Source organism: Hibiscus syriacus, unplaced genomic scaffold, assembly GCF_006381635.1.
Source record: "Hibiscus syriacus cultivar Baekdansim isolate YM2019G1 unplaced genomic scaffold, ASM638163v2 tig00008957_pilon, whole genome shotgun sequence".
NCBI lineage: Eukaryota > Viridiplantae > Streptophyta > Magnoliopsida > Malvales > Malvaceae > Hibiscus > Hibiscus syriacus.
Window position 1 is genome coordinate 858952 of NW_024062178.1, and position 72089 is coordinate 931040.

At 35.8% G+C, this 72089-nt stretch overlaps 4 protein-coding genes, 1 non-coding gene and 3 pseudogenes across 5 annotated transcripts; 6 read left to right on the plus strand and 2 right to left on the minus strand.

Moving 5' to 3' along the window:
• The first annotated feature begins 8431 nt into the window (after positions 1-8431).
• Positions 8432-14534, plus strand: LOC120202651 (CLP protease regulatory subunit CLPX1, mitochondrial-like). The gene is given in 16 exon segments (XM_039203068.1): positions 8432-8726; positions 8729-9162; positions 9530-9591; positions 10024-10124; positions 10472-10551; positions 10947-10997; positions 11285-11359; positions 11449-11526; positions 11755-11811; positions 11987-12057; positions 12143-12242; positions 12332-12436; positions 12771-12833; positions 12951-13073; positions 14145-14300; positions 14400-14534. Coding segments are annotated over 16 exon segments (1749 nt in total). The 5' UTR covers positions 8432-8596; the 3' UTR covers positions 14463-14534.
• A 654-nt stretch (positions 14535-15188) lies between these two features.
• Positions 15189-18720, plus strand: LOC120202652 (protein BOBBER 1-like). Its single transcript, XM_039203069.1, has 6 exons — positions 15189-15580; positions 16888-17060; positions 17136-17184; positions 17915-18081; positions 18303-18386; positions 18515-18720. The coding sequence occupies exons 1-6, from the start codon at positions 15226-15228 to the stop codon at positions 18551-18553; spliced, it is 867 nt and encodes a 288-aa protein (XP_039059000.1). The 5' UTR covers positions 15189-15225; the 3' UTR covers positions 18554-18720.
• A 2315-nt stretch (positions 18721-21035) lies between these two features.
• On the minus strand, positions 21036-26446 carry LOC120202653 (annotated as a pseudogene).
• Positions 26447-33616: 7170 nt separating this feature from the next.
• Positions 33617-33688, plus strand: TRNAC-GCA. Its single transcript has one exon. It is a non-coding gene; the product is annotated as a tRNA-Cys (tRNA).
• Positions 33689-36072: 2384 nt separating this feature from the next.
• On the plus strand, positions 36073-36986 carry LOC120202654 (protein phosphatase 2C 51-like). The gene is made up of 2 exons (XM_039203070.1): positions 36073-36786; positions 36912-36986. Exons 1-2 carry the CDS (start codon positions 36088-36090, stop codon positions 36969-36971), a joined length of 759 nt encoding a protein of 252 aa, XP_039059001.1. The 5' UTR covers positions 36073-36087; the 3' UTR covers positions 36972-36986.
• Positions 36987-38892: 1906 nt separating this feature from the next.
• On the plus strand, positions 38893-42896 carry LOC120202655 (annotated as a pseudogene).
• A 5293-nt stretch (positions 42897-48189) lies between these two features.
• On the plus strand, positions 48190-49422 carry LOC120202572 (abscisic acid receptor PYL5-like; the record flags this gene model as incomplete). Its single annotated transcript, XM_039202982.1, has 2 exons — positions 48190-48321; positions 49162-49422. Coding segments are annotated over 2 exons (393 nt in total), but the record flags the coding sequence as incomplete, so codon positions are not given.
• A 939-nt stretch (positions 49423-50361) lies between these two features.
• On the minus strand, positions 50362-56248 carry LOC120202656 (annotated as a pseudogene).
• Between the last annotated feature and the right edge of the window lie 15841 nt (positions 56249-72089).

The window sequence follows — 72089 nt, forward strand, 5'->3', positions numbered from 1 at the left end:
AGTTGCTCTTCATCTAAACCAAGATGATTCAAGCGCATACACTATGGATTGCTACACTACATAAGTATATCGACAGACTTATGCCGAGATTATCTACCATATTCCACATCCTTCTGAATAGGACATATCAGATGACTTACAAACAGTTTTGCCACCAGCCATGGACAGAATGCTACCTGGCCGACCAAAAAGTCACGATCGTATACCGTCTAAGGGTGAAGATAAGAAGAGATCGATATGTAGTCGGTGCAAGGAAAGTGGTTATACAAGGTTGACATGTGGATCACCAGTGCTATCACAATCATCTTTTCCTCTACTAAAATATGGATCCTCATCAAAATCCAAAGCTCATATGGTGTCAAGAAAAAGGCAATCAAAATCGCAATCAAAATCAAAATCCCAATCACAACCGGCTTCACCTTTTGGGACTATTAACTTAGGTGATTTTTAAATGCAAACGTTGTATTATGTGTAAACTTTTAACATTTTCAGTTAGGCATGTATTAGTAACTTGAGTTTGAACATTGCTATGATCTGTTCAGTTGTTATCACTTATTACACATTCATTTGAATATCGCAACGCGAATTTGACTATTATGTGTATTTTATGTGTAAACTTTTAACATTTTCAGTTAGGCATGTATTAGTAACTTGAGTTTGAACATTGCTATGATATGTTCAGCTGTTATCACTTATTACACATTCATTTGAATATCGCAACGCGAATTTGACTATCGCAACGCGAATTTGATTATCGCAACTCAAAAATTGCAACGCGAATTTGACTATCGCAACGCGAATTTGATTATCGCAACGGGTATTTGACTATCGCAACAAGAAAATCGCAACGCGAATTTGACTATCGCAATGCAAATTTGATTATCGCAACGGGTATTTGACTATCGCAACGAGAAAATCACAAAGCGTATTAGAATATCGCAACGAGAATTGACTTTCGCGTTGCGATTTTGGCTTTCGCATTGCGATTTTGAGTTTAGCGTTGCGAAAGTGTACCTTCAACAGGTCTTTTGCCTTCAATATGATGTAGATTGAAATCAACAAATCAACTTTTACATTTAAATCAATTAAACAAGCACAAATAAGAATTATTTACACATCAATATTAAACAAATCAACTTTTACAAATCAATTTTTATAAATCAATTAAACAAGCAAAAAATGATAATAATTCTTATTTTCCTCATCAATTAAACAAATCAGACTTTTAAGAATCAATTAAACAATAAAAAAAGTGTACCCCAGACAGTTGTTTATGCACCCATACATAAATTTCACGCAGCTCACTTCAGGATTAACCTGCAGAAACTAAACATTTGCTCAAATAACACTTTCTACACATCTAAAAACAACAAACAACAAATTATTATTGAATTCTAGGTACTTAACAACACTTGCATTTGACTTACAAATTGTTTATGGACACTTTCATAACGCGGATGCAGGTAGGCAGCGTCTCGCATATATCGCTCTAGCCATAAAATGCCGAAACCACAAGCCTACTGCACCTCTATCTCTATCGGTGGGAGGTAGAAACTGTGTACTTCATGTCGTCAAAAGCTCCAAGCACATGCATACGAGAGGACCACAATCCCCTCTGGCTTCCGTCGTTTGTTGTGGTACAGTCTCGTCTCTGATAACTGTAACATTGAACTTCTTTGGCTTCTTGTTTTCAGAATAAGTCCAATAATTAATCGCATCCAAGAATTTAGCCAAATCAGAGCTCCATCCCTTAATAATATCTCTCAAATCAGACAATGATATGTAATTTATCATGCTGTCATATACTATTGTCTTCAGGGATGAGAGCTGAAGCTCGACGAGAAGCCAATGAGTACATTCCAAAACAGGGATAAACACCTGCAATCATAAGTAATAATTCAAATTGTGCACTTATTTATGAGCACCTTTAAAATATTTAAAAAAAATAAATACTAACCTTATCGACCTCCCACCATACAGGATAAAGTTTAGCTTGTCCATTAGCCAACACATATGATTCATGTCGTTGATTCTTCAAGTGAACTACGTGAAAAGACGTCGGCATAATTGTATATCGCGTATTTTTTTATTTTTCTTCAATTTCCTTACTATTAGAAGACGTGACACCCATGCATCAATATGATGTTTTAAAAAAAAGACATATATAAGTGAATTACATAAATTTTAAAAAAATTAATCAAAATGAAATATAAGAAGAAATATAAGACTTACCCCCCCATCGAAATAGTTTTTGTCTTCAACCCCTAATAGCACACCCCACCAAGACCGATCAATCAACAAATGCATATCATCGTTGAGTTTGTATATGTCAGCGTAACACCCTTGGCTCCGCTCATGTAGATAAAAATCAACTGCGGTCTTAGCCCAAAGGGTATTATCCAGAATTGTTTCCGGTAGTTGTTTCCTCTCCACTTCATCTGCCGGAATGGTACTGGCCGGTAACTCATACGAAAGCCAACAGTCATCCATCATGTCCGGCACGTGAGGGGGTTTCTAAATAATTCGACATATTACGCCGTATGAATCGGGCTCTTGAATGGTGGTAGGGACCTCTTCAACGATGATAGGGGCCTCTTGAACGGTGGGAGGGGACTCTTGAGGGATGATAAGGGCCTCTTGAATGATAGGAGAGGCCTCTTGAACGATGACAGGTGAGTCGGGCTTCTTCTTACGGAGTCTTCGCACTATTGGGGTGAACATAGACATAATGGCATGTGTACACCGTCTGATGCGTGAATCCCGTCGTGCAAGAAAAACCCAACGTAAAGTATCCACCTTATCGGGCCGCTAAAAATAAATTAATACATAAATCAGTAAATAAACAGACATGATATTAAACAGTGAAAACAAAGACAAATATGTTTCAAACTTGCACGGTATTCACCCAAGTCATTATTCTATCATAGTTCACAAAATGCATCAGATAACATTCCGGAAGTAAGCACTTATAAACATTTAAAAGGACATCATATAAGTTTAGTGCATGTTCAAGGACAACATAAAGAGTAGTAGTTTATTCTTGAAACTTAAATTTGCAACACTGTGAAGTTAGTATTTGTCTTTGTCTTTTGGTTGAAGTAATCCAATCCATTCAAGTTTCAATTTGCAGAAGAAGAATAGTCACAACACGAAACTTAAATCGCAACGCGAAAATGACTATCGCAACATGGAAATGACTATCGCAACGCAAGTTGACTATCGCAACGGGATAATCGCAATGCGAAATAAAAATCGCAACGAGAAAATCGCAACACGAAACCAAAATCGCAACGTGAAACTAAATTCGCGTTGCGATAGTCATTTTCGCAGTGCGATTTTCACATTGTAATTTTTATTTCGCATTGCGATTATCCCGTTGCGATAGTCATTTCCGCGTTGCGATAGTCATTTTCGCGTTGCGATTTAAGTTTCGTGTTGCGACTATTCTTCTTCTGCAAATTGAAACTTGAATGGATTGCATTACTTCAACCAAAAGATAAAACAAAGACAAATACTAACTTCACAGGGTTATTTTAGAACTGTTTAGCAGTATTGGTAACAACCGAATGAATTTACTAAGCAATCTAAGTGAAATGGTTAATCTAAGTGAAGTTACGAGTAAATCAAGTTAAATATAAAAAATCTTAAACTTACCTCGTTGCGTAGAGTATGAATCTCATTCTGCAACGATGCTACCATCTCACGTAGAGCCGCTACCTCACCACGTAAAGTAGATACCTCGTCACGCCATGCACCATTGTCATCGCGTAAAGTACCGACCTCCTCACGCAAGGCATTGACCTCATCACGTAACTCCCCTAACTCATCCCGTGGAGGTGGAGAACAGGGAGATAAATGTCGTTGCATCTTTTCCGGTCGCCTATCATGAGGTGATGGTGGAGAAGAGGCTCGATGATGTGACGGAATAGGTGATGGCTCTCGTTGTAGAGGTATATAGTTTGATCGATCAGGTGATGGCTCTGGGTGAGGTGATGGCTCTCGAAGTGGAGGCTGCTCAGCCTCCGTGGGTGTCAGCCTCTGTAATGGAGTGTTGTTCTCCTAACAATATAAAAGCTCAAACAAAGTTAAACGTGTACTAGTAATAACTTGTTTATATATATGGTAGTATTTGTGTTAACTTACATCATTTATTATCGTATACCGTAGTAACTCTTCCCAAATCAACAGTCGCCGTTTCCTCTTCCAAGAAATAGCTCTAGGAATATCATTTGAAGTTTTTAATGCATATGTCTGCATGTCGGGAAAAGCCTCAAATATCCAAATCTACAAAAATAATATAATACACAAACATTAGTAATTGTTAAATAATTAATTATAATTTTGGAAACATTATATAGAAATCCTTACCTTAAAGGCCCATATAAAGCCTGACAAAGTGTATTTGGAACCATCGCCACGCAAACTTTTGCGGTCATCAAAGGCAGACGACAACTTATTCCAGATAGTTTTCCATAGATACGAACCCCACGGAAACAGGTTCCATGCATTTAGGTCCTCTACCAATAATATTAGGTCCTTAGGAATAGGTTGTATGGCCTCTCTGCCTAAAAAGCCGGCATGCAAAAGTACTAAAAGGCATACTCGGACAATATCGACATCATCTATCCAAGTAAAACCATCTTTCTTATTCAATAATCTCGTCAAGTCATTGACGTATAAATTCGGCTTCTCCATTGACAGCTCAGGAAAAACCCAGGATAACCATGATGGGCGGGTAATATGACTAGTGTATCGACCTACATCATCGTGTCCGAAGCGTAGACCAGTGATTAAGCAAAACTTCTCCCGCCCAAAACACGTATACGGCGGTGGAAAATAAAACCATATCTCTTCATTACCACGTTTTATACTCTCAGGTAGATCGCTAGTCATGGTCTGAAGCCACAAATGGGTCAACTTAGCATCTCCACCCAGATGTTGTACTTTCAGCCATGGCCCGAAGCAAGTATCCTCAAACAATGTTCTTTGTACAGGTGAAAGCTTCGACGCAATTGTAGTGACTAGGCTTATTTTATTCCTTAAGGTCAATTGAGCCGAAAAAAAGTTCTACAAAAACAATAAACATACCAAGTTAGATTAAAAACTACACTGTGAAGATATACCAAAAATAATAAAGAGTAGTAGTAGTTTATTCTTCAAACTTAAATTTGTAACACTGTGAATTTCGTATTTGTCTTTATTTTTTGGTTGAAGTAATGCAATTCATTCAAGTTTCAATTTGCAGAAGAATAATAGTTTCTGAAACTTAAAATCGCAACACGAAAATGACTATCGCAACGCAAATTTGACTATCGCAACGCAAAATGAAAATCGCAACACGAAAATGACTATCGCAACGCGAATTTGACTATCGTTGCGATTTTCATTTCGCGTTGCGATCCTCGGTTTCAAATAGTCCTTGTCTAAAATTGAAACTTGAATGAATTGCATTACTTCAACCAAAAGACAAAACAAAGACAAATACTAATTTTACAAGGTTAAAGACTAAACAGTTTAGCAGTATTGGCAGCAATCGAATGAATTTAATAAGCAATCTAAGTGAAATGGTTAATCTATTATTGAAATTACCAGTAAACTTATCATCAATTTCAATATGAAAAACCTAATAATAATGCAAAAATTTCAAAATAAAAATAATTAAAAAAACTAACCCTCGGTGGTTGATTTGGTTGATTTTCCATTTCTGATCGTGAATGATTGAGAGGGTGGCTCTGAGAGATGGAGATAAACGGATTTCGTCGGAGATGGGGACGGATGTCGCCATAGAGAGTGAGAATGGAGATAGGACTGAGTTGTGATTTAGGTTTTTAGGTTAAGAGTTGCGATTACGGGATGTATTAATATTCGTGTTTGGAATTTGAAAATAAAATACGCATTGCGATACTAATGGCGCTTTGAAAATCGCATTGCAATTTTGTATTATCGTGTTGCGATAGTCAGAATCGCGTTGTGATTATGTATTATCGCGTTGCGATAGTTAGAATCGCGTTGCGATAGTCAAAATCACGTTGCGATTTACATATTCGCATTGCGATTTTACAAAATCGCAACACGAATTTGGAAAATCGCAATGCGATAGTCAAAATTGTGTTGCGAATCTGGAAACTGATTTGCGATACTGGAGATCGCGTTGCGATTTAGAGATCACATTGCGATTTTGTTGGTCATTTTGCAAATCGAAAAAAAGTTGGTCAAAATCGTATATTATAAGGAATTTTCAGTCACTGAGGTTATTTTCTCTTATTGATCTTAGTGACTATTCTATCGTTGACACGGGTTAATATATTAGTCATTAATCTTATAAGGAAATGGATAAACTGTACATTTAGTACCTAATTATCACTTTTATTATGTTTTGGTCATTCAACTATTTTTGTTCAAAATCATACCTAGCGTTTAATTTGCGCTTCATTTTTATCACATGCTATTAAAAAATTAACGATGATGTTGATCTGTCATCATAAGATAATAGCACATTATTATTGAAAAAAATAAAAATGACACAAGTTTTTCTGTTATTTTTTTTAACAGCGGGGGAAACCAAAACGTAATATTAGGCAGGGATAGGCATGAGTCGGGTTTTTGGTCCACCCGACCCGACTTGAGAACAAGGAGTCCTCCACCCGAGACCCGACCTGACCAAACCAAAATAAGTTTTCATCCGACCCAAACCCGACCCTATATATACCTTAAAAACCTGACCTGACCCGACCCGAAATAACAAAAACAATATTTTTATTCAAAAAAATCGTGACTTAATTGAAAAAAATAATATATAGAGGGGTATTATTGTAATTATTCCTAAATATTTAAAGTAAAATTATATTTTCGGGTCGGGTTGGGTATTTTTCACCCTAAACCCTAACTCGACCCAAACATCACATTAAAAAAAAACCCGATCCGAACCCAATTTTTTTCCAGAAATCCATCGAATTCGAGTTTCATGCCCATCCCTAATATTAGGTATGAATTTGGAAAAAAATAGTTTGATGATCAAAATAAAATAAAAGTGATAATTATGGTACTAGACGTATGGTTTACCCACATATATTCTTTTATTGATAACTTTAGTCGTACTATTAAATAAGTTTAATTTCAAAAAAAAGTGTGCCCAAATTATACCTCTTGTTTACTTTAGTTATCTATTTTTTTAATCAAAATATGTGTTTAACGTTTTTAAAGTTATCATTTTAAGGTCCAAATTAGTTTATGATCATTAAAAAATAGTTAACCACTGAAAACATGTTTTTAAACACGTCAGATAACGAGTTTTTTTAATCATCGTAATAGGCAGACACTTACAATAGTAACATCGAAAATGAGGACACTTGTTTTTCCATTAACCTTTTAAAAAACATAAAATTGTCTTTTTTTAATTAAAATATCCTCATATTTCTCTAAAAATAAATCCCAAAACCTCTAATTATAAAGTATATTATCTTCGACAGTCACTGTTGTTGTCGAAAGCTCACCCAATCGTCACCGAATCATCACTATCGACCATCTCTCTAATCATCGCCCAATTCTACTACAATCCTTAAATATTTATAAACTGTAATTTTTTAAATTCTCAAATACACAAACCCTTGATCCTGCTACTTTTGCCCTATAACATACCCACCCTCCTCGAAAACTTGTCAACTCGCTAATGGTGGTTGATTTTAATGACAACAATTAAGATTTAAAGATTATGATCAAATATTTAGGATCTCAGAGATAAGAATTAGTCTTATTAATCTTACGACGTTTTGTGAAAATAAAAAAAGTTCAAGGTTTTTTTTTAATTTTACTTTTTTAAAAGATAAAAATAAATACAATTTATGTCATGCGTTAAACACATATTAGTTGATGAATTCTTAACAGTTTTTTTAATAAATATAACAAAATTAACCTTAAAATAATAACATCATAAACATTAATCGCTTAATTTTTAAAAAAAATTAAGGCACCTAAAATAAACAAGATAGTATATATATTTTTATTAACCTGAAGTGGATACAAGATAATATTTATTTAAAATTAACATTTAACCATTTCATAGTAAACAATTTCATAATCATTAAGACTGTTTTGTTTGTGCAACAAGATACACTTATTGGTGGATTAGTCTCCTAACAATGATTTTCTTTATACACAGTGATTCAAACTCAAAAATTACTTAAACGATATAAAATTGCTTACCACTTGAACCAACCCTTATTAGTATATATGCTTAAGTTTTAATTAAACCTATTAAATAATATAAATATTATTTTATAGATATTTTTATACATATACTTATAAAACTTCAATAAAAACTTATTTAAATATTAATAATCATCTGGGTGGTTTTCTCCTCCGTCTATCTTCCCATTTTCTTCTCCTAACAAGAAACCTCTTTCATTTACAAGTCAATCCCAAATTCCAAAGAAATCCCAAATTCCAAAGAAATCCCAATTTAATTCAACCTTCAAATTCTCAAACATCTTTAAAAAATCATTTTGAAGTACCCTTGTTATATGAACTCTTAAAACCTACCTTTTTCTTTTCTCCCCCAAATTTGTGTTGAGTTGTTTTATCTTTTTTCCTTTTTCCAATGGCTGCTGCTGCTGCACTCAGATCGAAACCACCAGTTGAAACAGCCTCTTTAACGGTCTCTCAGTTCAGGCACTTCCTATATAATTTCATGCACTATGGTCGAATGGCTAGCTCCTCTCACTGTACCACTGTACCAAATGGGAAAACCACTCCGTCAACACTCCTTATTACTTCACTTCTTTCAAGCCCGTCTCGCTGTGCGGAGAACTCGTCGAGAAGGGCTCCCAGTTATTGGATATTAGGGGGAATTCCCGCGGTATGAATAAGGATTTCGATAGAGAGTTGAAAGATAAATTGAGTTGTAGTAATTTTACGGTGTTGAGTTCTTACGGGGACCCACCGGAGGTTTGGCAGTCACCTGGGGATGGGATTGCGATTCGGGTTAGTGGGGTGAATTTGGGCCGTGGAGGAGGAGGAGCGAGCTCGGGCTCTGAAGGTGGGTTTGGCTCGGGTTCAAAGGATGATTGTTGGGGAGGATCTAATATGGGGCCTAATTTTCCGACTCCCAAAGCGATTTCCAAAGCATTGGATAAGTTTGTGATTGGGCAGGAGAGGGCAAAGAAGGTGATTTATCATTGTTCTTGTTGTTATTATTACCATTATCGATTCCATTTGGACAAAAAAGGCATTGGTTTGAGCTATTGAAAGCAATAAGAGTACTTAGAAATTAGAAACTGAAGTGATTCATTGGTTCTTTGATGGCTCATGACATGACTGGTTTGAAGTTGTATGCATGTCATTATCTTTATTTGTGTTGACGTGAAGAAGTTGAATTATGTTATACGCTTGTCAAAATGATTGATATGGTTTTTTATCGTTTATGAGGCGGTAAAAGCTGAATGATAAAACTGTTGTTGAAGCTAATTAGGATATAACCATCCTTGTACATTATCTTTTTTTTTTTGGGTTTAATGACATTCCATTGATTCAGGTTCTATCTGTTGCGGTTTACAACCACTATATGAGAATCTACCATGAGTCCTTACAGAAACGGTTAGTTTATTACCTCCAAGATATGCTGTTCTTGTTTTAATCTGTTTCCTTCTTTTTATTGCTGTACTTGTAAATTCGTAGTGGTAGATGTTTGACATGGAGTTTTAGATATGTCTAAAATATTATGATTCATATTATTTATTCATGATGAAATGTTCACGAACTTTGCAATAAACAGGAACTTTTATCATATCAAAGATCCTTAGATATGATCTTTTTTTATTAGAGTTGAAAGGATTTTAATACCGGTAATCTGTAGTGAATTTTAGCATATCAAATATACCTTTGAATTGCAGTGTTGCTTTCAAAATGTGGTTGCTGCATTTTCATCTCTTGTGCAGTTGTGCGCATGTTTGAATGCCTGTCTTTGCATGTGCTTCCGTGTTTCTTAAGGTGAATATCAGTTATTTACATGTTTCCTTGGTAAGCTAGGCCTGCAGGAGATTCAGGTAGCAGTATAACAGATGCATTAGATTATGATAGAGTGGAACTGGAGAAAAGTAATATTCTATTATTGGGACCAACAGGGTCAGGTAATCTTTCAAAATACTTGGTGTCAAAATGGAGCATTTACTACTTTTTTTCCACTTTGTCGTTCTTAGTTTTTTCTCCTAGGTTCATGTCAATAGTGTTTTTCTTTGATTGAGCTGCAATTTTCTTAATTTATTGCAATCTCTTCCTCATTATTTTAAAATTTAAACTGAGGTGTAAGGGTTTTTTGACCCCATCTTTTTCTCATTATTTTTACTGCATTTGATATATTTTTCTTATTTTATAGCAAATTCTAGATCATCTTGGGTAGTTTCAACATATATTTGACTATAATCATCTCCATGTGGCTAGTCTCACATGTTCCCTTTTGACATTGTTTCAAGGACAGGGAAAACATTACTTGCCAAAACCTTGGCTCGCTTTGTAAATGTTCCTTTTGTTATTGCGGATGCGACTTCCTTGACTCAGGCAAGCTGTTGATTCTTTATTGTTGTTGTCTATAGAGAGTTTTGGGAGAAAATCTTGTATTATTTACCAATTAATCATAGCTATGTATATAAATAATCCTAGAATAAAATAACGTCCTAACTTGTAGCACGAGATACTTTTATTATAAGTATTACCGCCTGTAACACTCCCCCTAAAGCTGAAGCATAGATGTTAATCATGCCCAGCTTGCCGCAAAGATGGTCTATTTCATGAAATTAATAGTGAATATATGATTTTTTTATTCACTTCTATTATCTTTTTGTCTGTTCTATAAATATATTTGTCACTGATTGTGCCACTTTATTTTAAATTTTGTTATTTACTACATGAATGTCACATGGAACTCGGTTCTATCTTTCATATGCCATGTGCAGGCAGGATATGTAGGTGAAGATGTTGAATCTATATTATACAAGCTCCTTGTGGTAAATTCGATAATCTTATTTGTTCATTTCCCATTATCATTTATTGGCATGCATTTTATATATTTAGTGAATTCAGCTTTATTATTAATGGGAGAATATAGTATCTGCATTATATGAGTCTTCATATGTTTAACTTTAAAGTAGCATATGAAAGTCAATTGCCATGAGGCTAGTGTAATGTAAATGTGAACTTTTTTATCTCATGAAAAATTATCTGGGATTGTACGCTTAAGCATGTTGTTGGTTAAATAACCCCTTTATGAACGTTCATTTATACACATTTTCAGGCCACTGACTATAATGTTGCAGCTGCACAGCAGGGCATTGTTTACATTGACGAAGTTGATAAAATTACCAAAAAGGTCCCTTTGTTTCACCTCTGCAAAATTTGTTTTTTTTTTCTTTTTATTTATAATTTCTCTCCCCTCATCTCTTAATTTTTGCTATGCAGGCAGAGAGCCTTAACATTAGCAGGGACGTGTCTGGGGAGGGTGTTCAGCAGGCATTATTAAAGATGCTGGAAGGAACAGTGAGTGCATAGTTTACTAACTGGGGATGCATTATATTGTAAATGACAAGTCAAAGCTGTGGCCCGAGGCACCGGATTCTAGGGTTGTCTCTGGTTATGGATCAATTCCGGATCAGATGAAATTTCCAGTTGTTGTCAACTAATAAGCTATGAATCACTAGTTAAAATTAGTATTTAATCAGGTTTGTTTCATAATATGTGGTTAACTATCCTTACCTGTGGATCCAGATTGTTAATGTTCCTGAGAAGGGAGCTCGAAAGCATCCAAGAGGTGAAAATATTCAGGTATACATTACATTATGCAGTGTGTCACATGGAAAAGATATTCATGTTTTTCTTTTTTCAAGTTTTGATTTGGATTACATGATAGGCATATATTATGCATTTTCATGTTTGTTTCACCTCTATTTGAGCCTAGTTAGTTATTGTTGATTTTTCTCTTCTTTTTACCTTTTTACAGATCGACACAAAAAATATACTCTTCATATGTGGGGGTGCCTTTATAGACATTGAGAAATCAATCTCTGAAAGGTTATATACCTATATAGAATATGAAGTGTTCCACAGTTTTCTTTTCTACTCAATGTTGATTGAAATTTTCTTGACTACATTTCAGACGACAAGATTCTTCTATCGGTTTTGGAGCTCCAGTGCGTGCAAACATGAGAATTGGTGGTGTTACAAATGCTGTTGTAGCGTCATCTTTAATGGAAAATGTAACTTCTTTATAGCATTCAAGATGATTATTATCCATAAATAGCTTAGACATAACATTTTAGATACTCAAACCCCCCGTGTTTGGCAGGTTGAAAGTAGTGATCTAATTGCATATGGTTTGATACCGGAATTTGTTGGACGATTTCCTGTTCTTGTCAGTTTATTGGCTCTAACAGAAGAACAACTTGTTCAGGTGGATGCTTTAATTTTTTCACGGCCTATAGTCCACAAATTATTTTTTTCCTAATAGTAATGTTCTAGGTTATTATTGGATGATAGGAATGGTGGCCAGCAATTGATAACATTGTTGAAGTCATAATTTTAAATTCTTTTATTAGGTTTCATGAATGACAAAATTACTTGTCTTACCTTATCCTTCATCTCTAGATACCTTTTGAAAAAATTGTAATGGAAGGTCAATGAACCATGCACAGTTTATCTAGCATTATTTTAATATATTTTGCACGAGTTCTACTGTTTTTATTGAACTTCCAATGCGTCTGTCACTGACACCAATAATATTTTAGGTCCTAACAGAGCCAAAAAATGCACTAGGCAAGCAATACAAAAAGATGTTCCAAATGAATAATGTAAGTTCTTTATGTGTACCTGCTTTGAAATGCTAATTCATTTGTATTCAATGCATGTTTAACTTGTCTGCAATTATGCACGGCCAATTTATTTCACTTTGATTGTCTTTCTCACAGGTCAAACTACACATTACAGAAAATGCTTTGAAATTAATTGCCAGAAAAGCAATAACTAAAAATACAGGTGCTCGAGGCTTAAGAGCCATCTTGGAAAATATCTTGATGGATGCCATGTATGAGGTATGGTGACCAACTATTAAGATCATAGGGTGCTGGTGTTCCTGTTAGAAGCATGTGCTGCTGGGCTTGGTGATTTAAGTGAACAAAGTTTTATATGAACTTGGTGTATGCTCAATATCACCTGTTTAAATCTGGAGCTTCTACTAACCAATGTTGCACATTAACTTAGGAGATTTTGGTGTCAATTAGAACCAAGTTCATGGCTATAATTGTTTCTTCAACTTCTCTGTTTCTCTCGCTACCGACCTTACCATCTAGAGAAATGGGCCTTGGACAGTTGGAACCTATGTTGCCTCAACAAAAGTATTCATATCTGACATTCATGTCTGACACATTTGAACTTTGTATGGGGATCTAGCCTGTACACAGAAATACTAAGCAAAAAATAAAGCACAGCTATGTCCGACATACTTGTATCTTGCACAGACTCAAGTCTGTGTAACATAGGTTTGGACTATCTTATATGGCATGCTTTGGCCTTTTATGGACTTGAGCACTACTACGATAAGTCACCGACTGGAAGGACCATTCCCAGTTCATCCTTCTATGGGTCCCGGTCTGGTGATACTAACTATTTAACGACCTCATTCTCTGTCTATCCCCAATCTCTTGCACCTCCGCCCTCACAAATTCTTTGCCATCTAAATTGGAGTCCTGTTGCCATGTTTGAACTCAGCTTGATGTTTTCATGGGCATGAGTTTATGGATCTTGTGAGATTCAACAGAAAGTTTCCGAGACTTTTGGCTTTGTGGGTTAAACAAACACTAAAGTATGACTGCATTGAATTTAGAATAACGTGTTGGCATCGGATTTGTCTCTGTTCCTTTTAGTGACTTTGAATTGCTTATTTTGTTATCAACCAAATTCTTTTTGATAGCATGCAACTTGTTTTTTGTACAAAGGAGGACGCCACCTAAGAATAAGTCAATGGGTCGCAAATGCCTGAAATTCAAATCCTGAGCCTACTTAACATCACCTTTTAAGTGCATTTGTATGAACCAATTAGGTTAACCTTTGATTCTGACACTATGCAACTTCAATTTCATGGATCCTGGTCTCTCTTCTTGCAGATACCAGATGTTAGGATCGGTAATGATGTGATAGATGCAGTAGTAGTCGACGAGGAAGCCATTGGATCCGAAGGCCGAGGACATGGAGCTAGGATTCTTTATGGTAAAGGTGCATTAGACAGTTACCTTTCACACAAAAAATTGAAGGACTCGGAGGTGTGTACGAGTTTGAGTTTGCTATGAATTATGTGTTTTTGCATTAAGATTGGTAATCATGAAATGTGAATAGCTGATATTAAATCCACTGTGTTGCAGACAACCGCGGATGGTGAGCCAGAGGTGGAACCGGAGCTTCCTTCAGTTGTTGCCAGTATGTGATAAATATATATATATATTGATGAAATTAGAGATGTAACTCAATTGTACATAAAAAGCTCGCATTGAGTTGAATAGATTGTACAATATACATATATAATCACTTCATATGGTAAGCAATAAGCATGCAGCTTTTTACTTCTATTATACTTACCGTCATGTAGTGGGGAACCAACCCCACACACACAGAGATCCCGTTCATGCATAACATATTTATTTTCAAAACAAATTTAACAATACAAAGTAGAAATGTAAATCAAGGACAGTTTATACGTATGAAAACATACATATATATAGCGCCTCCATCAACATCTAAAATGGTAATTAAAAATCAATAGTACTGCGGTGTGTGTAAACTTTGGTTTAGAAAAGTCGTTGCTTAACATTGAAATAAAGGCTTAAACTAACCCCTAAACTATAATACTTTTTTTATTTGTACGAGTGATTACAAAATAATCACTTGATTCATGTACTAACACAATTACTTCAATCTAAATCTTGTAAATAAACCATATCTATTCTTACCATTTAAATCACCCAATTAATTATCAATAAATTGACAATCACGATGATTAAGTTAAAGCTGCGTTACAATATCAAAATAATACTGTATTACACAAACCAAACGCACAATAGAAGTACTAAAATTACATTTGTATCCCCACCGTGGGCTCAACGCCTCCTATTATATAACCCTAAGCAAACGCTCAACCGGCTGCTAGAAAACTCTACACTACTTCGCATCTCCACTCACCCGAGTCAAATCATGGCAATAATCTCCGAGTTTCAGGAAGAAGAGGCGAAACTCTCGACTTCTTCATCGCCGCCACTGAAAGCGGTTCCGTTTAACGCGAGCTTGGATCCATCCGATCCAGTTGGGTTTTTGGACAAAGTCTTCGATTTTCTGGCCAAAGAAAGTGATTTTCTTCGGAAAGAGAACGTCGATAAGGAGATTGCGGCTATTGTGAGAGTTGCGAAGGAGAAGGACAAGAAGGCTGAAGAGGTGGCTCCGAAGGTGGAGATAAAGGAGGAAATTAAAAAAGAGGAGGTCAAGGAGGAAGTGAAGAGTGAGCCAATGAAGGTTGATAAAAAGGAAGAAGAGAGTAGCTCTGGTTTGAAAGGTTCGAATTTCTTGATTTCTTTTAATTTTTCTTATTATTATTCTAAAATTTTTGTATGCGAGGCTAACTTGGGCCTCTTTAAAAATATAGTAATCTGAGGTCTGCATTGCTCATTGTTTGATTCTTTTTGTTTTGAACTTTAGATGACGAAAAGGATCTAAAGGATTAAAATTGTAATTACTTACTAGGCTCTTTAGGGTTTAAATTTTTGTTTATAGCACGGTTTGCTTGTTTGGAATGAAACTAAAAAATAAGACCATGCTCTGCTTCTTTTTACTGTACTGAAACTTGAGAAGAGTCTATTGTTTGTCGGATATGGAAAGGAACCTTATATTAAGCAAGCTCGAGCAAGTTTCAAGAGTTGAATAACATAATCGAGCTTGAGCTATGTGCTGTCTATGAATTTGACTCAAGCTCAAATACAACCCTTTAATGTAGTGCTGGTCCTCTATCCTGTTGTCTAACATTTTTTTTTCATGTTGTCTTTCACGGAATTCACTAAAAAAGTAAGTTAATAGGTGTCCTTGGTGTGAGGGCTTTTGAATGTTTATTTTGTTCTGAAGAGAAGAGACATGGAAACATTTTGGGTAGGATTCTTTTGTCCTGGCATGTTTTGGACTTTAGTTGAAGCGGGGAGGTTTGTTTGCATAAGCTTAACGATAGTCTTGGTGTAAGTTGGATTTGATGCTCCCTGAACTTGCATGCACCTGAAACTTCTAGGCATTTTCTTAGAAACATGGTAGTGAAGGATTTTAGTTAGCAACAATGTTTATAAATTGAGGGAGGTCAGAATAGATGTTATACTTGGATCAACCATGCACTAATGTTGAATTCCCATAAATTCTTCTAGTATTGGATGTTGTAGACAGTGCTAGATTTCACAAACTGCTTCGTATATATTGAATTGCATGGTGTTTTCTCTCTCTCTCTGCCCCCGTCTTCTTGTTCTGTTAACTGGTTTAGATGTCTATTCTCACAATTAGGGCTAATGGTTGGTGTAGATGGTATGATTTTATTACAAGTGGCTATGTTTGTCAAATCCATAATTGGCTACAAAGATGTGCACCCTGTTGGATTGCCTGTAATAAAGGGACTTCTTTACTTCTTTTGGTTGTATGGGTGTCTTCTTTTTATTGGTTGTTTGGGGGGGGGGAATGGAAAATGTTTGTGATTAAATTGGGGTTAACACATGATCAAGTTTTGCATTGAGGATTTTGAATTTGGCATTGTAAGAGGCATGCAAAAATGTAACTCAAAGACTAGTTAGGTTCACTGTATTATTTATACTTTTCTAAATGTTTGGACAGCTCCAAACAAAGGCAATGGTCTTGACCTGGAGAAATACTCTTGGACACAAACCCTGCAAGAGGTCGCTGTTAATGTTCCAGTTCCCAGTGGAACAAAATCAAGGTTTGTTGCATGTGAGATAAAAAAGAATCATCTCAAAGTTGGATTAAAGGGCCAGCCTCCTATTATTGATGTAAGTTGGTCCATGTGTCTTTGAGCTAGTCTTAATTGGTTTATGTCAGAGGCACATACTTATTTTTGTTTTCAGGGGGAACTTTTCCAAGCTGTCAAACCTGATGATTGTTACTGGAGCATAGGTATGTTATCTCAAAGAAAATACGAGTTGTGTACGGCAAGTTGAACTTTATTTGTACTTTTCTTTCCCCCCTTCAGCTAGAGCTTACAACTTTGCAATTATTAGTTTTGCAAGTATTTCAAAAATATATGTTTTTCCTTTTTCGGACTCCTTTGTGTGTGTTGTATGTGATTGTGTATCTGACACGAGTATATTCAATTTTTCCATATATTCTGGGTGTCGACGTGTTGTAGGATGGTCTTAACTCTTATCTCCATACCTATGTCTGAAATATGTCCTACAGAGGTATTAGACAAAGAAATACTTTAAAAAAATGAAGGGTAGGGTGAATATATTTAAACTCCAACCTATCTTGATTTGTATATTAAATCAATGTCGTAGGTGGTTACATGAACTTCATACATAAATGCTTTTGAATCTCATTTATATCGTCAAGAGAAAAGAAGAAGATGATCTGCTTGAACTTTACTATATTGCTTTTGTAAATGTGCAGATTTCTTTTCTTTCTTTTTTCTCTTTTATATCTTTATGTAATATCTTTGCTTTCTTGATCAATTAGTTATACTGTTTTATCTGTGTTGTTGGAATTGTCTATAATAATCATATTGTTATCTTGAAATTCCGTTTTAAGACTATACATTTTTGTGGAAATGAACTAAAAATACCTCATTCAATTCTGCATCATTCACTTTTATCGGTGGTTTAAAAAATCTTTCCCAAACTTCTTGTAGAGGATGGTTGTGCACTGTCAATCCTTTTGACCAAGCACAACCAAATGGAGTGGTGGAAATCATTGGTGAAAGGGGATCCTGAAATTGACACTCAGAAAGTTGAACCGGAGAACAGCAAACTGTCTGACTTGGATCCCAAAACACGGCAAACCGTAGAGAAGATGATGGTAATTAGTCATGCCTTTTCTATTATATTTGGCTTTTGGATGGTTTTTATTTCTGCCAAAGGAGCTGTCCCGGAACAAGTCAAATTGCCTAGTTTTTAGTATTTTTTGCTTTTGTTTTCCTATTGTAACTTTATGTATCTACATTTTAGAGTTTTAAAACTTTGGATCCATCTTAAAATCATAGTCTGGACTCGTCACAAAAACTGTATTCTTTGTTGCAGTTCGACCAACGACAGAAGGCCATGGGCCTTCCAACCAGTGATGAGCTTCAAAAGCAAGAAATTCTGAAGAAATTCATGTCTGAGGTAATTAATTGTTCTCTTTCAAAACTTGTTCATCCAACCACGATTGCAACCGAGTTTATTAAAAGCCTCATATGGAGCTCTTTAGGTGATAAAATTTGCTTAAATGTTTTTTGTTGGTAATTTTGCAGCATCCTGAGATGGATTTTTCAGGGGCAAAGCTCATGTAAGCCATGGGAGTGGATCTCAGTTTTTATGTTTAGTTTTTCCTATAATCCTTTCGGGTGGGGCTTGTTTTGGGCGCTGAAATAGAAATGAACACTGTTCATAGTGGATATTTACAAAACATTTGAGAACATCAGATTTTATTTGCCTTGAATTTAAGAGTAATTCAAGAGTTTAGCTGTCCTTTTTTTAAAAAATCTGGGGTAAGAACAACAATCTGGCAAGTTGAAGGGAAATTTGATATAAAAATAAAAATACTTTTGCAATTAAGTAATACGATAGCTAAACAAGGTTGGATTTTATGATAATTAGGTTCAAATTTGCTTAATTATAATTTTGGGTTTTTATTTTTTGAATTTTATTTTGATAAAATAACTATATTTTATGATTTTTATAATATTGTGCGGTAAAATTTCAATATACATGAATTTTTTTTAAATTTTTTTTTTTACTATTTGAAATATCAAATGTTTGTTTTTTATATTTTATAAAATAAATGGAAAAAAAGGAAGTTCAATTTAGGCGAACTTATAAATTATCAACTACCCAAACAATTCAATTAGATGTTCAATTTATTTACCCAGTGTTGCTGCCTACCACAATCTACACTTTTCGTGTTCGTACTGGAAAGCCTTGGCCTTCTTAAGCTGATATGATGCCATGGCGGTTTTGATGAATGGTCCACGGTTGATCAGGAGCGCCATAACAGACAGGTTACCACAGATAAATTGTATTCATTTAGGGCCATTTGGTTCACGGCATACAATATTATCAGGGAATAGAATCTTCATTCTCCCATTTGGTTGGCCGGTAATCTTATTCTCGGTAATCTTTTATTTTCAACAGTTGATTTTTTTGGGCATATTACCGGGAATGTGATTACCTCCCTTCCCTTAGGTATTGTTGGATTATCGGCGTTTTGGACTAAAATGATTTTAATTTTTTTTCTTCAAAATTATCCTTCTGTCATTGAATAATAAAAATTCTATGAATGTTAAATTATAAATTTATCCTTAAACTATTTTAGATTTACAAAAAAAAAGTCCATAACTAGAATTTTATATGAAGTTCAGGGGTTAAAATAAAATTTTACCCTTTCATTAAACCTATTTATATTTTCAATTTTTTAAAAAAAATTATGTAAATTTTATGAATTTAAAATTTTTAAAGAAAATATATAAATTAAGTATAGTAATATTATAGTAGAATTCAACTTGTTAAAAACACAAATATATAATAAGGACAAATTAGTAAAATATATATTTCAATAATCTTTTATTCTTTTAACCAAACACGGTAATCTTACATTCCTATTAAACCAACCAAACACAAAATACAAAATTCCTAGTAATCCTATTCTCTGATAATCTTTTATTCTCACTGGTAATCTTACATTCCGTGAACCAAACGCACCCTTAGGCTAAACTACACGTCTGTAATTTTTTAGTATTTAAACTATTACTTTTATTTTATTTTGGTACTTAAAGTTTATTTTTTATTTTAAATTATATATAACATTTAATTTATGTTTTATTTTGATATTCAACCGTTAAAAATTAATAAAACTGATAATGTGAATTTTTTTAAATGATGATGTGGTATTACTATATGTTGACATATCAACGTCATCGTTAAATTTTTAATAGTAGGATATCAAAATGAAACATAAACTAAATGTTAGGTATAAGTTTGAAGAAATAAAACTTAGGCATCAAAACTAATCAAAAATAGTAGTATAGATACTAAATGTACTTACCTTTTTCATTACTATATGAGAATTTATTTAATATATAACTTACGTAAAATTTAAAAGTCACAAATATATTTATTTAAATTTATTTACTATATAAGTTCGAACACCAATGACTGCGAAAGTTATTAAACGTCAATCGTCAAATGATTGAAAATATTTAAAATAGATATTATTTTGTAATCTCCTTGATCAAAGAAATTTATTTAAATCTTAACCATCAAACTCTAAATACTCATTTATATAATAAAAAATATAATTTAATCACCGACAATTGTAAAATGGATTCTTAATACGATTTAGCCCCTAATTTTAGTTCAATAAAAAATATCTGCATTCGTGAGATGCTTAATCTCAAAACCGGATTTGTCTAGAAATTATTCAATCTTAAACCCGGTTTCGACCACTGGTGGCAGCCGTCGTCCCGCGGTTCATTAGAGCACAATACACCATGTGCTGTTAGCATCGATAGATCAAAGGGGATAAATAGAAATAGTAATCCTCTAAAAATTTTAAATTATTATATATTTTAAATATTCTTTATATTAATAATCTATTTTCGCCTAAGTAGAATTGTTGTATAACATCTCTACAAAGCATAAGATAATACTTTAACCATCATATAAATTCACGAAGGTTGAACCAGTTAAAAATACACCAATTTTTGCCCGACACAGTGTCGGTCTTCCGTGGCGTAAAATGGCTCGTCTCGGCACTCGTATTCACAAGGTCTTGCCAATAGTAAATTCTTTAATTGTTTCTCGAATGCCACTACTTTAGTTCGGCTAGAAATTGAGTCGATATCTTAACATTTAATAAACTATTCCAACATCTATCCCTCAGGTTGCCACAAAGCATTAATCCTAAATGATCAAGGAAAACATAACCGGTTACAAAAATACGCAAAGTCCGCAGGAATGCGAAACGCGGAACACTCACTTCTCAACAGAAGCATCTTTAAATCAGCCCCTGCCGCTGCAGATCAGTATATGTCTTCTTGTTATAGATGTTACCCTCTTATCTTCGTATTCTTCTTCAAGATCAGGGCGCCACTTGTTCACTCCTTGCCGTTCTCGTATCCTCTCCCACAGTTCTTGTGCCTCCTGCAAGTTTTGAATTTTATGCTTACAGGTTAATAGTTGGCTAAGAGACAATACAGACCCAACACTTTACTTAGACCCGTATACTTTTTGTCATACCGAAACAAACACTTGAAATTTAATTCGTATGCAAATAAGCCCTAATATTTAACATGTATCAAACAAACAAATAAACTCTTTTAATATTAGATCTGAAATAAGAACTTATTCAAGTACAAACTAAAGATAAAGGCACATATGCCGAAAGATTTCTCTGCTTAATAATAATACAATAGCAACCACCAATGGAAATGGCACATAAACTCAATCATGAAAAAACCACAGGCAGGCTGATGCAGGAAGAAACACAAATTGTTACGCAATATCTGAAAATAAAATATCAGATACCTGAATATTGGTGATTTCATTGAAGTTCTTGGTGTTAGGAATACCAAGGCATCGCATGCCGTGCTGATGCCGCCATTCTTTGAAATGCCTCTCGAAAGCCCGTCGACCCCAGTAGCTATAGTTCCCACAAATCTCGCACTTAAATTCCTGAAGAATAAAAAGAAATAGGGAGAGAGCTCTATGAGATCCTGTGACTTAGAGATAATGAAGAACTGAGCAATCAAAGAGTGAAGAAAATTACAAAAGCCCTTGTGCAGCCACAGCATCCTCAACCTATCCAACACCCCTAGGTTCGATTTGTAGTGAGCAAGCTCAATTAGGCTCGTTTTATCTAAATAAATATAAAAATGATTCTCATGCTTAATCTCAAGCTTGATTATTTATGCTCAAGTTTGAGTTCTCTCAATATTATTTAAAAACAGAAAACATCAACCATTTATTAGAATTTGTTGTAAAACATCAAGGAAAATATACCAATAGATTTAAGAAAAGAAAAACAATAAAAAGAAGCAAGTGTTAAATTCATTAGAGCGTTCACTGTTTCTTGTTTAGTAATCTCTAAGTTGGCAAAGTAGCTATGCAGGCAAAAGTTCACCTCACGTGTAGAATTAGAAATTACCTGACCAAGACCATGAAGTTTGTAAAGCCAGTAAGGTATAGGCTTTCCATCCCAACCCATTGGCAATTTAAGAGGATTATAAATCTGTTGATCTTCATCATCACTTTCAGTGTCAACTTGTGTCTCTTCCTGTTAGAAAGCAACAAGTTCTTGTCAGAAAAATACAGCAGGCAGAATTTAAAGGTACCTAATATTTTAGGGAAAAAGTTTATGCTTTTGTTCACTATTTTTCTTAACAATACAGGGACAGACTCAGTCCCTGGTTAACCAAGACATTTGACCAAATGCTACCCCCTTCTTATAATGCGAAAAAAGTCCAACCAAAGATAAAACACACATTCAGTGAATAATCGAAGTCCATGGTAGAGGAGGGGAAAACCAAAATATTTAATCAGTTAATTCATTCAAACATATCTCATCCCCTCTATTTGTTTCGCCTGAAATAGTCATAGGAATCGAGTAAAATTCTTAATTTTACCATTTAAAATGGGCCCTTCATATTTAAGTACAACACAGAATTTTACCCAGTTACACCCCGAAGTGAGAGCTGCAGACCAAAAACAGTGTTGAAACCAAGTGGATTGGTTCATACAGGCCCCCACATTCAAAGCTCTATTACATGAATTATAATCATACCAACGCAATAAACATCTGAATTTTGCTCTATTATAAGAAACACGTGAATGGCTGTACCACGAGATTAACTTACCTCTTCACGTTCTTGTTCCATTTCCTCATATGTCAACGCTTGCTTCTTTACCACATTTTCTTTTGTTTGTTCAATAATCTGCCAAAGATGACAGAAATATAAGTTAAATATACCCACTATAATTACTATATCTGCAATACAAACATCGGCAAAATGTACTTTTGCAAAGGCTTTCTCTCACATTTCAAATTTTTTATTGAAGATAGTTAAGGGCAAAGTAAGCAGCCAACTAACCTTACTCAGTAAATCGCAGAGTTTCTTCATCTTGGCCTCCATCAATGCAACATGTTTCAGACTGTTAATGTCTTGTGAAACTGCAGTGGACCCATTTTGTCGAAGTCCATGTGAGCATTTTGCAAAATGTTTCTTGTCCAGGTTGTCCAAAGGTGTATGCTGCGAAAAAATGTAGACATCAAATATATATTGTGTGAATTTATTTGATATAACAGTACCGGTAATAAAAACAGCTACCATTAAACCAGTCTATAACAGTCATCCCAAAACCCCACATAACAACCTAGTACTGTATTATTTCATAGCTGTATCAGGCTTTGAGCCCTATAACCTATTTCCTTTCCACGTGACTTCAAATTATATATTCCTAATTCCTTTGAGAAAAATCCAGCAAGAAAGAGTCTGGCATGCAGATTTCTCAAAAACCATTTCAAATTTAAAAAGAATGGTACAATCCCAGTTTCCACCCTAAATCTAATCACAATTAACAAAAGTACAACACTGAAAGAGAGAGAAAGAGCTATTAGCTTAGGTTACTCAGATGCAAGTGTTCAATATATACAACCGCATATTTGGAAGATCTTTGGAAAGGTATATCCCCAAATACATGCCTAGATAAGCCATACACATGGGTATTTCAAGAAAACTGAAAGGCTGGAGCACATGTTAGTATGTTACCTTGGAGAGGAAAAGCCTCTCCGCACGCTGCTGAACAGTACCACCAGTTTTTAGTCCTAATGCTGCCAATGCCTGTGAAGATAAATAGACAATATTCATTCATCATCAACTAAGAAGGAAGCAAAAAAAGAGGTGATAAAATTTTTACTTTTGAGCTGTTCGCGAAGTATTTTAAATACATATCAAATGATTGCATAAAAACACAAACAATAATGCATCTGAGTTATGGCAGTGTGACAAAGTTCGACATGCAATTAAGATAAAACCCAAATCACAGCAATTAAAAAAGAAGAAAAACTACTCTGAGGTTGCATTTCATGATCCATTAATCATGAAGGGGGTTTTTAACGAGGCCTGCCATTCCTATCAAAAAAAAAGAAGAAGAAAAACTACTCTGAGGTTGCATTTCAATCCCAAAATCTATGTAAAATGAGTTCCAAATCTAAGCTTCCAAATTTATGTTTCCAAGCACTGCACAAATGAACACAATAAATCACAGCATAAGAATATATAGCCTTCTCCACATAATCTTTTTCATTCTCAAATAAACTAATAAAATTGAAACTATTCCTATAAAAAAAAATTGAAACTAACCAGCAAGTTAAGATGTTTACAGTGACAAGATCAGAGAATGCAATAGCAACATGTTTCTTCATATTTCACTATTTAATACAACTTGACCATGCATTTGTTTAAATAAAAAAGGGAAAAACACATATTTCTAAGCACTGAACTGAAGATGTCGGAGTGACTACAACAAAAGCTAGCTAGTAATGATGACATAATCAAAGAGGACCGAAATTACCTCCTTCAACTTTTCTGGGCCCACTTCCATCAACTCTTCAACTGTGCTGTAATAATCTAGATCAATCACCGCATACTGCATAGGATCATCTTCATTTTCTGGACCTTGTTTCTCCCATCCTTGTACCTGGCCATTAGCCCATTGCTCCTCAAACTCAGCCTCAACCTATCACAAACCATCATAAAAGTATTTTAATGTATCAGAACCATTGTAGTTCCTAAAAGAAGTCCATTTTATATTTATATAGCTCAACGCAGGAACTCCTCATTCATGACAAGTTTTATTTTCTTCTTTTCTAAAAATATATATAACCCCATGTTACCAATAGGGTTCAAGTTTAGCATGTCATAGCATACTCAAGGTTAAGAATCTCTTTTTGGAAAAAAAGATATTCAGGTAACTTTCAAGTAAATAGTGTGAACCTTGGAAAAGATTCTGTCAAGATCTTGCAGTGGTTCAGTCCTCTGAAAGAAGTAAATTAGATACTCCAACAAATTCTCCATGTACTCCCTGTATTGTCTACAGATAACAATATTTGCAAACCCAGTATAAGAAGCATGCTAAAGAGGTAGAAAAGCAGAAAGAAATTAAACTGTGGGCAAATCAACTTTTTTTAGGCAAGAACAAAAACAGATTTGAGGAAACTTTACCTTGTTGACTTCAGTTTCCGAGGGATATTGTGTGGCAGTGAAAAGACATCGAGGTAAGCCGAGTATTCAATTTTGGCTCCAAATTTTGAATTAATGTACTGGTTGAACAATTCATGCAGATCCAGATACCGACCAAAGGCTTCCTGAAAACGAATTGCTAACAAGTAAGAGCAGATGACAGAAAGAAAAACATAAGATAAAAATAGGAAATTACTGCAACAAAATGTGCTTAATTATATGCAAATGTGGGGGGAGGGGGAAGACCTCTCCGCTGAACTCAATGACTGGTTCCTCCTTGATTAAAGCCTCATACTCTTCATTAGCATCAACGACACGAGCAGCGGGGTGCTTTCTATGGTACTCACGAATCTGCATTTGAGTAACAATTACTTCACTAAACATCACTCAGATTTATCCGTGCTTGCAGCTTAGCATTTACAATTCAGTGTTCAGAAAACAAAGCAAAAATTACCTCCTTCAATCTATCATAAAAAGCGCTAAAGACATTAATTCCAGTAGCTGTTTGACCTCCGAGAGCCGCGATTTCATCTTTCCTAGCATTATCTTTATCTTCATATATCTCAACCTGAAGCCATTCAAAATATAAATAAAAAAACAAAAAAAAAAACAAAGCTATAATTGTCACTCAAATTTGCATAAGGAGGAATTACCAGCTTCTCGGTGGTGGCGATGATGGTGTCGATATTATTGCGGACACGGTGGCTTTGATATAATCGGTCTTTGGAGGTAGGCGGAACATTTTGCAGGTCCCTTCACAATGAGCCGCTCAAGACGTTCTACATCGTCGTGAGCAGCCCGAGTCACCTCGAGTAGAGTCGATGACATCACGGTTTCCGATTCGCTTAGCCAATTGAACCAGTGTAGGGTTTCGTTATCTCAGTCGATATTTGCAGTAGCAGAGGAGTTGGTTCTATTTTGCACGATGGGCCCAATTTTGATTTCTCACTTCCCCATTGTTATTTCCTTTTTTCTAGTTTACATTAGGCATGGTTTTCAGAACCGGATCGGTTAGCGAATCGGTCATGTTATAGGTTCATTGATTCAACCGGTCGAATCGGTCTGACCGGTCGGAAGAATCGGATAACGTCATAATTATTTAAAAATTTAAATAAAAATACCAAAAATATTTAATAAAAAATAATTTTTTATATCACAAGTCATATTCAAACCAAGTCATAACATATATAAGTTAAAAACCATAAAATCAAGTGAAACAAAATGATTCAAATTAACTACAACATAATATGTAAGGTACAAATATTAAATAATAAATATAATTATATAACTATAATTAAAAAATAAATTTGGGGTTAAAAAATCATAACAAAATGATATTGTTTGGTTTAATTTTTTTAAAAAACAATCCCACATGGCTAAGAAACATAGAAGAGCATCACAAAAGTCTAAAGAGTAAAAATATGAGAACAAAACAATCTCACATTGCTAAGAAATATAGAAGCACATCACAACTAACTTCTATAAATAATAGAGGTAATTTGGCATTCAAAATCATGGAGCCTTTTGGTGAGCATTAAGTGAACTATTCTTTCACTTCAATCAAGCTCGAATTTTAGGCTTCAATCGAGCTTCTAATTTTTTTTGAGTTCAAGCCTTTTTGAGTTCAAGTTTCAATATTATATTTCAAGTTTGAGTTGAACTTGATAATTTTTAGCTTGTGAGTTTGAGTTGAGTTGAGCTTACTTTTAAAGTTTTCAAGTTCGAGTCGAGCTCAGCAATACTCGAGTTAGACTTGGCTCGTTTAACAAACAACGTTGTTTGGTTTAATTTTTTTTAAAAAAAACAAAAATCCCGGTTTTCAGCTGGTCCGGTTTGAACGGTTCAACGGTTCTGGTCGGTCACTAATAGCGGTTTAACCGGTTTAGATTGAACCGGACTAAACAACGGTTTCCGGTTGAACCGGCCGGTCCAGTTTTCAAAACAGAGACATTAGGCAAAGGCATCGTTTTAGACTACTCAAATTATTTAGGTGGTGTTTGCTTTTGGAGAGATAAAAAATCTGCAGTATGCGGACTATATTTGTAGACATCTGCAGCAGAAGAGATAGATTAAAAGTCTGCAGTCTGCAAGAGGAAGACTGTTTATTTTTTAACATATGCAGACTGCTAAAATAAACTGATTTTTTAAACTTAAAAGAGTGTTGCAATACTGAGATTTAAATAATTTTAGTTTTACAATACTGAAATTTAAATAATTCATACAACTACAATAATAATTTTTTTTGAAAAACAAACACCACCTTATTAATTCTATTATAAGTCTCACATAATCGCATGTATTATTAATTTTATAAGTTTTATAGAATAAAATTTATAAATGATATTTAAATTATATTATTTTTTAAATATGTAATTATGTAATACTTTTAATTTTTTTTAAATATATATTCATAATTTATTTTTATAATTATATGATATTTTTAGAAAATATTTTTTAATTTATAAAATTATTTTATGATTATTTTTTATTTAATTGTGATTGTATTTTAAAAACATAATTTATAATTTTTTTACATTTTAAAATCTTAATTATCAAATAATGAAATCATTTTTTATTAAGCAATGTGGTTTAAATACTTACATTTTGTATAAAAAGTTTAAATATAATTTAAAAACAACAAATCCAAAAAAAATATTATATTTAAACTTAAATCAAAATAAATATAAAATTTTAATAATATATAAAATAATTTATATGATATAAAATTAAATATCTATAATATAATATTAAAAAATTAATATTTAATTTATTTGAAAAATTAATATATATATATATATAAATATTAAAAAATAATATTTAATTTATTTAAAAAATTAATATTAAAATTAAAATATATTATAATATAAAATTAAATATAAAACCTCTTTGAAGATATTAGAAGACGTCTGCTGACATAAAACTACGTCTGCGCCGCGCAGACTACGCGCAGACGTTAGAAGAGCTTCTGTCTTCTAAAAAAATAAACGGTCTGCGAAGTCCAATGTCAGCGCGTGGCCTACTCGGCGCAGACATAAGAGCTTTGCAGACCTTACACAGTAAAAATAAACCCTACCTTAAAATTTAAAAAACAAATACAAACGAGAGACACCTCAACTCTTGAATTTTATTACCATTACAAATAAAATATATGTTATGTATGGCTCATAAAAAGTCTCGTTGTGGGGTTACGAATTATGTGGGTTGGGGGTGTGGGGGCGCAGCCCCCCGCGGTACGGTACAGGGTTGATTTTGTAATTATGTACCAGGGTTTTCTATTATAAATAGAGATGTAACCTAGACCTAAAATATCATTGAATAAAACTTCTAGCGCCGCCTAGGCACCGAGGACGTAAGCACATTGCCGAACCTCGTAAAATTCTCGTGTTCTTTCGTTTTCTTTACCCGTTTTCGTCAACAATTGGTATCAGATGTCAGGAGCAAAATTCGAAGTCGCGAAATTCGATGGTCAGGGTAACTTCGGATTATGGCAAACGAGGGTGAAGGATCTATTGGCGCAGCAAGGGATCTTGAAGGCTTTGCGACCTACAAAGCCGGCGTCGATGGATGAGGAAGATTGGGAAGAATTGCAGCAGCGAGCGGCAGGAACCATACGATTATGCTTGGCGGACGAGGTCATGTATCACGTCATGCATCTATCGTCTCCAGACGAAATTTGGAGGAAGTTGGAAAGTCAGTTTATGTCCAAATCCTTAACGACAAAACTGTATCTGAAGCAGCGGTTGTATGGGCTGAAGATGCAGGACGATCACGATTTGGCGCAACACGTGAATGTCTTCAATCAAATCATTTCTGATCTGGCTCGGCTTGATGTGAAAATTGAGGATGAAGACAGAGCGATGATTCTGTTGTGTTCGTTGCCTCCCTCTTACGAACACATGGTGACTACTCTTACATATGGGAAAGAGACTATCAATGTTGAGGAGATTACTGCAGCCTTGTTAGCTCACAACCAGCGGAAGCAGAATGCAGGGGAAAGCTCTCAAGCCGATAGTTTATATGTCAAGGGTAATCGAGATCGTGGACGGAAGCCAGAGAAGGCAGGGTCCGGGAAGCGGAATTCCAGATCCAAATCCATGGATAAGAAGACGATTCACTGTTACAAGTGCAAAGAGGCGGGACATATGAAGCGAGACTGTCCGAAGTTGAAAAAGCAGACTGATGAGAAGCGTGATGGCTCATCCAAGTCTGTGAACGTGGTCGAGGATGATAATTCTGATTGCAGTGAGGGTGATATGCTTTCTATTTCAACGACACAATTGACGGATGCTTGGATTCTTGATTCTGGATGTTCTTATCACATCACGCCAAATAGGGAATGGTTTTCGACATACAGGTCGGTTAATTCTGGTTCGGTTTATTTGGGTGATGATCGATGTTGCAATATTGTTGGTATTGGTGATGTCAGAATTAAGATGCACGATGGCTCCGTTCGGACGTTGAGTGGTGTTCGACATATCCCAGACTTGAAGAAGAATTTGATTTCCTTGGGCACTTTGCACAAGAATGGTTTTATCCCTAAGGCTGACGAGGATAGGGAAACCATTCGGATTGTTAAAGGAGCATTGACTGTGATGAAAGGCAAGATGACTGCAGGGAATATCTACAGATTGTTAGGGAGTACCGTTGCAGGTGGAGTTCACTCTGTTGAGTCCTGTGATGATACGACAAAATTGTGGCATATGCGCCTTGCTCATCTTAGTGAACGTGGTATGGCAGAATTACACAAGAGAAACTTGTTGCATGGTGTCAAAAGCTGTAAGCTCGACTTTTGCAAGTATTGTGTTCTTGGTAAACAGACTAAAGTCCGTTTCAAGACTGCGAAGCACACAACTCAAGGGATTCTTGATTATGTGCATTCTGATGTATGGGGGCCTTCCACGACATCGTCTTTGGGTGGATCTAGGTATTATGTTACTTTTATTGATGATTTTTCACGGAAAGTTTGGGTGTATTTTTTGAAACAGAAATCTGAAGTTTTTGAGAAGTTCAAGCTGTGGAAAGCTGAGGTAGAAAACCAAACAGGACGAAAAATCAAGTGTTTGCGGTCTGACAATGGTACGGAGTACACAGATTCACAGTTCCTACAATTCTGTAAGGAGCATGGGATTCAGAGGCATTTTACAGTGCGCAAGACACCACAACAGAATGGTGTTGCGGAACGAATGAACAGGTCGTTGAATGAAAGAGCCAGATGTTTGCGGTTGAATGCGGGGCTTCCCAAACACTTCTGGGCTGAGGCTGTTAACATGGCGTGTTACCTTATCAACAGATCGCCAAGGGCATCGCTGGCTGGGAAAGTTGCAGAAGAGGTATGGACTGGTCATGATGTTAGTTTTGATAACTTACGGATTTTTGGTTGTCCTGCTTATGTGCATGTACCTGCTGATGAGAGATCCAAACTTGATGCAAAATCAAATGAGTGCATTTTTCTGGGTTACAAGAAAGGTGTCAAAGAATTCAAGTTCTGGGATCCAGTTGCGAAGAAAGTTGTGATTAGTAGAGATGTCGTTTTTGATGAACAATTCATGTTGCAGCAGAAGCAAGACACGACAGTGGTGGATTTCGAGCAGTTTCCAGTTGAGAAACCAGAAACTTCTCAACCGACTTCTGGTGGTTCCACTACGGATGATTTGCAGGATTATAGTCTCGCCAGAGACAGGGTGAGACGGACGAATATAAAGCCTCCGAACAGATTGGGTTTTGAAGACTTGGTATCTTTTGCACTTATTGTTAGCAGTGATGATCCGGTTACTTTTCATGATGCCGTTACTAGTCAGGAAAACGACAAGTGGATGGCAGCCATGGTTGAGGAGATGGAGTCTTTGAATCACAATCGCACATGGGAGTTAGTTCCCCTTCCTGAGGGTAAGAAGCTGATTGGTTGCAAATGGGTGTATAAGAAGAAACCAGTAGTAACAGAAAAAGAGGGGGAGAAGTTCAAGGCTCGTTTGGTAGCGAAGGGTTTTTCACAGCAGAAAGGAGTTGATTATGATGAAATCTTTTCTCCTGTGGTCAGGCACACTTCAATCCGAGCAGTACTTGCATTGGTGGCTAGTTGGGATTTGCATTTAGAGCAGATGGATGTTAAAAATGCTTTTTTGCATGGTGATTTAGAGGAGCAGATCTACATGCGGCAACCTGAAGGTTTCACTCAACCTGGAAACGAGCATTTAGTTTGCAGATTGAAGAAATCTTTGTACGGGTTGAAACAGTCTCCGAGACAGTGGTATAAACAGTTTGACTCCTATATGATCAAGATTGGCTACAACCGATGTGAGTATGATTGTTGTGTCTATGTTAAGAGCCTTGATGATGGTTCTTTTATTTTTCTATTACTGTATGTTGATGATATGCTGATTGCTGCGAAGAACATGGATGATGTTATCGGTTTGAAAACTTTATTGAGTCAGGAATTTGATATGAAAGATTTAGGTGCTGCAAAGAAAATTCTTGGAATGGAAATTTGCAGGGACAGAGACTCAAGGAAACTGCGGCTATCTCAACGGGGTTATGTTGAGAAAATGCTAGAAAGGTTTGCGATGAGCAGCGCGAAACCAGTTAGCACTCTATTGGCGAATCAATTTAAGCTCTCATCAGAACAGTGCCCTAAGACAGATAAGGAAGCTGAAAATATGGCAAAGGTTCCGTATTCTAATGTTGTTGGCTGCTTGATGTATGCGATGGTATGTACTCGTCCTGATTTAGCTCATGCTGTTAGTCAAGTTTGTAAGTACATGTCTAAACCTGGTAAGCAACATTGGGATGCAGTCAAGTGGATCTTTCGGTACTTAAAGGGTACTGTGGGACATGGAATTGTTTTTGGGAGTCAGCGGGATAATCCTTTGGTTGTAGGATATGTGGATTCAGATTATGCAGGTGACTTGGATAATAGAATATCTACGACAGGGTATGTGTTTACTCTTGGTGGAGGGCCTATTTGCTGGAAGTCTACTGTTCAATCTGTCGTGGCACTATCTACAACTGAAGCTGAATACATGGCAGCGACTGAAGCTGCAAAAGAAGCTTTATGGCTTACTGGTTTAGTGAAGGAGTTGGGTGTTCAACAAGGTGGAGTTCAGTTGCTTTGTGATAATCAAAGTGCTATTCACTTGGCTAAGAATCAGGTGTATCGTGCTAGAACTAAACATATTGATGTAAGGTTCCACAAGATCAGAGAGTTGGTTGCATCTGGAGAGGTTTTGTTTCAGAAGGTAGATACTGATGAGAATGCCGCTGATATGTTCACCAAGCCAGTTACGACAGACAAGTTCAAGCATTGCTTGGACTTGTTGAATGTTTCGAGTTGTTAAAGAAGCAAGGTAACCCAACCCACATTGAAGTTTCCAAGGGGCAGAATATTCGCCAAGGTGGAGATTTGTTATGTATGGCTCATAAAAAGTCTTGTTGTGGGGTTACGAATTATGTGGGTTGGGGGTGTGGGGGCGCAGCCCCCGCGGTACGGTACAAGGTTGATTTTGTAATTATGTACCAGGGTTTTCTATTATAAATAGAGATGTAACCTAGACCTAAAATATCATTGAATAAAACTTCTAGCGCCGCCTAGGCACCGAGGACGTAAGCACATTGCCGAACCTCGTAAAATTCTCGTGTTCTTTTGTTTTCTTTACCCGTTTTCGTCAACAATATACATATTTGTTTTTAAATAATTTAGAGTAATTATTAAGTAGTGAGTAGAGTTACATCATATAAAACTATATTTTCTTAGATTTATACAGGATTTAGATGTGTGCGTATTAAGACCAATTGGATAATATAATATTTATATTTATATTTTTTCTTAATCATTCATAATATATATATATATATATCTTATAAAAATAATTACTAAAATTCGAAAGTCTTTAAAGAAAATACTTTTTCATTGTCAATATTGCTCATAACTTAAAATAATATTAATTTAGACTACAGAAACGGGTAAAAAGAAAAGTTCCGTTATGTTTTTCCACGCGTAAGACTAAAAGCTTTAAATCAATTGTGTTGAATTAGGGATTGGGACACTTCAGCTGTCTGCTTGTGGTGAGTTCTATTGATTCTTTAATAGCTTTAAAAATATATATTTCTACCCCTACTGTCAGGGGGTCTATAGCTCAGTGGTGGAGCATTTGACTGCAGATCAAGAGGTCACCGGTTCGAACCCGGTTGGGCCCTCCTCTTTATTTCTTCCTTTTTACCATTTTACCCTTTTAATTCTATATCCGATTGGTTTTTAATTTATACCATCTATGTAAATAAAAATTTTATTTTAAATTTTCTCAGAATTAACCTGTTAATTTTTTTTCATATGATGAATTTAAAAAATAAATTTGCATAGGATTAAGTCCTTATTTAATAATATTTTGAATATTAAATTAATTGACAATTTAATTTTTTCAATTGATTTAATTTTTGAAATATATTTAACAATTTAAAATAAAAATCATTTATATAATTTTTATATGAATAAAAATGTAGAAATTGATAAATAGATAAGGTTTTACTTATCATTTAAAGTACAATGCATTCAATAAAATTTACTTTCTTTTATTTAATACCAAGACTAATTGTTATTTAAAATTTATATTTATTATATACACGCGTTGTTTTTAGAATTTATTTTAAATAATATGCCAAATAAATTTCAGAGCTTAAATTTAATACTTATCAACTTTTAATTTTTCAATATATAATCTTTCAATTTACAAAACAACACCTAAATATTTTTATTTATCCCATCTTGAGTCGTATAAGTAGTTTTCATAACCTCATATGCTACTAGTCTAACGATAAAGACATTAGTTTTTTTTAAATAATTTATAAAAAAAATTATTTAAGATATAAAGATGTTTTTAAAAGCATAAGTAGTTTTTTAAAATAATTTATGCCATCTTGAGATGTATAAGTAGTATTTTAAAAATGAATTTAAAAGTGTTCTAAAAATGTTTTTTTAAAAGTATTTTTTTAAAAAATAATTTAAAATTTAATTGTTTGAGATTACTATAAAAATATTATTTTAAAAAGATAAAATGTCAATTTTAAACCATATGTTGTAAATTAAAAATATAATATTTGAGAATAAAAATATAATTTCGTCCAAAAATAATTTTTCACGGCATAAGCTAAAAATATGAGCTTATGAAATAGGTTAAAAAATATTTTTTCAACCATGATTTTAAATCAATTTTAGGTGTTTTGGTACTGCTTCTAAGTGGAAAACCACTTTTCATTATTAGAATCATTCCCAAACTAGTTAATATAGAATAAAATTATTTATAAGCAAGGTTCGTACTAAAATTATGAATGAGGTTTCTCTTGAATGAAGATAAAGGAATACGTACGTTAAGAGACGATGATCGCCACCAGCTCAACTATCCCATCCCAAGTATCATCATAGAAAACAAGATTTATATTGGGAAGCGTTTCACGGAAAATGTGTATACCAAAAAACAATTCCATACTAATTTTGCCATAACGTCGGCCACCCAATTGCATTCACGTGGCATATGAGTCAGGCGACCACGATTGGGGAGCTCAACTGTATGTGGCACTATTGGGGGGGGGGGCAAAAACCTTCCCTCGAACTATATTTGTTTGTTTAAGCTCGACCTGGTCTAAAATACGAGCCTCCAGTTTTATCAATAAAACATCGACATTTAAGATTTCCATCGAAGACCTCCTACAATATGTTGATCTTCATCCTCTTCGTAATTTAATCGTGAGAGTCGTCGGTTTTTCTTCCACGACTGCCATGGAGGAAGACACCAAAAAACAAAGGAGTAAGTGAAGAAGAAAGAATACGTGCTAGAAGAGTTACAAAAGTCCAAGGCTTCTTTGTTGAAGTCACAAACATCGACGTGTCTAGAAGACATGGTTTCTTGCTGTCACAGAAAACAGCTTTGGATTAGACGAATGGTAACTCATTTTGATTTTGAATTGCAGTCTGCATTACAAGTCAACTATGACGTCCACGACCATTTCTACAACTGTTGGTATAATCAAAATCAGCCTATTCCGTTTAGATTGAGTATTGACGTGGCTGAAGATTCAGACACGAAGAACGGCGAAATCGGGAATAACTGTAAGAGTTTCAAATCCTACACGCGACGGAGCATAACCCAACACGTGTTCCACCAATCTATCAGGTCCGTCTATGTCTTGACATTCGCTTGTCAGATAAAAACACATGTTATTATCTAAGCGCTTTAAAACAACAGTGCGAGGCGCCGCGTAATACGATTTGAAGGATCACTAGTGGGGCCCTCTACCTACCCTGGTCTCTAGACGCTAGATCGAAGCTTCATGTGATCTTTTTTATCAAATCAGTAGCCGTCACATCTCCCCTTCCAAAATCTCCGTCGGTGGCAGATGAAGTCCATGTGGCCATCTCATTCGACGAAAATCAACGGCCCACATTTATCGCTTTATTTCTCTCTGCCCTATATATATGTTGGTATTTATATAAGTTATCTGGCCAGTCGTTGCTTAGCCTTTTGATTTTATTACAGGAAAAATAAATAATTGAAAAGAGAGATTGATTCTTCAGTCTCCATCAATCAAATATCCCACGGAAAATGACGTCAGATCACGGCAGACTTACAATGATCAGAACCAATAATGCGCGCCGGAGAAGGTTGAAGTACACGTGTCAGACGATAATGAATTTAACCATCACGGAAAACGGCAGCAACGGTAATAGTAACGGCAACAGTCTTCTTCACGAATCAAAACCAAACGATGACTTAATGGAGATTTCGCTTTCAGAGAACGACGTTGTTTCATCCGGTTTTGTCGAGAAAACTCGCGATAAAAACGACGATGTTCAGATTTCAACGCGTAAAACGTCGACCTACGGGATATTATCAGTTATTGGTAGGAGAGCAGAGATGGAAGATGCGGTGAAAGCGGAATTAGGTTTTATGATGAAAGGAGGTGTAAAGTTCGATTTCTTTGGAGTCTACGACGGACACGGCGGATCAAGGGTGGCGGAGAAGTGTAAGGAAAGGTTGCATAAAGTGCTGACGGAGGAAATAGTAGAGGATGGTAATAATAATAAGGAAGAATGCGGGATTAATTGGGAAGGAACGATGGAGAAATGCTTTGAAAAGATGGATGAAGAGGTGAACAGAAGGACGTCGGGGGAGGAGATGATGGGGTCTACGGCGGTTGTGGCGGTGGTTGGTAACGGAAAGTTAGTAGTGGCGAACTGTGGGGATTCTAGAGCCGTCATATCAAGGGGTGGTGTTGCTGTGGCCTTATCCTTTGATCATAAGGTGACTTTATTCAGCATTCTATATTTATTAAAGCATTTTTAAAACAAGGTTTTAAGTTATCTATAATTTATTAATTTATTTAAAATTAAGATTAAATTAATTATGGTGTTTAATACATATTGAAGCCCGATAGGCCGGACGAGTTAGAGAGAGTTGAAACCGCTGGCGGAAGGGTCATAAATTAAAATGGATATCGTGTGCTTGGAGTACTTGCCACGTCAAGATCCATAGGTAAATATTTATATAAATATTTTTAATTATTAAATGATTGCAAATTATAATTTGAATATAAATCTCGAATATTTGCTTAAATTCTTAGCTTTCAATTTCTTTTGTATTAAAAAAATGGAAACGATGCGTTTTGTGTAAAATGTTGAATGGCGTATGCAGGTGACGGGTGCCTGAAACCATTTGTTACATGCAAACCGGAAGTGGTGGTAACGGAGCTCACCGATGGCGATGAATTCCTGATGCTGGCGAGTGATGGACTGTGGGACGTGGTGTCGAATGAATTGGCTTGTCGAGTGGTAAGGCAGTGTTTAAACAGCCGAATGATGAAGAGGGAAAGCCTTGCGTCGGCAATGTTGGTTGAGGTCGCATTGCTCGGGGTAGCAGGGACAACATTAGTGTGATTGTGGTTGACTTAAGAAACTAAAGCCCAATATTCCTTTTTTCTTTTTTCTCTTTTTTAAAAATGGAAAATTGTTTTTGACTCTTTTAATGTAAGTAGGCTGTAAATATAACAATTCCAATAGTTTTTACAGACGAAATCTTAATCCTTTAATGGTAAAAAAAATTAGAAATTGCGTTAATCAAAATTTCAATTTATTCTATGTTTTAACTCTATAATCAAAATTTTATGTAATTTTTTTTTATATTTTTCCTTAAAAAAAGTTAAACGTTAAATAAAATAAATTCAAATAATGGTTTACGCAATTTTCATACAATACAAAAAAAAATGAAAATATTATAGTAATTTACTTTGATTTGGAAATTTTTTGTCAAAATTTTGAGACAAGAAAGTTGGAAAATTTTATATATAATTTTTATTGTAAATTTCATTATGATATACTTTGATACATTTATTTTTAAAGAATTACAATGATAAATATATTATTATAATTTATTTTTTTAAATAAGTCAAAAGGTTTTAGATGAAATTCATTAACAAATGATCAAAAATGTTACTATTATTTAATCGGGTTGAATATTGATATTTATCTAGAAATATAATATTTTCCATTTAAAAAAGGTTATATGTTAGATATGTAAAATTTGAGATGTTTTTCGTTGAAATAAAAAAGAATTAAAATTTTTGAGATCCGACAGTTATTAGCGATAAAAGACTAATAGTAATTAGGGATGGGCATGGATCGGGTTTTTGAGTAATCTGGTTTGACTCGAAAATTTTACATTCTTTACATGATCTCATCTGACTCAAAAAATATATATTCTCCACCCGATTCGAAATCAATCTAATTTTTTGAGATAAAATCTGTATTTGATTTGATCTAACCTGAAATATTAAAAATATTATTTTATTCAATAAAAATAGTGATTTAATTACAATAATAATATATTAAGGAGTATTATTGTAATTATTTTTAAATATATAAGGTCAAATTATATTTTTTTGGTCGGGTTGGATCGGATATTTTTCACCCTAAATCTGAATTCTACTCGAATCCAAAATTTTAAAAAAATCCAACTCAACCAAGTCGGGTCAAATCAAACCACGTCAGATTCTGGTCCCATACACATCCTTAATAGTAACCGACAATAATAGTGAGTAATAACTAACAATAATTTTTTTTGATTAGATTTAAATGTTAAATTGATATTTTATATAAAGTTTAAGGATGAAATTAATATTTTATAAAATTTACAAGTTAAATTAAAAATGAACTCCTTTTATTAATGTGTAACGTTCAATAATCAAACTTATATATTAATAACACAAATGACCACAACATTATTTTTAAAAAAAAATTGATGGCTAAAAATAAATAAAAATGACAACTTTAATAATTTACTTAAAAAAATTGTGTTAGGGCTAACAAGTAAAGTTAGTTTATTTATTTATTTATTTTCATTTTTTATGGGGCCAACTAGAACGTCAACTAAGTAAACAAAAGAACGCTCGAAAAAACACTATTTCGTCAAGTGCTTTTTGACAAATGGGTCATTTTGCGCTGTGATTGATGTTCGTCTCAGATTCAAATTTTTCTTCGCAGACTTTCTTTAGGGAGGTATATTTTCTATTTTACACCTGCTGGTTGTGATTTTTGTTGACAGTTCCTTCAAAGTTCGTGGAATCTAGGGTTTTCAACTGCTACCGGGTGATAGAATTCGAAAATGTTAAATTGATCGTTGTAAAGCTCGTTAGAGCATCTTGTAGCTTTAGATCCATGGAGACAGGAGACCTGGGAAGTTCAATTTACTCATCAGTGTCCTAGTTGTTTTTGTTACCGTTAGGTTCCGAGTTTTTGTTATTCAATGCGACTTAATTTTATTCTCTCTTTTGTTTTATTTTTTTCTTTCTTTATTTCATTGATTACGAGTGAAGACTAAGAAACGTTGAGGACAGTAGAAAATAATGTTTTGAAGTTAGTTCATTTAGTTTGTCGTGACTATTTGGAGTCCTTTTGAATTGGTCCTTTTTATCTCGGAAAAAAATGATTTGAGGGTTTAGGTTGTTGCATAAAGTGGAAAAGGAATGAAACTGTTGACATTCTTAAGATTGAGGAATTGGGTTTGTTGTCTTGGAGGAAATGGTGTGTTAAGTAAGTTAGCTTCATAATATGTGAGGTGTGTGTAAAATTCATGCACATGTTATTATTGCTGGTAACAAGTGGGTGAAATTGTGATCTCATCGTTCGTTTAAGTGTTGCTTTTTGCATATTTACAGGTCATATTGTTGCTATGTTTGCGCTTTTCTACGTTTGAAATGTTAGTCCTTGGTTAGAATTGTGAAGGAAAATTGTTGATGTTCTTTGTGTTGATTTTCGGGTAGTTAAGGCTCAGAGGAAGGTGCATGGAGAGGGAATTTTTTCTGATCTTGAAGGCTCTATAGTTGGAGTTTTGGATGGTCTTTGTCGACATGTCGAGCTAGAAGAGGCAGTAATGCGGAAGAAGAGTCTTGTACTCGTTGAGTGGAAGTTCAGGGCTTTTTGTTTTTGATTTTGGATTTTATGGTTTGAGTCAGCTGTGATATTCGGCTTCTGCTGTAATTGTTTTGTTTTTGTGCTGGTTTTCGGGTAGTTAAGGTGTTAATTCTGGTCAGTCATTTTTGTGATTGTCGGTTTAGCTTAGTTGAATTTCGCTGTGTTAGTGTTGCTGTTTAGGGTTCTTCTGGCTGTTTTGGGTTGTTTGTTTATGTTGGGGGAGGCTTTTCTGGTTGTATCTTATGTTTCCTATGGTTATGAAATCTTAAGGCACTCTTTTCCTCCTTCCGCTGATTAAGGAGCTTTTCTACAAGCTCTCTTAATCAAGGAGGAGGTTTTTAACGAGGCCTTCAATTCCTATCAAAAAAAAAAAAAATACCCCATTGGTAATGCATTTATTTCTCAATTATGTAAATTTTTATTTAGTATTCTTCCTTTGGATCAGGCATCAATTACTTGGAGCTGTGACCTGTGTCTTAAGGCATGAAAGAGCTTTAAGCTGCGAATTGTGGCTTTTGGTTGTACTTGTGCTATATTCATAATACCTAGGTGCTATATTAAAGTCGGTCTGAAATCATGGAGTGTAACAAAGATGAGGCATTTAGGGCAAAAGAAATTGCTGAAAGGAAATTAAAGGACAAGGATTATGCTGGAGCTAAAAAATTTGCTTTGAAGTATCAAAACTTGTTTCCTGGCCTTGATGGTATTCCCCAGATGTTGACAACTCTTGATGTGTATATTTCTGCAGAGAATAAAGTAGGTTGGGAAGCTGATTGGTATGGTGTTCTTGGCGTAAGCCCATTGGCGGATGATGATATGGTGAGAAAACAATACAGGAAGCTGGCGCTGATGATTCACCCTGATAAAAACAAGTTTGTAGGTGCTGATGGTGCTTTTAAGATTGTTTCAGAGGCCTGGAGCTTGTTATCAGATCATGCTAAGAGGTTGGCTTATAACCAGAGGATAAATTCCAGGGGAAACCAACAGAAGTTTCATTCACAGAGTGGAGTTTCATCAATGCCACCCAGAACAAATGGCTCTCATAGATCTAGTTCTAATGTAGCGTCAAATGCTAGGACTAAGAACAACAATAGCGAGGTAGGTCAAAACTCATTTCCTCCTAATAAAAGACCTGCCACCTTTTGGACTGTTTGCGATAGATGCAAGACACAGTATGAATACCTCAGGGTGTACTTGAACCACACACTTCTTTGCCCTAATTGTCGAGTGGCCTTCTTGGCTTTAGAAAAGGTGCCTTCAAATGTTTATCAGTCATCAAATCGGTCTAACCAACAGCAGGCTTCTGGGCATCATGGTGTGAATAATAATCAATTTAACCATGGAACAAATTATTCTAGATCTCAAAGTGATAGATTGGCTCAAGAGAAATTGAAAAGAGATGTGAAGAAGTTCTTAAAGCGGAGAGACTCGTGAAAAAGAGAAAAGAAGACAATTATGTTAATGGTTATGCAGGTAATATGGCAACTCAAATGCCCATGGGAAATGGACCTGGCTTGGGAAACACGTCTGAATCTAGGAATATTTTTCGAATGGGAGGCACCTATGGGTATTCTGGTAATTATAACAGGAACATGAGTGAGAGAGAATTGTCATCGCTTGAAGTTCGTAACATGCTGATGGATAAGGCTCTGGGTGTGGTTCGTGAAAAGCCTAAGGCCTGGAGCTCTGTAACTGAAGCCAAAAATGGTTACAAAGTTAAAGGGAAGGTCAGAGAGAAAGAGAATAAGAAACAGAGGAGCATGGCAAATGGAGATGGATGTGATACCAATAAAGATCATCAAGGCAGGCAGCCAATGTCTACCTCTTCTCCTGACGAATCTGATGGAGGAACTGTGCCATTGTCTATAAATGTTCCAGATTCTGATTTTCATACTTTCGACTTGGATCGAAGTGAAAGTTCTTTTGAAGATGACCAAGTCTGGGCTGCATATGACGTTGATGATGGGACCGTTTCTATGCTCGAGTTCACAAGGTGATCTCCTTGAAGCCTTTTAAGATGAAAATCAGTTGGCTTAATTCAAGGAGGAACAGCAAATTTGGTGAGCTGGACTGGATAGGCTCTGGTTTCTCCAAAACCTGTGGGGACTTCAGAAGTGGCAGACCTGAAATTAGTGTAACGTTAAACTCTTTCTCCCACAAGGTTCAGTACACAAAAGGTGCACGCGGAGTAATTAGAATATATCCAAGGAAAGGGGATGTATGGGCTCTTTACAGGAACTGGTCTCCTGATTGGAATGAACATACACCAGATGATGTGCGACACAAATATGACATGGTGGAAGTGCTTGATGATTATACCGAGGAACAAGGAGTCTCTGTGATCCCTCTAACTAAAGTTTCCGGTTTTAGAGCAGTTTTCCAGAAGCATATGGACCCGAAGGAAGTGATGAGGATTCCAAAAGAAGAGATGTTTCGCTTTTCCCATCAGGTGCCTAATTACTTGCTTACAGGCCAAGAAGCAGCTCTGAATGCACCACCGGGATGTCGCGAGTTAGACCCTGCAGCCACCCCTTTGGATCTACTTCAGTTAATTGGCAAATCCTATAAAGCACCCGTGGAGGATGGTTCATCGAAAACTGAAGAAGAGATGTTATAGAGTTGCAAAGCCCAAGGAGGAGATAGTTTGTAGAGTGTAGCAAACAAGCTGAGGTTGATTTATTAACCGGTGGTGCCTGCCAAAAGAACCATAGAATGCTGAAAAGGCTAAAAGTATAGAATTTGAAGACCGCTAACTACACCGGGTTAGCGAGTTTTTGATATTTTAAGCTTGATCCAAACGTAGGAATAGCAATGTTTTTGTTGTTGTGCCATAGTTGGACCCGTTTGCAGTCCATTTTTCCCCACATCTTTTGATCACTAAAGCTTCATTTAAAAACTCATGCTTGGACTGTACTTAAAATTTAATAGAAATTGCTTCTTGAACTGTATTCCTGATAACTTGCCCCCTCGTTGAGTCATAGTACCTGTTTTTTCATTCACTTGACTTTCAAATTAGTATTTTCTTTATTTCAAAATGTTACATCAAACATTATATAAGAATTTTAATGGTGTTAATGGTTGGATTGAACTTTTAAATCTAGAAAGTAGAAGGATTAAATTCCTGAAAATAGAAGTAGGATGATTAAATTCCAAATGTATAAAGAATACAAGAACTAGGAAAACTTTAACCAACAATAAAATTTATATATTTCTAATAAAAAATAAAAATATTAAATACTTAAGATACCTAATATATACTCACACACGTCGAGGCTGAAAAAGTAATTTGATAATATAAATTCTTAAAATGTATATTAATAAAAGATTGATATTCGAATTTTAAATATTTGATGATTCAAATTCTCCAAGATCAATTATATAAATATTAAATCAGTAAAAGTTTTTTTTATATAAAATTATAAATATCTTATTTACATTAAAGCTAATGTGGATTGGTTTAATTGATTAACCATTCGTTATTACTTTGACGAGAATTAAGATTCAAATCTCATCAACAATTTTACTTGACCTAGTTAAAAAATATACATACAAATTTTCATTTGTCCCATAGTTTAATCTTCGGTTTAAGCATTTTGATTTGATTTAAAACAAATAAAATACTATAATTATTTTTTATTAGTTTGAGGTGATTACATTGTAGTATATATGTTCGAAAGACTTTCAATTATTTGACAATAAACGCTCAAACACTCATGCAGACGTTATGCTCAAACCTAAAACCTCTAAAGATAACAATAATTATTTAATTACTGAAATCACTTAATTCGTACAAATTGAATACTATAAGTTAATATAACTAAATGGATTTAATCGAATCATTATTGAATTGATATATACACATATTTCTACTTGTGGATTAAGTTAGGTGGGGTGAAGGGTGATGGAATCTTAGCATGAGAATATGAGATATGCTTCTCTCAATCATTTTCATCCCCATCTTTCTTTTACTTCCATCAACTTTTAATTTTATGTATTTTCCTCCAATTATATGAACATTATTAGCAATTAGTATTTATTTTAGTGATGTTTTTCATATTCGTTTACTTTAAGTGTATTAAATATTTTTTTAAAAGTGGTTACTTTTTAATAAATATTTAGAGTATTTATTTTTAAAAATTATTATCTGTTTTTTTCTTTAACTTTTCTCTTTCAATTCCATATGACAAAACAATTATCTCCTTTTAACCTACTTCATAATTCTTGAGGAAACTTCTCATGTTTCAAGCACAAATCAAAGTGTTCTTTTTAATAATACGGGGATATTATAAAAATATCATTTATTCATAATTTTTTAATCAATTAATAAAGAATGATATATATTTTAATCGATAATTATTCTAACTCAAGATTTTTAGAAATAACAATATTTTTTACTATTGAGATTGTTTGATGAATTTATCAAAATTTTCAGGAAATTCTAAAATACTTGTTAATATAAGGTTAAAAATGACAATCAGATACAATAAAAAAATATTACTAAAAACGTAACTTTTTAAATTGAATAGAATAACTTTTTAGGTTGGATAAATTGTAATAAAAAATATTAATTTTTTCATAACAATTTTTGTTGTATGCTCTAAACTATCATAATATAACTTTTCAGTTGCGACGAAAAATGTTATAAATTTATATAATTTTTAGGTTAAATATGATAATATTTACAATTAAAATCATCTTAAATTAGCCCTAAGTTGTTGTATGGTGTAACTATTTGAAGTTTTTTTTAGAAATATAAAAAAATAGACAAAATAGTACTCACTTTTCTTTACAAAAGCGTGGGTCACACTCTCGAATCTTTGTTAAGAAATATCTGTATTTACGTTGGGAAAGTTTTATGTGCGACAGTGTTAATATATAATTAAGGAAAAATGTTATCAGTTTTATTATTATTTTTTAAATAAAATTGGTAAAAAATTACTGGAAACATTATTATTTCTACCGGTTTTTTTATTATTGGGCGTTTTACTGGTTTTGTTAACATATCCGATAAAGCGCTACATAAAACATTATTTTTTCTACTGATTTTGTTATTATTGGGCACTTTACTGGAATTGTTAAAAATCATTAATGTTTTAGATAGAAATAATAATGTTTTAGATAATTTTTTACCCATTTTATTAAAAAAATAATAACAAAACCAATAACATCATTTCTTAGCATTAAATTAAAGTTGTCGTACGATAAAACTTCAGTCACGGCCATTGTTTTCCTTTTTTCCATTTTTAAAAAGGGTAAACTACTCTAATGGTAACTAATGATTAGGTAAATTTTCGTTTTCATCACTGATATTTTAAAAGTTACAAATCGGTCACTAGCATTATCATTTGTTACAAATTGGTCACTCGCTATTAACAGGCGTGACAGAAAACACACGTGGCCTGTTAACAACAGTTAACATGCTTATCTAGATGGTATAATTACACAAATAGTCCATGTTATTTATATATTCTTTCAATTTGATCATAGTTTTAATAAATTAAAATATATTTATTTTTAATTCTTATAAATAATGATATATTTTATAAAAAATGAAATCAAAAATTTAAAATTAGTTATAAAATAAAAAAATTAACGTTTTTTTAATGTTAGGATAAACTAATAAAAACAAAAAAAATTAACGTTTTTTTTAACACCCAATAGCCTTGGTAAAACCCAATTACCCAAGTGGTTCCTAATTACGCCTCTGTACGTCGCTAAAACCAAAATCCATTCTTCGAGACCCATCAGAGTTGAGTTTAATCCATCAGACCGGTGGAGGTTCCCAGCAGCGAGACCTATCCACGCATAGACGATAATCGATGATGGCTTCCCTCCTTGCCTCCATAGCACGCACAGTCCCTGTTGTCAGTCTGCAACTTTCATGGAGCACTCTTTCATAAGAGAAAAACCCAGGATCGAAAATAGAACAATTTTTTATCTTCCATAAACACCAAATGACATTTCCAAACTATAAATCCCAATCAACCGACACGACTGGAAAGCGCGACCGACCACGTAAGTTTTGCTCGATCCAACTAACCATGTCGAGTTGCATGAACTCACCCATGAGTTCCGATTTAATTACATTAACCCACGTCTTACATGCTACCAAACAGTCCTGGAGAATGTGTGAAATAGACTCAACCGCAACACCACATATTGAGCAGCCCGGATCCAAAGCCATGCACCGTCGCACCCTTTCTTCGTTTGATGGCAATCTGTTCTTGCAAATAAGCCACAACAGAGATTTAACTCTAGGTAAACCCTGATAATTTGATAAGAGTTTCCAGATGGGCTGGTCGATCTCCTCAGCAACTGATAACCTTTGCATGTAAGCCACATATATCTTGATAAGAGGTTCCAGTTTGGGGAAGAAAAAAATGTTATTTTATTAAAAAAAGCGTTAATTTTTTTATTAGTTTACCTTAAAATTTAATTTTTTTTGTTTTATAACTAATTTTAAATTTTTGATTTTATTTTTTTAAAATATATCATTATTTATAAGAATTAAAAATAAATATATTTTAATTTATTAAAATTAGGATTAAATTGAAAGAATATATAAATAACATGGACTGTAACATCCTCAATATTGGGTTAGAAATTAAAGTGTAAGATTTTAAAATTCAATGACCAGATTAAATAAATTGAAAAGTTCAGAAATTAATTAAAGGATGTTGGTGTAGGATGAATTAATAAATGAAGGATAAGTAAAAGGGTAAATGAGTCATTGAATAAGGAAAATAATTAAATAATAATTAGTGGGTATTATAATACCCATGTGGAGCATGTTGGGAAACAATGTTTCCAGATATTTCCCATCTTCTTCTCTTCTCCAACGTGAAGCCACAAGCCAAGGTAAGTTTGATTTATTTTGGTTAATCCTTAAAATTCAAGAGTGCGTTTTGATCCTTAAGTGATACTTAAGTTAAAGGAAAGCTTAAGTTGTATTATAGTCAAAAGATGAAGAAGTTATGAAAGATTAAAGAGAATGGGTTTCAAAGTGAATTTTGAATAAGAGTGTTTAAATGAATTTGGAGGTTGAATTTGACTTGTCATCTATGAGAATAATAAGTTATAAGTGTTAGAAATAAGTTTGGATAACATGGAAAATTTGGTATGATTTTTAGCCTTAAGAATTTGGATGAAATATGAGAGATTATAAAGTGTTGGAATGATAGAAATTAGTTAAAGTTGTTATAGATGAGTTTAGTAGCATAATAAGGGATGTATACATGAAAATTTGGGTGAAGTGTAGATGATTTTTCGGGTGAAATCAGTTTATTCTGGACATGTACATCGGTACACTATGAATGGGTACCAATGCACTAAGATCAATTTTGAAGGTGCTTCGATGCATTAAGGAGTTCATCGATGCATGGAAATTTCGAAGTTATTTTGGGTACTGATGCACCCATAGTGCATCGGTACACTCCTAAAGGAAATTAGGAATATGAGTTTATTAAATTCATTTAAGTTAATAACATCAAAGTATAAGGTTTAGACTTCTGATAATCATCTTGAAAATTATATTTATGTAGATACAGAGCCTAAACAAATTCTAGAACAATCGAAGGATTATGATTTATTCAAAGCAAACAAGGCTAAGGTGAGTGCAATTTTAATTGTACTTATGTTATTAAACAAACATTGACTTGCGATGAGTCAGTGATAGACTTAGTGAGACATAACATATAATAATAATAATGCATTTCATATACATGTGAACGTATCATCTACTTATTCAATCATATCAAATTCTAGAACATTTTAGGAGTTTGTTCTTACCATAGTAACTCCATCACTGACTCATCGCAAGTCAATGTTTGTTTAATAACATAAGTACAATTAAAATTGCACTCACCTTAGCCTTGTTTGCTTTGAATAAATCATCCGCTCCAGCAGGTGAAAATGATATGATTGAGAATAAATTAATTAAATTCAAGCATTTTCTTTCCTTCCTATTCGATTTTTTCATAAAAAACGAGCTTCGATTCTTTATTACATCAATATTTATATTGATCATTTGTCATATGAAGAGAGAGATGATATGGAGGGCTTAGCTTTTTTAATTTTTAATGCGCAGTGATTCACAGCCTCTTCTTTAATTCTCTTGAGATAAAACGATTTCTGGAAGCTTTGGCCTGAGATTCTGTCCGGTCTGTGATCGGAGTGCTCGTCTCCGGCGGACGATATGCGGCTGACTCTCTCTGTGTGCTTTTTTTTCTTGTTTGCATAAAATGATGAGAATAGCTATGGATTTGGGAGTCCGGCGCCGGCAGAGTATTTAAAGAGACATCATAGGCATGAAACCGGAGAGAATCAGTGTAGATCAGCTCTTGTTAAGCTCATCAAAGCTCCTGTCCCTCTGGTTACTCTCTCTTTTTCTCTTTCTCTATCTTTACGTTTCGTTTTGGATTTTGTAGATGTTTTCGTTTTGTAGAAGGATTAATCTCTTGATCTGTGGTGATTTTCTTTTGTAAAAACAAGAGAAGATTGAATCTAATTGCCTACACTCAATTGATGGAACTCTCCCATATTTTTATTTTTTCTGAGTCCTCGGATAATATTATCTTGAAATCTATTACTCAAAAATTACTCCAAGCTTGGGTAAAGTTATTTAGGTCTTAGATTCTTTTGTATTGCTAAATGCACGATTGTTATTCCTATTATTATCAACATTATGCTGAAAAAAATTCAATCCCTGGGTAATAGATGTTGAAAAATTAGAGGAAGTAACAAGTGAACACTCGATTTTTAGAGGAAGTAGTTGACGAGAGAGAGCAAATAGAGAGTCATAATTTAGACTTTGAGTTCAAATTCTGGACATACTAGAAATGTTTAGTATAAATTCAACAAAAAAACTAGTGTTTATATTTAAACACTAGAAATTTAAGAGCTTATAATAGAAATGTATGATTTTTTTTTGAAATATCCACAACAACAGATAATTAATAATGAATATTCAAATCATGTAGATTAGAAACAACGCATTTTGTCCACACTTCTAGAGTTTGTTTCTTATATTTTGTGTGTGAATTTGATATCTATTTCACTTTGGTCGGATTTCTTTTCTGTCATCTGAACTCGAATTTTAATCTTCATACACAGGCATTATAATTACTTATTTATTTAAGCGTTAGAACTCATTATTTTCAAGAATATGCATAATTTTCTTCTCCCAACTTTGTATTGATGTGTCTCTTTACAGGTTTGGTCTTTGGTGAGAATATTTGATCAACCCCAGAAGTATAAACCTTTTGTGAGCCGGTGTGTGGCACGAGGAGACCTTGAGATCGGGAGTCTTAGAGAAGTTGATGTCAAGTCCCGGCTTCCGGCGACTACAAGTACCGAAAGACTGGAATTCCTTGATGATGACGAGCATATCTTAAGCATGAGGATTATTGGTGGGGATCGCATACTTCAGGTTTCTCTTTTTTATTCTCTATCCTTTGCCATATATCTCCTTTAATTCTTAACACAAAGCAATTTAAAGCGTTCGTTTGCTGGTTGCTGATTTAACGCAAAGCAACAAGAATCATTGATTTGTGTCTTCACAAGTTGAATTTATTGAGCAGCTTCATTGGTAAAATGAAATGTTGCTCGATCTAAGATAGAGTAGATATATCTACAAAGTGTCTTGTCGATAAACTAAGAAAAAATTCGGATAATGATTACTCAGTTCGATACTACACATTAAATTACTGTTTTAAATAGGATAAAGTATCAAATGGTCAATTAACAACCAGTTAATGCCTCATTTTTATACTGACATGAAAGTTAATGATGTGATGGCCAATTTTCATCGTTTTTATTAACAACGTTGATTCAAACCAAACCAAAAAAAAAAGATGAATGAAAGACGATCATTTTGATATTGTTCTTGCAACAAATAGTGACTGGAGACAAGAAGCAATTACCGATGATGATAACTGAAAGAGTTGACGGTTTTCAATAGAAAAACAAGCAGCCACACCATTATCACCGTTAAGGATTTAATGATACAACGCCCCAACTGAAACACAAATTAAAATTCAATGGTACTACTGAAACGTTTTAAAATTTAATGCTAAAATTGATGCACAACCTAAAATGTTTAATGGCTAATAGTATAGTTTACCCAAATGATAATTTCAATAAAGCATACGACCAACACATTTTAAGCTTTTTAAATACAATAACTATTTAATACTTGAACCAAAATCATTGAAGAATGAGACTTTGGAACTATATATGCACTTCACTCAAAATAGATCAAGACTTCATTATAGTCACCTTAGGCCTAAGTTCAAAATTTCGCCCCGGAATGGTACATTTCAAAGTGGGATTCAACACGAAGCATCGAATGGTCCCTCCTGTCTTAACCACAGTTTCCATAACACATCTTATTTTTTGTTATGATTATGGTGGGGAAAGAATTGCAAGAAATTATGTAAAATAAATTACCTGTGCTGCTTAAAATACATTGTACAGAGCTTCCCCTACAATCAAGTTAGATCTCAGGTTACGGATATCGAGTTATATAGTTTAGGCCAATACCAGCTCCCCCTCTTCCTGCGCTTCTTGTTGTTCGGGAAAAGGTCCTTCTCGGAACGGGAGAAGAATGCGCTTTATTTCTTCTGCGTTAAGTGTTTCGTACTCCAAAAGAGCATTTGCTAATTCGTGTAATGCCTTCTCTTGCTGAAAAAAATGTCAAAGTGTTGATTGAATTTTTTGATAGAATGATCGATCTTTAGTTCCAATGTGCATATGGAAATACTTCGCAGAAATTTAACATACACAAAGTTGGACGCATACTCTTATTACAAGAGGGGTTTCATGAACATACCTTCTTTAACAGGGCTTTCACACGATCGTATGCTTCTCTTAGAAGCTTTACAACCTGCATAACAAAATTAAAACAAATTAAGAAGACACCTTTACCAATCATAAATCTACCTTGCAGGAACATACTTCAGCATCAATGCGAGATTGCATTTCTGAACTTGGTCGCTCTTTAATATTAACTGGTCCAATTGCATCACTCATCCCACAACTTGATACCTGGCATTGTAAATCAAAGCCATAAGAAATTGCCCTAGCTTTGGAAAATTCTTTTCCTTATTGGTTCATATATAGTTTACTATGAACTGGAAAGACAAATATAGAAATGGAGAATTACGGATTAAAGAAAACACTTTGAAAGATACCATATATTGAGCAAGCTCTGTAGCCGTATGCAGATCACTGCTTGCACCGGTTGTGATATGGTCCTGACCAAAGATGAGTTCTTCTGCAACTCTTCCTCCCATACAAACATCAAGACGAGCTAATAATTGCTTCTTACTGATTGAAGTCTCATCGGTTGATGGCAGCTGGGTAACCATTCCCAAAGCAGATCCCCGGGGCATGATTGTAGCCTTGTGGATTGGAAGTGCGCCTTCGGTATTGAAAGCAACAATTGCATGACCACTCTCATGATAAGCAGTAAGCTGAAGTTATGTGCAACAGTATCAGCAAATAAAAGACATCTTACTTTAAACATCTGCTTTTGCTCCTGCCTAAAGTAATACTAAGAAAATTTGATACCTTCTTTGAATCTTCCGATAGAAACATTGTTTTACGTTCGGTACCCATGAGAATCCTATCTTTAGCATGCTCCAACTGTGAAGCAGTCAGTTTATTTGCACCTTCAACTGCAGCTTTAATCGCAGCAATATTCACCAAGTTTGCCAGATCTGATTGACAGAGTAATAGGGAAAAATTATAAAGAAAATAAGAATGTTCACAGGAACCGGGAACTTTTTTCAGTTTATGCAGAAAATGTTACCCGCTCCATTGAATCCAGGAGTACCACGAGCAATTGCTTTGACATCCACGTCATCAGACAAAGGTTTATCCTGTAGGTAGAGTTCCAAAATCTGTTGACGACCTCTTACATCTGGATTAGGGACAACAATCTAGAAGATGGGCTGTGTAAGTCTTCTCTATAGAGAAAAGAACATGAAAAAAGCAAATATCTATCTTGTAAGACTAACAATAGTCCACAGCCAAAATTAGATTATACTCAACAATCCAGTTATATAAGCAATCACAAACTGATGCACCGACTTATCTATGATGAAGTGCAAAAAATCTTCAGGGCATGCTGCCAGGCAGATGGATGGCAGGGAGGGGGTGTACTCTGTTTAAGCCTCAAGGAACCAACACTGTTTGTCATTATTGATTCCTCTAAGAACAACTTTGACCGTATATGATATCAAACACCCAAGACTCAACAAAACACTAATAATTGGAGCACTTACATGCCTGTCAAATCTACCAGGTCTTGTCAAAGCTGGATCAAGAATGTCAGGTAAATTTGTTGCAGCCATCAGAATTATTCCCTGAGAGATATAAAGGTTAAACAAATTCCAAAAGTAAAAAAAAATTATTGATATATGAAGCTTGTTTTAATATGCCTCATTCTGTTCAAAACCATCCATTTCGACAAGCAGCTGATGCAGCGTTTTTTTGGTATGGCCTTCCCATTGTTTCCGTGTGGATCCAACAGCATCTATTTCATCAATGAAAATGATACAAGGAGCCTATAAAATATGAAACATTGTTGATTGGCATGATTAGAAGGTATGAAGGGCAATATATCAATCAATCAAAATAAGTCCCTCAACCTAGTAATAATGAACATCAACCTTCTTTTTAGCTGCTTGAAAAAGGGATCTCACACGCCGAGCACCAACACCGACAAACCTGCCATAGAAATAGAGAATGTCAAACAAGATATCTATCACCACATAATCCTCAGAACCAACCAATAGTATACAATATCCGCATGGAAATCCATAGACGAGAGTGGCCAAGCAAAGATGAAATAAGAGGGTGGCTTACATTTCCTCAAATTCAGATCCCGCTCTATAAAAGAAAGGTACCCCAGCTTCCCCAGCTATAGCCTTCAAGGTCACAGAAACCAAATTTCATTATAACACACTTCGAAATATATTCTGGAACCACTTACAGCAAAATGGGCTGTTTTACTGCGGCTAAATTGAGTTGTAATGAGTGTTAGAACTTGACCTGAATTTGATTTGATTTTAATTTATTGGAGGAAGTAAAAAAACCTAATTTTATTGAAAGTAGGAAGTTTATTCTATTTTATGTTAATTGATAGTAGCAAACATAGTTTGAGTAGATTTCTTGCCATATAAGTTGTTTTATAACCAATCAACTATCCCCATAAATAGATATTAGGGATTAGGATTATAAGTCAAGTAGTTCATGAAGATTCCTCCTTTATTCTTCTATTTCCAGCATGAGTGTAAATCCTCCTCTTTTGTCCCTGTTTTTCAGAAAGAGATTTTCACGTAAAATCTCAATGTATATTTATTGTGCGATCACTATACTTGTCGTTATCTTCTAACAAATTGGTATCATAGCGTCCGAGTTGCTTGTCTCAATCACGATAACGACATCCTTGAAATATGAAATTTTGCTATTAGATCGCAACATCAAATTTGCATTATGAGAGGTGGAGGTATGAAAATTTACAAGGGCCCTCTCATTATGATGAAATTATTTTTTTTAAATTCGGATGTTTAATTGAATTTGAGATTTTGTCTCGAATTCTTTGCACTTTCAGAATTCGTAAATTCTCTTCTTCTGCCCATGGTTTTTCTCGAAAAGGTTTTCCACATAAAATCTTAGTGTCTATTTTATTATGCGATCACTATACTTATTGTTATCTTCTAACAGTGAAACAAAAATCCTTGACATATTTAAGTGACCGTAAGTGAATATAAAAGAAAACCTTACCTTGGCCAGCAAAGTTTTTCCAGTTCCAGGTGCTCCAGTCAAAAGGATTCCCTGCAATTTTATAGTGAATAAGATAATACAAAATTAAGATCAAAGCAAAAAGGCATTAACTCAAGAAGTGAAAGAACTAAAGGAAACAAATTTCATCCCTTATTGTTCACATAAATGCACAATCATTCTTTATGGACTAAAGACTCGATAACTGCTTGTTATTTTCTCTCCCTCATGAAGGAAAGCTTGAAAAGCACAACCTAGAATCTGTAGCCAATCCCTTCCCAACCTAACACCCGAACTAATACTAATCTGACATGACTTCAGGCAATTTCTTGATATATTTGGTTTTCCTGGCATAGATATCACTTCTATATTTTCTATTTTATAGGATGCCCTTGATAAAATCTGAAATATAGATATATACAGGCAAGTGCAACAAATGGAGACCGAAAGAACGAGACATATTTCAAAACCATATTATCTGTGCAAACCTTTGGCAACTTTCCCCCAAGGCGAGTAAACTTTGATGGGTTTTTAAGGTACTCCACTACTTCCTCAAGCTCTTGTTTTGCATCATCACAGCCTTTGACATCCTTAAATGTTTAATATTCTGCAAATAAAATAATTAATGAGGAAAAGAAAACAAGTTCTAGAATTATCCATAACAAAACTAAAGCGTCATTTCTCTTGCATGGTCAACAGAATAGTCTTTTGATCATCAATTATCTACTAAGGATACCAAATTATAATATTTTCCCTTTAGACATGAATGCTTTTCTATTATTAAGGCACTACTCAAAGTTTGCATTTCTTACTCAACTGGTTCAACATAGTCTACTTAATTCATTCCATCCAGCATATTGAAAACCGAAATGCAGTTTTCGGATGCAGCTAAATTTCATAGTCTACTCAATATAGACAGCAAGCAGAGGCATCCAATACTTGCCTTCTCAGGCATCACTTCTTTGTTCAGTTCTTTGGGGGCATAAGAGGAACTTGATCCAACACCTGAAGTTCCTATTCCACCCAAGCTTCCTACATACCTCTGAAGTGCAGAAGCACCCATAAACCTGAAAACAACTTTCGTGTTAACAAAATTGACAACAGGAAATTAAAGCAAGGACTGGCCATTCAACAATGAAAAAGAAAAAAAAAGAGAGAGAGTACAACAGTAATCACAGAATCCATACCAAACCAATCCAACAGCAATAGTGAACAAGATAGTTGAAATAAGCTCTTGTGCAAATCTTGATCTGTTTGCAAATTTAGGATCAACCTAACAAAGAATACATCATTGCTATCAAAATAGTGATAAGGGGTTCTTGGGGGAGAGGAGAATAATCCAAGTTATGGACAGGTTATCATAGTCCATGACTCCAATACAAACAGTAAACTACGGGGTCTTACCATCACAACATGCAACGGTTGCTTCTGAGAAATTCCAGGGCTTAAAAAGGGCTCATCCACATTCCCGGATGCACGCTGCTTTAATTCTTGCAACTGAATTTTAAGATTTAATGGATCAGATAGATTAATATAAGTATATAACTACGTATTCACCAATTCATAGGTCCAAGCAGAAAGTAAAAGTAGGGTCTTGTTACCAAAGTAGGAAGACTAGAAGGCTTTCCAGCTTGTTCATCAGGAAGATATTCAGCAATGGCATTAGTGACTATCAATGCTCGAAGATATTCGGCAACTCCTCTGCTGTCTACCGCATGATCCCTTTGTTCAAATCGCTTAATCACAGACTCAGGACTGTTTTAAAATAACAATAATAATCAACGGGATAAAAATGAAAGGAAAAACGTTTCGAAATTAATCAAACAATACAAAACTGAAAGAAAGAAGAAAAAAAACCTGTGCTTATTAAGCTCGGCTAGCAAAGCGCTATGTTTAGCGGCATCTCTGGGATTGGCATCGGCTTCGGCAATCAAACGGTCAAGCCGTTTCTCCTTACGCCAAAACGGCCACCAACTGAACCAATCCAAAGCCAACAATTTGTCCATTCCGTTCTTTATCATAGCCCAAATTCCCATAAAAAACAACATGGAGGGAATTTTGCTCTTGGACCCTTCGTTTCCCACCACCAATTCATCACTCTGCCCGTTGTCCACCGCATTCTCAGATTCCCCATCGACGCTATTAACTTCGACACCCTCGTCCACATTCTCGAATCCATCGACGACGACATCGGAATCTGAAACCAAAGGCTGGGAATCTGAAACCAAAGGTTGGGAATCTTCACCATTGAAATCGGAGGTAACATTGTCGGGGTGCAATGAAGAAGAAGGGATTGAGAAAGGGCGGGGATATAATCGGGAAAAGATGAAAACCGGTGAAGGGGAAAAGGGTTTGAGCTTGAGAGAGAGGGGATAATATAAACGGTGAAAGCGTGGCCTAATAAGAGAAAAAGAAGGAGAAGGGTGGTTGCAGAGAAGGGAAGGTTGAAGGCAGAGGATCATTGCTTAATTTACTTTCTGGGGTTTAAGGAGAGAAGGATTTGGGGCTCTTTCTTCTTCTTCTTCTTCTTCTTCTTCTTCTTCTTCTTCTTCTTCTTCCTCTTCCTCTTCAGGTTTTTGAATAATAATAATAATTAGCAGATGAATTTAAGAGCCACCCAAAACCACCAGATTAGGAGAAGAAAGAGGAGGAAAAGGAACGAGTGAAGGCAAGTCGGCTCAAACCTTCCTCCATTGAATATGGCGCCCGCTTCTTCTGTCAATTTCATAATTTTGTTCATATGAAACTGAAATATATATAATCGCAAAATATACAAAACATTTCTTTAGTTTGGATTCGAGAGTTCAAGTAATAATAATTGAAGGGTTAATATATCGGCAACTTTATGTAAATTATATTATTATTTTCCTTATTTAAAAATAATACTTCAAATAAATTAATTCTATAAATATAACGCTCATTTATAAAAAAATAAAAAATTAGTATAAAAAATTAGAAATTACCCTTTTTAATTTCTAAAGTCATAATCCATGGTCTTCAACATGGAAAATTACCAAATACATAAAATTTAAAATTTATGTGGATCTGGTAAGTTTTATCAATAAATTTTATTCGGATGTCTGATTGAGATTATAATTAACTTTTGTAAATAACTTTTTAGTTCAAAATTTTTGAATAATGTCTATTGAGTCATGGGTTTAACCCCAAAAAATGATGTCAAATCTTCAATTAATATAAATCCCAAATTCGACGTTTAAATATATATTTTTTCAAACGAATGGTGCACATTCATCCATTTTTTAACAAGATGATCAAACAATCAATACTAATGATGAATTAAAAAGCCAAACTTGAATGATCTAACCAAAATTTAATATCCTCAAGTAATGCAATATCTTTTTTTAGCTGCACGTGTTTAATAAAACATTCAAAATCTGCCTCTCCAAGAAATGCGGTGGTGAGCAACCTGTGTAACAACTGAGACACCAGTCTGACCCTATCTCGGTTTTCATGTATGGTAGACAATATGATATTACATCTGATTTGGTCCTTAAGGAGGCACTGACCCAGCTGGTGGTATGCCACTGTAGCTGCCCGGCATTTGCATCGTTCCGGGAGTCATTTGTGGCATCGAGGCTGTTGGTCCATTAGCCATTTCTACCGGTGTGGATTGAGGTACTCCTGGAACACCTGAGGCCCATTGTTTGAACTGGCTGTTGCCTGAAAACCAAGGTTGTGGGACTGTATAATCTCTGCTGCGATCGTTGCTGACCTGTAATGAATAAACCACAATGTTAGAAATAGACTAGGGCTTATAAACTTTAAATGCTCTTCTTCTGTTGCTCAGACTCTTTAACAGGATATGGCTACGGGAATACGAGCATATCCATGGCAAAACACATCCATCCTGGACACTCACACCTGGACCAAGTAACTTTAATCTAGTCTAATGGTTGACCTACACAACATGTACAATTTTATAGCTCAACTTTTGGAATAAACATTTGCTCCTGTTTCATTCTGACCAAACGGAGTCTTAAAAAAAATCGATCAAGTCGTCAGTGTAAGTTACAAAATAGATCAATGTAATGTGACATAGCACGGTTCTGAAGAGGCCATCATTTTGTCAATGACTTCAGAGAAAATCTTGTTTGTTCCTTCTCTAGCTGTGAATGTATTATGTAGTCATGTAAACTACGGAATTGAAATGAATCATTTAAACGGCTACATAAATTGTATTGTCCAAAACTCCAAATACCTTTATACTGAAATCGGTGATGCAGTTTGCAAAATCCTCCATCATGTATGCAGTGCCCTTCCAAGGCTTCCTTGGCAACAACAGCTGTGTGAAGTGTGAACATCTGTAAAACACGGAACCATTAATGTTTAGATTAAGGGATAACAAGATGGTGTGCCTAATCTCTTTTCTATATTCTTACCGGTAACATATATTTTAGGCCTAATTTTAAACGGGATAATTAAACATGTTTAAACATTACCCGGATATTGAATTAGAGCCTGCATTCCCCCATTCTTATCAAACATGGCAATCTTTTGAACGGAGCCAAAAGCAGAGAAGACCTGTATGTAGGTGAGAGAAAAAAAGCAAATACTCGGTATGAGTTGAAGTACTAGATTGTCATATAAAAATGGTTTCCAGTAATTGTCAATACCATATGCAGCACATCCAAGGTAACAGCATACTGCATGTTCTCGAAGATGCCAGTAAAACATTACTCTCGGGTTCTAGTTTTTCCCCATCAAGGCCTAAACTTAACTGCAAACAAATGAATCCCATTAATAAACAAGCAAAAGGGTAAACATACACTGCAGAATCCTGCAGCGTAAAGCAGTATTATTCATCTCTTGGTAGAAATACAGGTTCACAAGAATTGATTTCGATGCACGGGACACCTTTCATGGGAAAAAATCACACACACACATATATATATATCAATATACTTATGGAAAATTAGCTAAAACCACCAAGGCTTTGTGCTCTAATTTGTACATGGTAAATAATTCACACATCTATATTCAAATTCTAACAACTGTTAAGAAATTCAATAGTCAACATTTTCTTGACCTGGCTGCTTCCATCTATAGCTGAAGGTGAAACAGGAAGATAGGGATTGGTGGTCCCTGAAAATAAATAAATAAAAGGAACAAAGTGACCAAAGAGTACACTTAGTTAATGTAGAATAGAGAAAATGGAGATAACTAGCAAAGAGAAGAGCAGCAGTCCAATAAACAGTAAAGCAGGCAAGGATAAATGAAATGTTCAAGATAAGCAAACAAACACAAACTGCCATGCGCCCCGAGCCGTCCTCGTCGCCATGTGTCGCCGTACGCGTGTGGGGCTCGTTCACGCCCCAGAACTCTTCTAGAAACGGTCCAATCGGATTGAATCGGTCCGAACCGAGTCAACCCGACCCAAACCGAGTCAACTAGAATTTGACTTTGATCCATTGACCGGTCTGATCGTTGACTTTGACCAAAAAAGCCAAATTTTCCGAAAAGTCATATTTTATATTTTTCAACGTCCTGAGTCTGAATCCGAAGTCCGTTTTGCCAAATTCGCACTTGGTAAGCCGTTTTTCTATGATTTAGCATCGGAATCAAATTTGGCTTTTCGATTAAATTTAGTTTCTGACGTAAATTCATTTTCTATGTATCCGATAAATTATTGGTCGTTGAATTTAAGTTCGATAGTGATCGAATGGAATTTAAATGTTCGATCGGTGGAGCACGAAAATTGAGGTAATACTCTATTACCTTTTGTATGCTTTTCGGAACACATTGATAATTGGTAAAAACATGAATGAAAATGATTGGTTAATTGAGGGTATTTAATTATCATTGGACTTAAACTGAATATGAAATAAAGGCAGAACAATGTTTAAGGCTCATACGAGTCTTAAAATAAATTGGTAGACTGATTGTAAATAATTCTAAGTTCTTGGATTATGTGGAAATAAATTGATCTCAGAATCTAAAATTGTGATTAATTTCTTTAAAGGTTAAACTCGAGTATCACGTGACTAAGAAATTATGAAAATACCCTTAAGTTGTAAAATTAATGTGTATTGATCATGATAGTAGAATTACCTCGAGAATCTATATTTTGACCTTATAAAATTTATGATGCACTTGTTAACTTCTAATTTATTTAAAAAATATCTTTTAATTAGTTATAAACCTCAGAGAAAGCACAAGGCCTATAAACTCTGATTCTTGAATAAACACTTGAAGCCTAATTTATCAAAAGTAATGCCATTGATAGAATTGAATGAAATGATGATAATACCCTTAAAATATAAAAAGAACTATGGATGACTATGATAATGGAGACGGCCTGAGAACTTATATTTTCATCCACTTGAACCTTGGAGTCACCGCTTAAATTCCTGATCTATTTGGAATGCCCCTGAAGTGTAAAATAACCCGAAGTACGTCTGATAACTTCGTAAAAGGTCACATTTTGGGACCTTGCCACTTAAGTTATTGAGTGTTTAATAGCTCATTTAGGACCACCATATAGATGCATTTAGAAGCATTTAGTTGCATGTGGTGGAATTCAGTTTGTCGCAACATTTTATTTTTACTGCAGTGCTGCTTTATGGGAAAGGTACTTGTCTGATGATGTGCATGTTTTGAAAGCAAGGAAAAGAGGAAAGAAAATGTTGTGACATAAGTATATGGCTAAGCAAAATGAATTTGCCGAGTTCAGCCGACATTTCGAAAGTGCTCACATTGCGAGATGATATTTTTGAAGCCATCTGTATCCGACTCCTCGAGAGCTCTACCCGAGAAATCCACCTCGAAAATCTGCCTGGAGGGATCGGCGCTGCTACCGCAAGTTCTGCTGATGACACCGCCTGACCCTGCAGATCCTGTCTGTCCTTGGGCGCCTGCAACGAGATTTTGCCGGTCCATCAGCCAGCTACCCAGGCTGCATCATAGCCTGTCTTGCTCGACTCCCAAGCACTTAACTATTATTTTTGGGGTTTCCTAGAAAAGTTAATACCAAGTCCTAGGATTTGTTTTCTCCTATAAGTAGAGGATGAAGCCATATGGAAGAAGACTTTGGTTCCACCCAGATTTAAGCTTAAAAAGTTAGAGAGAGAATGTCTCATCTTTCTCCGTCAATCCTACTTGCCGTGGCATTTCTTCTTGACAAGCCGAAGGGAGTGAAGTTCTTAGTATCCGAGAGGAGCTAGTTCGCTAGGAGAAATTCTTGGTGGCTGAGGAATGCATTTGGCAATGCACGTTGAAGGCTTTTTCTCCTCCTTTTAGTTATTGCTTTCATATTTTGTTGTTGGGTTGTAAGGAACGAATGAAACTTGCTTTGTGCTTGTTTATTTCGAATCCCACCATGAACTAATCCTATTTGGTGGGAGTTCGCTCGGATGTTTAAGTTTTTATTGCAATGCATGGTTGATTTTCTATGCTTTATTCTGTTTTTTTTGTGAAACTTAATGCCTTAAGGTTGTAGGAGCTACGAGAGTAGCCTTTCCTTAGGAGAGCTTGAGGATTCGAGAGAATGCCTTGGCAATTTATCTTTAGTCTTCGAGAGAAGCTAGGGAGGAACTACATAAACAAGGGGTTCTAGGTAGTAACTAGGCCTAATCTACCTTAGAGATAAGGCTAGGATTTCATTCGACTAAAAGGAGCTGTACAAAAATGATAGGTTCGATGTTAATGCTTTCGCAAAAAGGTATTGCCGAGACATATCCTGTTATCTGAACCAAGAGGATCACTGCAGGGGTTTACGCTAATCAGATTTGTCAGGGCATCTTTAATCTGTCAAGTCCCTTACTAGAGATAGCATAGGGCACCTCTGTAGACTCTGTCGGGCAGGTTAGGCATAGAAGAAATACCATTCAGAGAAATAGACTTAGATTTTCCTAGTGACTCCTACCACTCATTCCCATAGCAGCTTGTCGTGTGAGAAAGCTAAAGTCCTATATATATTAAATCTAGTATTTGCATTTTTATTTTGCCTTGACATTTCCATTTGTTTGCATGCGACAATTTAATTTACCGCAACATATCCATTTTCTATCATACCACTATTCCATTTCCTCAACATCCATCTCATTTAGCCATAACATTATCATTTGTATATACCATAACTAACTTTACTTAGGTGACAAAGTAAAGTGCCTTGACAAACCTATTTGATTTCCCCAATTCCCTGTGGAAACGATACTCAACTTATCACTTTATTACTTGTTCGATTGTGTATACTTGCACACATATCCACACTCATTTATAGTACTCACAAAGAGCGGACAAGTTTTTGGCACCGTTGCCGGGGAGTTGGCAACTGGAAGTTAAATTGATTTGTCATAGCATTTTTATTTTACTTGTTCATATTTTCTTTTTAGTTAGCTTTATTTTTTTTACTGTCCTTAATTTTTCTTCATTTATTTTTCTAGGTACATGACCCGAAACAACCCTGAAGAGCCATTAGAACCGATTGATCCTTAAATCGAGAGGCTTTTTAGGCAATGAAGATGCGCTCAACGTGTAAACATGTACCAACTCGGAAATCAAGGTATTGGTCATGAGGAGGATCAGAATGCTGGGGAAAATTTAAACGTGTCATTCGTGATCATCTAAATCCGATCTTAGAGGATTTAAATCCTGAAATTGTGGCCCCAGACATTCATACAACCCACTTCAAGCTCAAACTCATCATGTTCAATATGATTAACTCCATAGGACAGTTTGGGGGGCATGCCAAATGAAAATGTCAGGCAACATATTCGTAACTTCTTGGAGGTATGCGATTTTTTCTGCCAACAAGGGGTGTACGAAGATGTTCTGAAATTAAAGTTATTTTCGTACTCCCTGTGTGACCAAGCAAGGGCATGGTTGAGTGGCGTTCTAGTGGGTTCAATGGAGTTGTGGACAGATATGTGCAAAAAAATTTTGATGCGGTATAATCCTCCGAATATAACACCCAATTGAGGAACGACATTGCTTCCTTCCGTCAAGCTGATGACGAGTCGATGTATGAATGCTGGGATCGATACAAGGCATTGCTCCGCAAGTGTTCAAACCACGGTTTTCAAGATTGGACACAAGTGGTGATGTTCTACAATGGAGTTAACGCGCCCACAAGGATGATGCTAGATGCCTCGGCAAATGAGACGCTGCTTGATAAATCACGAGCAGAGGCATTTGACATTCTGGATAAGATTGCCACTAATGATTATCAGTTTCCATCCACACGGCTTGGAGCTGGGCGCAAGTCACACTGAGCTTTCGAGCTAGATTCTAAAGATAACGTGTCCGCCCAACTTATTGCTATCACCAACATGCTGAAAAATTTACAAGGGCCAAGTGAAGTAAGAGAAGTGAAGGCAGCCCATTAAGCTTGTCTATTATGGTATGACAATCACAATGAGAGTGACTGCCCGACCAATCAAGAATCCATAAACTTTGTGGGCAATTTTAATCGAGGTAACAATAACCCCTATTCTAACACGTATAATCCTGGATGACGCCAGTATCCAAACTTTTCGTGGGGAAATCAAGGATCCAACAATGCCCATCAACCAGCTCGACGCAGAATTACAATGACTCCCAGGGTTATCAATCGAATATGCCATGGCATAATTCTAACAAGGGAGGGTCATCTTCATCAAATACCAATTTTTTGGAGACCACAATGCAAGAGTTTATTGAGACAACAAAGACAATGCTGCAAGACCACGCAACCTCCTTCAAAAATCAAGGAGCTCTGCTTCAGAGCCATAGTTCGTCGCTGAGGGTGTTGGAGAGTCAAGTTGGTTAAATTGCTACGGCATTACAAGAACGCAAACCAGGACAATTACCGAGTGACACTGAAGTCACTAAACCTCATGGCAAGAAGAATTGCAGTGTGCTGACTCTCCGAAGTAGTACTCAAATTAATGTTGAAGACAAGTTTGGGGGAAGACCGAAGGATGATTCACCCCCTGTAACCAAGCAAGCTGATCCAGAAGTGCAAGAAGAAGCACCAGTGGAAGAGGAAAAGACTGAGGATTCGTCAAGTAAAGAAACTGAGGGGGCAAATAAAAATGCAAATGCAACTTCTGTTCGCACCCCATCAGTACAGGAAGCCAGACCCTCACCCCCTTTTCCGCAAAGACTGAAGAAACATAACGAATATATCCAGTTTAAGAAGTTCGTTGACATTCTGAGTCAACTGCAAATCAATGTTCCTTTTCTAGAGGCTATGGAACAAATGCCGACATATGCCAAATTCTTCAAAGAGACTGTTACCAAAAAGAGAAAGGTTGAGCAGTATGAAACAATTTCCATGGAAAAAGAATTTTGCTCTTCCTTAAGTAAGCTGCCACCAATGAAACATGATCCAGGCAGCTTCATCATCCCATGTTCGATAGGAGATAAATTTGTTGGGAAGACATTATGTGATCTTGGTTCAAGTGTGAACTTGATGCATGTGAACTTGATGCCTAAGTCAATATTCGTCAAGCTTGGGATATAAAATGTGAGACCCACCTCGGTCATCCTGCAATTAGTCGATCGTTCGCACGTTCGACCAGAGCGGCGAATTGAATATGTCATCGTACGGGTCGACAAGTTCGTTTTTCCTGTCGATTTTTTGATTATGGACTGTGAGTTCGACGCCACAGCACCCATCATCATGGGGAGACCTTTTTTAGCTATCGGTTGAATTCTCATCGATTGTGAGAGGGGTGAGCTAACCATGCGAGTGGCCGATCAACATGTCACTGTGAATGTCTTCCGATATCTCAAGTACATGGATGATTCTGAAGAATGCCAGAGCATTTTTGAAGTAGATACAGTAATAACAACAACAACAGATCAATTTTGACAGGACAATTTCATTCAGCTGGGACCTGATGTTGGGCTACTTGAAGACTTAAAGGCTGAAGAGCCTAATGAAGTTTCATCCGAGGAACAACAGGCTAGCTTTCTCAAGGCTAGCCCAGGTACGCATTTTGAACCTTTACACTTTGAAGAGTTTGTTCCTCCCAAGTCCTCATTACAGCATGCTCCTACCCTAGAACTTAAGAATTTACCACAACATCTTAAATATACTTATCTGGGTAATGATGAAACTTTGCCTGTGATTATTTCTTCTGCCCTTACTCCTAACCAAGAAACGAGTTTGCTAAGTGTTTTGTCACAACATAAGAAAGCGTTAGGGTGGACAATGACAGATCTGAAGGGAATAAGTCCAATCATCTGCATGCACAAAATCTTGCTGGAAGAATGCCACGACAAATCCATAGAGTCGCAGCGTAGATTGAACCCAATCATGAAGCAAGTTGTGATGAATGAGATTCTCAAATGGCTTGATGCTGGAGTAATTTACCCCGTTTCGGATAGTTTGTGGGTGAGTTTCATTCAATGTGTCCCCAATAAAGGAGGCATGACCGTGGTGACAAGTGAAGACAACGAGTTGATACCTACTCGCACGATCATCGGGTGGCGAATTTGCATGGACTACCGTAAGCTTAACAAGGCCACCAAGAATGATCACTTCTCTTTGCCATTCATCAATCAAATGCTAGATCGACTTGCTGGCAAGGCATTTTATTGTTTCTTGGATGGTTACTCGGGATATAACCAGATTGCCATCGCACCAGAAGACCAAGAGAAGACCACGTTCACGTACCCGTATGGCACTTATGCTTTCCGAAGAATGCCTTTTGGACTCTGTAATACCCCGATAACTTTTCAATACTGCATGCAAGCCATATTCTCTGACATGGTTGAGGATTATCTTGAAATTTTTATAGATGATTTTTCTGTTTCTGGTGACGACTTTCAAAAATGCCTCGGCAATTTGGAAAAGGTGCTGAAGCAGTGCGAAGAGGCTGACCTCGTACTAAATTGGAAAAAAATACCACTTCATGGTAACATAAGGTATTGTTCTAGGCCACAAGATTTCTGCAAAGGGCATTGAGGTTGATAAGGCCAAGATCGAGGTGATCGAGAAACTTCCCCCACCAAACTCTGCCAAGGGTATTCGGAGTTTCCTTGGACATGTTGGATTCTATCGAAGATTCATCAACGACTTCTCCGTAATATCCAATCCCTTGTGTACCCTGTTGCAACAGAACCAACCATTTGTGTTCGATCAACAATGTCATGGCACATTCAAAGAGCTGAAGCAAAAACTTATATCTGCTCCGATCGTAGTTCCCCCAGACTGGACGGCACCGTTCGAGTTAATGTGCGACACAAGTGATTTTGTCGTGGGAGCTGTGCTTGGGCAACGTAGAGGTAAAATTTTTCATGTGATTTATTATGCTAGCCGTACCTTAAATGATGCACAGTTAAATTACACGACCACAGAGAAATAATTACTTGTCGTGGTATTTGCATTTGACAAGTTTAGACCATACTTGATAGGCACCAAAGTTATAGTTCACACAGATCATTCAGCGATAAAATATTTAGTGAACAAGAAAGATGTCAACCCTAGACTGATTAGATATATATTACTATTGCAAGAATTCGACTTAGAGGTAGTTGATAGGAAAGGTACTGAAAATCAGGTTGCAGACCACTTATCTAGGCTAGAGAACATTTCAGAATGCCATGACATTTTTTATATTAAAGAAGAATTCCCTGACGAGAAAATTTTATATGCCATGGTAATTCCGTGGTACGCTGACCTCGTTAATTTTCTTGTTAGTGTTGTTTTTCCTTAAGAACTAAACAGCCAAGGCAAGAAGAAGTTTTTGCATGATGCCAAGTTCTATTTTTTAGGATGAGCCGTACTTATTCAAGCAATGTGCCGATCAAATGATAAGATGGTGTGTCCTCGAAGAGGAGCAACGCAATATCTTATACCATTGCCACACAGCAACCTGTGGAGGGCATTTTGGAGGTTCGAGGACTGCTACAAAGGTCCTCCAATCAGGCTTCTATTGGTCATCGTTATTTAAAGATACCCACGAATTTTGCAAGGCGTGCGACCGATGCCAGCTCATTGGAAACATTTCCAGACGACATGAAATACCGCTGTAAAATATTCTATAGATAGAACTTTTCGATGTTTGGGGTATTGATTTCATGGGACTATTCCCATCTTCTTTTGGTGATTTATATATTATGCTTGCGGTGGATTACGTTTCGAAGTGGGTTGAGGCAATTGCTATACCAAGGAATGATTCGAAGACGGTGCTCAAGTTTCTTCACAAGAACATATTCACTCGATTTGGAGTACCGAGAGCCATCATCAGTAATGAAAGGCACCCACTTCGACAATAGATTAATTGCCAAGGCATTGCAGAAGTATGGAGTGCGACATAAGATTGTCACGGCATATCACCCGCAGACAAATGGGCGAGCTGAAGTGTCCAATCGAGAAGTCAAGCAAATCCTTGAGAAGGTGGTAAACCCTCGAAGGAAAGACTGGTCCCCCAAGCTTGATGAAGCATTATGGGCCTATAGGACGGCATTCAAAATGCCTATGGGAATGTCGCCTTTTAAGATGGTATATGGAAAAGCCTGCCACCTCCAGTTGAGTTAGAACACAAGGCATATTGGGCAATCAAGAAATTAAACTTCGACACACAACTTGCTGGGGATAAACGATTGCTCGACTTGAATGAAATGGAGGAGTTTAGAGCGCAAGCATATGAAAATGCTAAGCTCTACAAGGAAAAGACTAAAAAGTGGCATGACAAAAATCTTTTGCCACAGCATTTTCATGTGGGTCAGAAAGTGTTGCTTTTCAACTCAAGGCTCAAACTCTTCCCTGGTAAACTAAAGTCACGATGGTCGGGATCTTTTGAAGTTCACCATGTTTACCCATATGACGTTGTTGATATCAAGAACATGGACGATGGATCCATTTTTAAAGTCAATGGCCATCGTCTGAAGGCTTACCAAGGAATCCCACCAGTGCGTAACAAGTCGGCACTGCTCTTGCACGATGTCGACACTGGTCCGACATCTTAAGGATGCCATGATATTTTAAATTTACTCATGAACATAAATAATTTTTATTTTACTATTCTTTTATTTTTATTATTATTTTAGTTAATTAGGTTTATTTTAATTTTGTAATGATTAACCCACATGGAGAGCACGTGAAGTGTGTGGAGGAAGATTGTGCAAATTTTGGACGGTAAACTTGAATAGTAAAAGGAATGAAACTTTTTCACTTTTCATTTTCACTTAAGCTTAAAATTTCTTCTATTTTTTTTTTATTCCCGCCTAGACCCCACCATATCCACTTTTATACCCCACAAAATCTCTCTTTTGTTTTTATCTTCTTCTTTTGTTTCACTTTAATTTTTCTTCTTTCTCTTTCATCTTCTTCTGCCCTCCTTTGCTGAAACTGCCATAACCGCCGCCAAGTTCCAAGCTTTTTCAACTTTTCTTTGTTTTCTCTTTGAACAATGGTCTGATCAAGACCCCCTCTACCACCCTCGCCGTCTCACTTTATTGATGATGCCGCCCGCAATCATTTCCAAACTATCAAGAATCGGCGAGTCTTTTTTCGAGTTGGGGTTTGTCTTCCCCGAGAAAGAGGATGCCGATTTAGGGAGCGAAGTGCTTGATGTGGTCACCAAACATAAGTGGCAAATATTTGTCAAACATCCTGCCGCCGTCAATACAACTATAGTGAAGGAGTTTTATTCAAACATCACCGAGCCAAATCAATATGTCGTGGTGGTTCACGGCATTTCTATTCGTTTTACTTCTTCTGCCATTAATCACTATTTTAAACTACAGATTGCTGAAGACCACCATGCTAGTTTCGCTCAAGAAGCTGACAATGAAACTTACCAAGGCATCCTGGAAGACCTCTATCTTCCCGACACGCAATGGAATGGTCAGCAAATGAGCCGCAAGACCATGGACCAGGAGAGGCTACTTCCACAAGTGAAGTTGTAGAATCATTTCATGAAGCACAAACTCTTACCCACTTCCCACAACACCACCGTGTCCTTCCAGCGGATGATCTTGCTATATTCCATCATATTCGGGCAAGCCATCGATGTAGGGAAAATTATTGTGGACTAGGTTCATCTGTGCCTGAAGCGACCTGCAAGTGCCCTGGTATTTCCAAATCTCATCATCGCTTTATGTCGTAAAAAGAAGGTTCCTGAAGAATTGTTTGATGAGCTTTTACCGGGTACTGTTGGCATTACCAAAGTAAAAATCCCTCTGCTGTTGGGTTACAAGGAATTAAAAGGGAAGGAAAAAGTGGCAACCACATCTCGCACTACACCATTTCCACATGCCAGGGCAACTTCAAACACCCTGGAGCAGGTAGTCCAGCGCACTCAAGAGCATGTCAGGCAGCTGTCCGACAAACTGATGACATATTTTGCCTATGCTAAGTGTCGAGATGCGTTTCTCACTAATGCATTGATGGAGTTTCTACCACACACAAACTTCATCATCCTTATTTTCCCTGAATCACTGGTGCCACCAAATGAGGATGTCGAGGCATCTGGAGAAGTACCCCGCCCCGTTCCAACTGATGATCATCACTCATCCAATGGAGATAATCACCAGACCGCTGAAGCAGAAGAGCCTGTTGACCCTGATCCAGTCCATGTTGTGTCACCTGATACAGACCGAGAAGCCAACCTCCAACTCGCTAATATCCTGGAACCAAAATAATTTGTTAAACCCTTGGTGGCAGAGCAACCTGATATTCCGTAACCTGCTGCACCAATGAAAGAAGAAAACCCTGAGGCACCACAACCCACAGAGTCAACCGAGGAGTCACAATTCGAGATGCTACGGCAAGCTCTTTTGCGTAGAAGCCGACGTCGCCTTAGGAAGGCATCTCAACATCGGGAGCCTCCGCTCCCAGCTATTCCAGAAGGACCCAGCACTCCTCCAGCTGCATCTGCGTCTGACTCTGAACATTCTAGCTCCGTAAAACTAAGAAAGCGCACTCGTCGTGCCATCGCTGCACCACCACCCACGTAAAGCCAAGGTATCTTGCATCTGCATTGCATTTATAGCATTTAGTTTCATTTTCCTTAGTTTTAGTAAGCATTGGGGATAATGATTCTCTCAAGTTTGGGGGAAGTAGGGTTCTCGCATCACTACATGATAGTAGTAATAAAATACATATGCCATGACATTAGTAATTACCTGAATAGTTTTCTGGAATTAGTTAAGGATGCCCGATGATGATGAATGTGATGGCTAAGATAGAATCTACATGACTGGTTGAGGATGATAGAACCAACCCTAGGACTTGTTTCTCTAAAATTCTTGAATACACGATTGTATGTTTTCCATGCGTGAGAAACTTAGAAAATTTTTATAAGAGAATTCTTAAAATGTCGTGGCATAAAACTTTGACTGTTGAAAGCTCCGTTTATGCTTTACTAAAAAAACTTATGAAATGAATATGTGAATAAATGCATCGGCATATCTGTAGAGAGACACTCCGCTATGCCACGGCATATGAGTGAATGAAAGATGTCACGGGATGACTCTACCTGACTAGCTCGGGGTGGAAGGTATACTCCCTTTCATCTAGAGTGTGAGATGATAGAGTGACATGCTGACTCCCCTCGTAGCATAACTAATAAAAGAAAAGAAAGGCAAGATGGAAGCTGATTTGGAAATTGTCATGGCAACTTAAGAAAGCTTGTGTATAAAATTTTTAAGTTTGTTAAGAATGGACTGGATACAAACACGCACACACCCACACAAAGAATCTTGTTTTAGGGGACTATACTTGAATTCTCAAACCTAGTCTAACATGTTGAAACCATATGTGCTGAGGGCTTAAATTTTATTCCATAAAACTATTTGGCTTCTGAACTTGTCATGATATTTTTGTTTTGCTTATTACTATTCATTGCTTGAGGACAAATAATAGCTTAAGTTTGGGGGTGTGATAACTCCGTAAAATGTCACATTTTGAGACTTTTTCACTTAAGTTATTGAGTGTTTAATAGCTCATTTAGGACCATTTAGAAGCATTTAGTGTTATGGTGAATTCAGTTCACGACATTTTATTTTTACGCGGTGTTTCTTTATGGGAAAGGTACTTGTCTGATGATAAGCAAGTTTTGAAAGCAAGGAAAAGAGGAAAGAAAATGTCGTGACATAAGTATATGGCTAAGCAAAATGAATTTGCCAAGTTCAACCGGTATTTCGAAAGTGCTCACATTGCGAGATGATATTTTTGAAGACAGCTGTATCCGACTCCCCGAGAGCTCTGCCCGAGAAATCCACCTCGAAGATCTGCCTGGAGGAATCGGCGATACTACCGCCGGTTCTACTAATGACACCGCCTGACCCTGCAGATTCTCAGATTCTGTCTGTCTTTGGGCACCTGCAACGGGATTTTGTCAGTCCATCAGCCAGCTACCGAGGCTGCATCATAGCCTGTCTTGCTCGACTCCCAAGCACTTAACTATGGTTTTTAGGGTTTGCTAGGAAGTTAATATCAAGTCCTAGGATTTGTTTTCCCCTATAAATAGAGGATAAAGCCACATATAAGAAGACTTGGTTCCACACAGATTTGAGCTTAAAAAGTTAGAGAGAGAAGGTCTCATCTCTCGTCAATCTACTTGCTGGGCATTTCTCCTTGACAAGCCGAAGGGTGGCGTTCTAAGCATTCGAGAGGAGCTTGTTCGCTGGAGCAGTTCTTGTTGGTTGAGGAAGACATTTGGCAGTGCACGTTGAAGGCTTTTCTCTCCCTTTAGTTCTTGCTTTCATATTTTGTTGTTGATTGTAAGGAATGAATGAAACTTGCTTTGTGCTTGTTTATTTCGAACCCACCATGAACTAATCCTATTTGGTGGGAGTTCGCTTGGATGTTTAAGTTTTTATTGCAATGAATGGTGATTTTCTATGCTTTATTCTGTTTTGTTTGTGAAACTTAATGCTTAAGGTTGTAGGAGCTACGAGAGTAGCCTTTCTTAGGAGAGCTTGAGGGTTCAAGAGAATGCCTTGGCAATTTATCTTTAGTCTTCGAGAGAAACTAAGGAGGAATTACATAAAAAAGGGGTTCTATGTAGTAATTAGGCCTAATCCACTTAGAGATAAGGCTAGGATTTCATTTACTAAAAGGAGTGAACAAAAATGATAGGTTAGATGTTAATGTTGCCGCAAAAGATATTGCGAGGCATATCCTGTTATCTGAACCAAGAGGATCACTGCAGGGGTTTACGCCAATCGGATTTGTCAGGGCATCTTTAATCTATCGAGTCCCTTACTAGATAGCATAGGGCAACCTCTGTAGACTCTGTCGGGCAGGTTAGGCATAGAAGAAATACCATTCAGAGAAATATATTTAGATTTTCCTAGTACTCCTACACTCATTCCCATAGCAGCTTGTCGTGTGAGAAAGCTAAAGTCTATATATATTAAATTAGTATTTGCATTTTATTTTACCTTGACATTTCCATT

Bases quoted from the DNA above. Each gene is read 5' to 3' on its own strand.
- LOC120202654 (XM_039203070.1), top strand. From the start codon at position 36,088: ATGACGTCAGATCACGGCAGACTTACAATGATCAGAACCAATAATGCG. The intron at 36,787-36,911 runs GTGACTTTATTC...TACATATTGAAG, and splicing joins CCTTATCCTTTGATCATAAG to CCCGATAGGCCGGACGAGTT.
- LOC120202652 (XM_039203069.1), top strand. From the start codon at position 15,226: ATGGCAATAATCTCCGAGTTTCAGGAAGAAGAGGCGAAACTCTCGACT. The intron at 15,581-16,887 runs GTTCGAATTTCT...ATGTTTGGACAG, and splicing joins GAGTAGCTCTGGTTTGAAAG to CTCCAAACAAAGGCAATGGT. The intron at 17,061-17,135 runs GTAAGTTGGTCC...TTTTGTTTTCAG, and splicing joins GCCAGCCTCCTATTATTGAT to GGGGAACTTTTCCAAGCTGT.